Below are 72089 nucleotides of genomic sequence, written 5' to 3'. Positions count from 1 at the left end.
AAGCATGCTTTTAATGTTTTTTTTTTTCATTTTAAAACAATATGTCAAGGAATTCCTAATTTCAGAATTACCCCCAATGTCACTTATTTCTTCATTATAGAAATTACAGGTGATAATAATAGCAATAATAAGTGAAAATAGAATGTGTTTATTAGGTATCAGCCATTGTATTTATTGGGCATATTACATACTATTATCTTAATTCTCTCAGCTAGTCTATAAGATAGGTTTTTTCACCTCCCTTGACAGATCAGGAAAGTGAGGCTTAGAGAAGTAGAGCAACTTGCCTAACTAGAGCTAGTGAGCGATGACCCACCACTGTTTAGAGGAATGCTGTGTCTTCTTGCCACTCACTCACATGGTGATTATTTGTAGCCAATCCTGGGCCTGGTGTGCGTGGAGTTAGGGTTACAAGAGGTAGCATGGCAGTCCGGGTGGTTCCTTGCAAAGAAGGGGAGTCTTACAAGGGTTCTAGTCTTGGTTCTGACACTAAGTAAGCTGCATAACCTTGGGCAAAATATTGTCTGAGTATCATCTTCGTTATTTATAAAATGAGAAAAGTCATTCTAACTTCACAGTGAAGCTCAGATGATTTCATATTTGTAAAAGCATCTGTGATGGGCCTGTACACTATGTAGATGCTTAGTAGACATTCATTCATTGTCCTGCACTTTCAGATCTCGATTGAGCTACACACTGTCACATCCTTCTAACTCCTACCTACTGCCATCACCCTTGGATAATCTAGAGGGAGTGACATCACATAGGAGAAATGTACCTTCTTTAATTAGGGCTTGTCTCAAAAGTGATATCTTTAAAAAAAATTTTTAATATCTTTTTTAAAAGTTAGAAGAGGAAATGCAGTAGTGTAAAAAGAAGAGTAACAAAACTCCAGTTTGAGTTTTAACACTAGAAAAGGACCCGAGGGATATTCAAGATAAATATTCTCAAAGACAACACTGGGTAAGTCAGCTGTTAGAGAAGGGAAAGTGAAAGGATGCTATGTCGGTGGTTCAAAGCCCTCCACAACTGCCTTCCTATTAGGACACACAAGTACAGTGTATAATTTGAGTAAAAATGCTCTCTTTACGCTTCTTTCCCCAGCCTGTCTCAGTTTCCCTATCTGCAAAAAGGAAGTGACAGTACCAACTCCCAGGTTTGCTGTGAGGATGAGGAAATACAGGAAAGGTTCCTATAACAGTACCTAGGACTCTTACTATCAAGAACTCAATAAATGTGATCAGTTGCTATTGTTGTCTGTATTTGGCTATTCCTCTCTTTCGCACATGGGACGATATACTTATTCCTTTAATTAACATTGAGAATGACAAACATGCCCTTCTACAATTTGTCCTTTAGTTCTCTAAAAGTGCATGGCTGCCGAGCCTGACCTTGAATGGTCTTTCAGAGTTGGTTCAGTCAGCCAAGAAGGACGGACTAGGGTCTAAGAAAACAACAGACCATCCTCCTGCCTTGTGGCTAATCTGTCCCACATGTGCGATTCATACCAGATCTCTAACACAGATCCCAAATCCAAATCCACTTTTAACTTAGGAAAAAATATAAAAGCATAAAAATGTAAAGAATAATAAAATAAATATATCACATGTTAAAACTGTATCATTTGTTTCAAAGCTTTTAAAATTAATTTGATAAATATTTACTGAATATACCTAGCAGGTGCTGCAAACTGAGAACTAAAATATAATTGCTAAAGCTGTCCTTCCCTTGTGTACCTCTCTAATCCTGTGTCCCTGTTCCTTCCTCAGATATAAATACTGCAATAAATTGGAGGTCAAGCCTTCTTGTCAATGTTTTCATACATTTATATACAAATATTCAAACAAAAATGTAACAATAAGACTTTAAGGATGTATATAAATTATATCATACTTGATTTCGGCAGCTTGATCTATTCATGTTGATACATGAAGATCTAGTTCATTCACTGTAACTGCTGTATAGTCTCCCATCATATGAATAGTCTAGTGTTATTTATCCATTTCTTTACTAATGGATATTTTAGGTTGTTTCCAGTTTCCTGCTTTTACAAACAACGATGCTTTATACAAATCGCCTTGTGTTAATAACAGAGAATTTCTCTGGGAATAAATCTGGTTGTGGAATTGCTGTGTTGTTTATTAACATTTATAATTTTAGTAAAAACTACCATATCGCTCTAAGAAAAGTTATAGGACTTGCTACTGTCAGCATTTTAAGTTTTTGCCAAGTTCATGGATGTAGCATGGTTTTATAATTTGCATTTCTTTATTACTGCTGCAGTTGTGCATGTCTCTCAATGTTTATTGACTGTGGTTTCCTCTGCAGTGAGCTGCCATTTAATAACCCTCATCCATGTTTCTAATGGGTTGCTTGTCTGTTTATTGACTTATAAAAGTCATTTGTATGTATAACAATCTATATTGTTATATAGATGGCAAATATCTTCTAGTCTGTTGCTTGTTTTTTTAATCTCTGCCTATGGTGTCTTCTGTCATCTCAAAATTTAACATTTTGATATGGTCAAACCTGTCACTTTTTATGGTTCGTGTTTTCTCAGTCTTGCCGAAATTAACATGGGTATCAGGAAAGTCAGTTACTAGAATGAAACAAGCAGTGGGGTAGAAGATATGAGACACAGGTATAAAGTGGGTTTGAATCCCCAATCCACCATTTACTAGCTACAGGACTCGGAACAATCTGAGTCTCCGTTTCTTCGTAATTTACACATCTGTCCATTTATCCAACAAGTATTCTTTGGGTGTCTATTACACGCTGGCACCATTCTAGTGTGGAAATTGCAGTGGTAAGCAAGACATATGAAGTTCTTGCCCTTACAGACCTTATACTGCAGTAGGGGAGATAGATAATGAACTGAGTAATTAACTAAAAAGCATACAACTGAGATGCTGTGAAAGTGTTCTATAAATTGAAAAGCGTTATGCAAACATATGGTATTATAATCATTACCATGAGGGACGTTGTGGAAAGTTCTTCTAAAGTTGCTCACAAATTGAAGGTGTAATTATCCTATTTTGGGCAGAAAATGAACGGATAGGGAATCAAGCCATACAAGACAAAATAACTCTACCAGGGAGGAAAGGGTTTGACGCTGGAGGGCATCATGGACTTTGACCAGAAACCCGGGGACTTCGTTCCATTTGGTTCAAAGCCCTCCTCCACCCTTGCCTGGACCAGTCCTCTCAGCAACGGCTTCATGCCAGCCAGGCGGGTCTATTCACTGCCCGCAACACGTCCAACGAGTCTTCCACTTTTCCCACCTAATCTTTGCCTCTTCTAACACTGTCTTCTCCTAGGCCATGAAAACTAAGCCCCACATTGTCCACCTATTTCGGTTTTACACATAACGCTTAAATTTCTAATCAATTTCCACTACTTCCAAACTGACAGGGAAAAAGTAGGAAAAGAAGCAGTATACATATATATTCTCTTTCCTCATTATTTCCAATACAACATACAAATCCAAAAATCTGCTACATTTAGGGTTTTAGTACCTGAAGTAATGACGATCCAGTGGCAAAGGCAGAGCCTGGAAGATCTGTTTTCTTGTACATTTTTAGGGGTTAAGGCATTAGATTAAGCACAATTAAGAAGCTCAAGACATAGGCAATTTGATGTGGGCGGTTGGGCAAACAGCTAAAGTTTAATCTGATTACGTGGAGCTCTTAGGATTTTCTAAAGTTGTGATTCAAATCCATGAAACAGTTTTCAAAATACACTGTTTTGTGACTGCATCTACAGGTGAGAACTTTTCAACAAGAAAAACTGTTCTGAAACGAGCACACGGTTTAGCTTTTCATTTTTCATTAATTAACAGAACTCACGCAGCCTAAAGAAAAGGACCCCAAAATCAGAAAACTAAGTTTTTATCACTTTTTCATTCTCTCCAGAAAAAGCCCTGAATGTTAAAACTAAAATCTCAGGAATATGAAAAACCTTTTAATGTAAATATATGTAGATTAATCAAGTTAGATTTTTAAAGATCTCTATTCCAGGCATAGAGAAAAAAGTTAGGTTTGTAAAGATAATATGATTAAGTTTCTATGGGTAACAGCCACCAGTTTTGAGTATCTACTCTCAGCTAGCTTGTATATCATGAGGGGCTTTATATATTATTTTATTTGACCCAATCTTCAACATGTGTTATTATACATATTTTATAGATGAGATAAATTGAACCCAGGAATGTGTGGCGAAAGAGGTAAGTTTTCAAAAGTTGACAACATGAAAATAAGAGAATTAACATATTAGTTCAGCCCCTTTTTAACCTCCTTATCCAGGCTCTCCCAGCCCCAGATGTTATGGAAACCAGATTAAATCTTCCTAAATAATGCTTTCATCATTTGACTCTCCATTTCAAAACCTGGTTTACAAAATCTAGAAGAAACTTCCCAGCCTCAGATTCAAGACTCTTCAAAATCTGACTTGATCTGTCCCATAATCTCATTTGTCCCTAACCTTCAAACTCAACTCTTTATTGAGCACCTATTCTGTGCTAGCCTCTGCAGACGTGGCCTTGTCCATAAGCTGCTCATAGCTTTTTCTCAAATATATGTTATTGCTTTCTGGTTCCTTACCAACTTATTTCCCCTAAATGGAATGTTCTGCTCGATTCTACCTTTCTCCTTTTTCCTACATATCAAAATCCAACCTATTCAAGATCCAGCATTGATCCCAACTCCTTCATGATCACACACTAAACATTTTTGCTAGAAAGCGGTCACTCATTCCTTTGAGCCCCTAGAGCACTAGATTCCAAATTTGTGTGCACCCGACTCCTGGCGTACAGATTCCAAAGCCCCTCACTCAGATTCTGAGTCAGTACATGTGGCTTCACTGAGTCTGGGAAGGTACATTTAAATACACGTCTGATTCCTAAGTTCATGCTCCTTCTACCCACCCTCGCTCTCAGACAACTGGTTTGATGTTTTCTCCTCTCACGGAATTGCCTCGTCCTCTGAGTACTCTGGTTTCACAGACTCAATCTCGATCTCAGCTTTATCAATCCTGACAATTTTGCCTCTTCAGTTACCAGTCACCTCCTGGTCCTGACCACCTTCTTGGCCTGATAAAGAGGCAAAAGCTACCCATGCTGCAGGGTTTAGATTTTTTTTTTTTTTTAAGTAATAACACAACTAGTCACCTTATTATACTAAATCTTCTTAATGGATAAAATGTTACATAGGCATAAAGCACATTTACTGGCCTGAGTGACTTGAAACCTCAGCTACTGACTTGTTCATATGCTCACACTAGAGGACACAAGATTCTCCCCGCTGCACCGCTGACTTCTTGAAGCAGGAACTGTCTTTTCTATTTAGGTTGACAGTGCCGAGCACACTGCCTGCTATTGATCACGTGGCTGAATGAATGAACCGATGGGTGTAACCTAATCAAAAGCTTACTAAAGCAATGTACTTCCATGTCCCCTTGGTATCGATTTTTAAAGAACACGGTACTCAATGTAGAGAACGTTTCTCTGTCCTTCAAAAAAAGAATTAATGTAAACTATCAATTCCGAAGTTTACACCAAGGATGTAAGACTATTACAGACACTTGCTCTACCTTATATAAAGCAAACACCAGTAAGGTTAGTGTTCTTCAGCATCTTGTGGCCCAACTCATGAGCACTCCCTCTCAGGCAGCACTTCACCTGCTGTGATCGGCTACAGGCCTGCCTGTGGCTGGTTGCCCTGGGATCCAGTGTCCATCCTTAGACAAAGCAGGGGTCAGGGAGGGAGGTCACATGGTATGAAATATGGCTGCCCAAGGCCTGACTCTCCTGCCAGGGCTGGGGACAAGGCAGTCTCTTCTGGAAGATTCTGCGCGCAGGTGTGGTCTGATGTGTTGTTATGGGCCCCTGGCTCAACTGTAACTCCTGGCACTGCTGCTGTTCCGGAGTTTCTGAGGTTTCCATCCTCCCGTCACCTCTACTCTGAGGAGTGGTTGTGAGACTGAATGTGATCACTGATACCAAAGTGCTCTGAAAATCATAAGCACCTCACAAATGCAAGATGTTATTACCACGTTTTATAAGTATACTACTATGAGTGACAGAGAGAGGAATAGGAACCCAGATTCCAAAGGAAATAGCTCATTTTTCCCAAGAAAAGGAAATGATTTAAGTTCTACCAACAAGCAGTTGTGTGAACTCAGATTAGTTGGCCACTTCTCAGCTGTGTGACCTTGGACAAGTCCCTGCCTCAGTTTTCTTATTTCTAAAATGGGAACATTCATGACTGTGCTTCCTTCCCTCAGGGTGGGGGGCAGGGGCAGGAGCCTGCCGTCCATTCCCCGCCCCAGTGCACCCTCCTTTCTTCATCTCAGTCCCTTCATGGGTTGAGGACAGATTTGAACTAGGTAATCTTTACCATCCCCAATCCCTTCCAACTCCTAAATTGATTCTAACCAACCCTCCTCTCTGGGTCCACCCTCCAACCACCACTCTGGTCCTTAGAAACCTTTCCTCTAAAAACCCCACGACAGAGAAAAACATCATGCACCCTGTTTTATAAGTTATGCATTTGTGAAAAGTTGCATTCATGTCACGCTTTTGTAATTCTATATTCCCCTCCTCAAAAAAAAAGATTAATGTTCTTTTCAGAAATCTGTTACAACAGGGATGTTTCCACTTACTTTTTAAATTGTAAAAAGAAAAAGATTTATGGTATAGTAAACCTAATTTACAAAAAAAAGAAAGAAAACACGGCAGCATTTTAGTAGTACCGGCAGGATCTTTAAGGGGTCAGTGTGATAACCACACTATTGTTGAGTGAAGAAACACAGCTTACACAACAGTGAAGCTAGTGTGCTTTGAGTGTGTAACAGACTTCAGGTGGTAAATCCGAAAACAACTTGTGACACGTGCCTTTTCTTTTTAGGAATCTGAATAGATAAGAGGCCAAAGGAAAGGTAATATTTTCCTTAAAAGTACAAAGAACTAACAACTCTCCAGCCTATGGAGAAAAGGGATATGAAACAGTCTCCAAGGGCATTTCTGACAACTGAATATTTTTCTGACAACCCAAAACACCCTTCCTCTTAGGCATAACTTCACCACTGACATTAAAACAGTCATGAAATCTGCATTTCCAAAAATTAAGGAAGCTGCTTGCTCCAAGAGAATGAGTCTTCCCTGTAAGAATTTAAGGAAAGGCTCTGGAATGGGAGCAGAGAAGGTCAAAGAATAGCCATCCTTTCTTCCCACTGTGCCCTGGAGAACTCTGCAGAGACCTCCCAGAGGCCAAGAAGAAAGTCAGCTGATCAGGTCTGATCCCTCAGGAAACTGAAAATGGCATAATTGATTTTTGCATTATGGATACCTTCCGATTTCTTCTTTAAAGGCTTGAGTTAATTTTTAATCCAACTGTCCAGTGTAATGGTCAATAAACTTTTTGACCCTTCCAAAAAAAAAAAAATTTAAGCATCTCCCAAGTTGCCATAGTAGCTGTTAAACTCAAAGATTCTAGTAAACCAAATTCTACCTAGCCTTACAGAAAAATCAATACTTTAAATTTTTAAAGTATTGGAAATAAACCCAAATGATGAACTCTCATCATGAAACTAAAATTTATGTGCAAAGCTAACGCTGGTCTCTCTGATCAACGTCTTAATACTGCAGTCATTCTACTCAAAAACAGACTAACTTTACTTCCTTTGTAAATTACTTAATTGTCTACTATATGGGTGTTCCCCTACTCATTATACTGGTAAGCAGATAAAGTTTGATATGTACATATGTTGTTCATATCACCGCCATTTAAAATAACACTTTCCTGGGACTTCCCCGGTGGCGCAGTTGTTAGGGTTAGGGTTAATAAGACTCCGCACTCCCAATGCACGGGGCCCAGGTTCCACTCCTGGTCAGGGAACTAGATCTCACATGCATGCTGCAACTAAGAGTTTGCATGCCACGACTAAGGAGCTCTCGTGCTGCAACTAAGACCCGGCGCAACCAAATAAATATTTTTTTAAAAAAAATAACACTTTATGCTCCATTTTCCATGTATATGAAACAGATCTTTAGGTTTTATATAAATTAATACTTTTAAATGTATCTGTGTGTATATATATACCTCTATCCCTATTCTTATAATTCATGAGAAAGAAATTACATGGGGAAATCATTCTGATTTTTCCATTCTCATCTATAGTAATGAGAAAGTGCTCTTCTTTCATATTTGTATGAGAAGAGTACATTTGCACTGGTTCTAGGATAAGGCCATATGGATCAGCAGAAGAGGTGATATTTTTGGAGTCAGAAGGTTTATGCCTGGTTTTGTTACCTCTAGTATGTGACCTTGGGTAAAATCATTTATCTTCTTTGAAACTCAATTTTCTCACCTGTGAACTGGTATAGTGATACAGGACTTGTCTCTCCCAAGTCTTTTGTGAGGCTTCAAGAGATAATGTGTGTAAAAATGAATTAAAAAACATTTTATTGATTAATATAAAATACTACTATCCTTGTATTGAAGTGATAACTCAAAGCCAAAAAAGGCAATATATGTAAAGTAAAAATAATTATTCAGTAAATTCATGAATCATAGCTTTGTTTATATTACTATTAAAATAAATATTCATTTTTAATTTCAGTAAGAACTTAATGCTATAATTATAGATTTCATTATGTAAAAACAATATAACCTGGCCCAGTCTACAAATTATGAAATGCAAATAGAAATGCATACACATTTCTACAAATAGAAATGCATACACATTTTGATTTCACTAAGAACTTACGAAACCATACGTTTCATTACTTAGAAATAATGACCTAACCTGGCCCCTTCCACAAATATAACGATTGTGCAGTGTAAATATAGTTGTAGGAATGCACACACATTATCATTTACTAAGAGGTTACTTGGGCGTATGTGCATTGGTGAAACATCTATATTACTGAAACACGCCTAAACTGAATTGTGATAAATGACTTTAAATGCATCGAGAGAGATTGTTCTTTGAAGGGATTGTGCTGTGGATATGTCTGCAAGCAAATGTTCCTTTCCCAATTCATCCTTGGCATGTGGGAAACGGGACGTGAAGGGAAAGGAGCACTGCCCTGGGAACCAGCAGAAATGGCCTTCACTCTATCCACAATCATTTAGCATTTACTGTACGTCAGGGGTTAGTCTCAGTGCCTGAGATACATCACTGAGCAACGCAAACAGAAATCTGCCCTCATGAAGCTTGCATTGAGGGAGGAAGGACAACAAATCACACAACGTAATAAGTAAATTATTAGAAAGTTCTGAGCACTATGTAAGCGAGGAAACTGTAAGCTCACAGCGTTACGAAAAAAAGAGAGCGGGGGGTGTGAACACAACCGGCAGTTTCCAGTTTTAAGTAGAGAGGTTAGGGTAAGTCTAATTAAAAACGCAGCGGGAAGAAGCCACACAGCTCTCAGGAGAAAGACCCAGCCAGAGGGAACAGCCAGTGTAAAGGCCCCAGAATTTGATACTGACAAAACAATCTTGTGAAAGAGAGAGTAACGCATTTTGCTGATGAGTAAACAGTGCCCCAGAGTGACTTGATCAAGGGCACAGAGCTGGTCCACAATAAAGCCAGGACAGGAAGCCAGGTTTCTTGCTCTTGGTCCAGTGCCTTTCTTCTGTTTTGTAGCTTTGCTCACCAGGCACAGAGGAAAGCACCCTTTTCCTCTGAGGCACTGACTAACGTAGGGTGTCATCACTGTTTAGGAGGTTGCTGGTACTCTCATCAATCAGGTCCGTAGATATTTCTTGAAACGGAGATAAAGCTCAAAAATAATCTCATCTTCCCTTCCTATGGTTTATTTTTCTCCTCCCTTTACCTGAGCTTCTTTTCTTGGGTGGGTCATCTTAATAGCAGATTATCAGTGAAAGTAAGTGTTATTTCTTTGGACATTTGATAAAGGAAAGGTGTTCAACATGGAAATAAGCGATAAAATAGAAAGCTTTTATGACTTAACACGAAAAAGAGCTGATGAAAGAATGGAGAGAATGTGGAGGCCAGCGACTCGGAGGAGAGAGGCAGGCAGGAGGAAGGGAGAGCACAGGGAGGGGCGAGACCTCCGAACATCAGAGGACCAGAGCCCCCAGCAATAAGCTACTAAGTGAAAATAAAGATGAAATAACAAGCTTCAAGAAAAAAAAAACAAACAGACCACAAAAGGGGAAACCTGTAGAAAAGGCAATAATGGAAAAGGGGCTGGAGAGAAAAGATTGAAAGATATTTTCAAGTAAAAATATGAGAATATTAGACAATAAACAATATAAAGAAAAAAGAGAGTAAGAATCAGATTTCCGACACAGTAGCCTCCAGAGCTGGTGGAATTACTAACAGCAAGAGGGAACAGGGGCGAGTCTGAAAGGTGAGTAGCTTTCTTTCAGTCGTGCTAGGTTTAAGGTGGCAGTGAGGTTGTCACGAGTGGAAAGGGTCTAGCAGATAAGAGGTACATTTGGAAGATGTGTATCATCTAGAGCTGTTTTGTGTCATACAGTAACCTCAAATCAAGTGGCTGTTGAGAGACTGTGGCTAGCCTGAACTGAACATGCCGTAAGCATAACACACACCAGATTTTGAAGATTTCATACAGAAAAAATATATAATACCTAATTTTTTTAAACATTTATTATATGTTGAAATAATATTTGCATGAATTGGGTTAAAAATGTTAAAATTAACTTCACCTGTCTCTTTGTCCTTTTTAATGTGACTACTAGAAAATTTTAAACTACATATGTGGCTTGCATTATATTTATCCTGGATAACGCTGATACAGAGCAATACTAGGTATGTTTTAGGATCACATATGGGGAAGACAATTCTGAGAAGAATCACAGACATCATTTAGAGGTGTCTCGACTGCAAACAGATATGGGAGATAGAACAACACATGTCATTACAATAGTTAATATTTACTGAACACTTGCAGCACTAAACTAGCCACATTAAGTGCAGTATCTTATTTGTTCCTCAAACCATCTTATGAAATAACAATACTGCTTCCTTTCACAGAAGAAAAAACTGAGGCCTAAAGAAGTTAAGCTGCCCAAGGTCATAGTTAAATGCTGGTGCTGGGATTCAAACACAGGGTTGACTCCACGCTTGGAACTCCAAATTGCCAAATCAACCCCAGAACAATTTACACTCTGCAATTATTAAATTGTTAAATTTTAAATGGCTACATTTAAACTAGCAATTTATTATAATGGTTCATTGTCAGAGTCAGTGAAACACTAGCGATGTCCTAATTCGATTAAGAAAAAACACAAGTGAGCAAATTTGTAACTTCAGAATTATCACGAACTACTGGTGTTGACATACTTTGGCCATGTTGAGCCTAACTAAGAGCTTCCAGGGCAACTTCTTGCCTTCGGTCACCATCTACTCCTAATACCCAAACCCGACAAGGTGGACGGTACACATCCGACTGCACAAGCGAGGTGATCCTGGGTGCAACCCTGACCAGCAGGGCCCCGCCTTCTGAAGATAAGTGGATCACATCGTGTATCCAATTAACAAATTGTCAACACTCTCAGACTATGAAAGCACCTGAACCTCCCCAACTGTGACTGAAATGGTTTGAAGGACTCAATTATGCCTCAACTAAAAAAACATGTCTTGAAGGGAGCTAGATTAAATTGCAGCCTTTTGTTGAAGAACCAAAAAGTAAGCTTACCCAGCTGGGTACATTAAAAATGGATTTTTGTACTCCTTGATAATGCTTTGCTTTCGAAGAAGAAAAATGGCTTGATATTTTGACTGGAGTCATAACACAGCAAAATCTCCTACAAGTATAAACTTGGTTAAGAATGAGGTGTCTTTCATTTGTGTTTGGTTGGTTGGTTTTAATTTCAAAGACAAACTTACTTTTCTTTCCTTTTTACCTTTAATTTCACTACCTATCTGGACAAGACAGTCATCATAGAACCGCAGAACTTGTACAGTGATGGCTATAATTACATCATTTTCAGAAACTTTCCCAGGTAGATTTTATTAAGCAGTTTGGCTCAGATTATAAAAGCACACTTCCCCAGGCTTAAAACAAAGGACTGCCATAAATTTACACTCTGGAAGTGGAAAAACGAAAGGGAATTTGAAAGAAAAATAGGTTTTGGAATAAGCCTAGCAGAGACATCGTGAGAGGCTGTTCACGGTGGACCAGGATCCTGAGGGGTGTCTCTGAACTGAACCACTACTTTACTTATGGATTATAACCCCTACGTCACACTCTCTGCGTCATTTTTTTTTTTTTTAAGTGAGAAGACTTGGATTTGGACATTAAAAAATCTCCTCTGAAGACCCAAAGTTTCTGAAAATGCTTTTCTGAAGGTAGTATTATGACTGTATAGAGCAGCTTATAAGAGCTTGTTTGCCCTTTATTTTGGCTCTTTTAGGTTAATTCCCATGACTCTTCCATCCAGTTAAGGAGATATCCTTGGACTTGTTCCCTCGCTCGTTACAATTCATAATAATTTGGAACAAAGGTGCAGGACCTGAAGGAGACAGCCAGTTAGCCCTAAAAATGCTTTGTCCACCCAGGTGCCAAGGTGTCGAGAGCATGGTCAGCTATACCCTTATCACTGAGGGCCACCAAACTGAGTCCCTCTTCTCCAAGACCATCCCTCCGCTCAACTTCACCTGTGATTCTCATCATTACAACTGTTAACTGGATAGATAACCCTGTAGTGGCACTACAGTTTCTCATTTGTACATTATAACATTAGCATCAGCAGGCTGTTTTACTGGGCTAATTCTTTTAATTTACTGAACACCTGCTATGCGCCAGGCACTGTCGTAGGTACTAGTAACAGAGCCGTGAACAACATGACCAAAAAATCTCTGCCCTACTGAAACTTACATTCCGGTGGGGAACGTGTTCTATAAACTCCATAGACTAAATAGATAGTGTGTTAAATAATAGATGCTAAAGAAAAAAAAACAAAGCAGACCAGGGTAATACGAACTGTGGTGGGTAGGATGGGAAAGACCGGAATTTTAGGAAGAGTAGCCAGAGAAGGCTTCCCCCGTAATCAGGGAGATAGCGTGTGCCTGAAACGGCAGAGAAGACAAAATCTAGGGTTGATTGGTGTCGGCTGAAGCGGGGGAAAGGAGATTCGCATATGAACAAGCCCTGAAGTGGAGAGGAGACCATATGGGAAGGAGGAGAGAAGCAAAGATAGACTAGGGACCACTGAGGACAAACGAGGCTTCACATTTTGCTCGGACTTAGAGCCTGGCACACACTTTCCTTTTTTGCAGTCACACAACCAGGCTCTGCCGCCGACACTCTCGGGCAGTTCCTGGGGCACGGGCACGCGGGGACACCCCACCCCCTCCTCTATCCAGGAACAGAGCTTAACGCCCAGCAGAAAGCGTTATGAATTCGGGGTGGAGTCGGAGCCTGGCAAACTGGGAGAGAGACGAGCTGTCGGAAAGAACACAGCAGCGGTCCCTCCATCCCGGTTCACACGTGGAAACCCACCCCCCGACCCCACCGTGCAAACCCGGGGAGATACGGGCCAGCGCACAGACACACCCCAGGGACTGTAGGCACCGCGCGGGCAGAAATTCAACCGTTAGCGCCCCGAAGCCTGAACTTCCCGCGGCGGGGTCGGTCCCGCGCGAGGGGGGCGCCGTTCCCCGCGCCAGGAGCGGGGGGCGGCGGGGGGCGCGCGAGAACAGCCGCCGCGGAAGGAGCGGGCCGTTTGGCGGGCATCCCGGCTCCAGCCGGCCGCGTACATGCAACAGGGGGCTGGACACAGCGGGCGCCTCGAGGGGTCGGTCGGGGCCGCGGACACGGACCAAGCGCCCGAGACCCGCGGCGCCCCCTCCCCCTCCCGCCCAAACGTTCACCGCCCTCTCCCCAGGCCCGCGCGGCCCGGCCCGGCCCGCAGACAGCGACGGGTTCCAGCGGTCGAACCCGCAGCTCCCGCGCCGCCGCTTCCTCGGCCCCTTCCCGCCCGGCGCGTCGGTCGCGGAAAGAAAGAAAGAAAGAAAGAAAGAAAGAGAGGCAGGCGGGCCTGGCAGGCGCGCTGCCCCCACTCACCATGATCCGCGGCGCGGGGGCGGCCCCGGCGTCCGGCGATGCGCTGTCCAGGGTAGCCAGCGTCCCTCTGCCCCGCGCTCTCGCCGCGCCCGCTCTTCTTACCCCCACCCACGCCCGGCGCGCGCACGCCCGCCCGCGCCTCCCCGCCCCCTCGGGCTCGCGCCGCTCCCGCTCGGCGCTCCGAGCCGCAGGGCCGTTTCGGGCGCCCGCCGCTCCCCGCCCTCTCCCCTCGCGGGGGCTTCGCCGGCCGCGGCGCGAGCAGGGCGGCGTGGGAGGGGCGGGCAGCCGAGACGGCGGCCCAGGACGGCTTCGCACGCGCCCCCCGGTCGCCCGGGTTCTCCAGCGCCGCTTCGCGCGCCGCCTGCCGGCCGGGCGGCGATTTGCAGGCCCAGCTGGCGCCCGCGGCGCTCGGCCGCTCAACGTTCGCGGACCCTGGGCGAGGACCCACTCGTCACCCGCCACTGTCCCCCGCCCCCGGAGGCGGCGACGGCCGCGGAGCTGGGGGAGTGGGGCTGCAGAGGGCCAGGGCATCGTCCTTCTCTTAGCTGGCTCCGTGGCTTTCAAGCACAGGTTAAAAAGAGACTAGCTGCTACTCACGTAGGTTTGCGGGATGTGGGGTTTCAGATGTAGGAGTCAATCGGGTTCCTTTTGGGATGAGATCAGGGGCGGATCAGTCTCAGCAGGAGAGTCCTTATCGCACGTGAATCTACCTCCAGAGGATGAGCTTAGTCTATGGGCTTCTCAGCTGAGGCCACTAATGGTTAATTCAACACTTAAGTGTGAACAGAAAGTAAGGGATCTTAGGTTCTAGGCTTTTAATTAAAAAAAATATTTTTGTCGCCCAAGTGAAAGATGTGAAAAGGTAGACTTTCCTATTTTAAGCATTAAGAATGTGTGCTGGAAGGAAATTCACCCAGGTACCAAATATGATATTGTTTTCCACCCACTCCCCCCCCGCAGCCGTATTATGAAATGATTTTTCTTTATATTTTCTCCTAATTTACCAGGTCTTTTACATGCATTTCTTTATATTTTTAAATCCACAGAAGTAGCTTCCACATTATTGAACTAGAAAAATACTGGATCTCAATTTCACTGTGTCATTAATCTGATGTAGTAGAATGTGAATTCTCAACGTACCCTCAGACATTATTGTGTATAAATTGCACCTGAGGACTTAATCAACTACAGAGACCTGGAAGTATTAAGGTGGTCTCAGGTGAAGACCAGGAATACAAAATTTTAACAAGCATCACAAATGATGCTGATGCAGGCAGGTAGGCCATGGACCACGTTTTGAGAACACAAGTCCATCATCTAGGAAAGGCTTTAGTCTATTTTTCTAACAACATTAAGGGGAAAAAAGTGTGATAACCAACCTCTAAGCATTCTGCTGTTTGCTTGTAGGAATTATACCATTGATGTCATCTATACCTGGCAAAGAACACCAGGTTCACATATGGAAGGAACCCGTAAATTTTGAATTATTCCTGTACTTCCCACTACCATTTAGCTTGATAATCATTCTTTTACGTTTATTATTTAAAAACACATATCAACCCACAGGTCCAGAAGGAGGTCTAAAAAGTCACCAATATATTATCTATTACTTAAAATATTATTTTATGGCTTTTCTTGTCACTACAATAAAAGAACATAGGAGACGGCAAATGCCAGAGGGTATTTTTTCCCACCAATTAATTCATTAAATAGAAAAATGAAGTGGTTCTACCTCTATAAACACAGAACTGGGATCATACCTTAATATTCTGACCAGAAATAACATGAATTCCCACTTATTTATCAATAAAAATATCTTAATATGCCATCAAGATGCTTTTACAAGATTTTTCTTCCTTTTATTATTCTCTTATGTGGATTACTCACTTATAATTTATTGTGACTTTAAATCAATCTGCTTTTCTCCAGAGGATTTGTATTTTTAGACTAATGATAGAAACAGCCTCTGGAAATCACATTCTTTCCCTGGCCATATACTCTGCCTTTGTGTAAAGAAAGCTCTGTACCTATGTGTATAGTCAGGCCATTCAAGATGGCTGTTCCCTTGCTCTCTGTACATCCCCTGCTCGACCAGTCCAGCTTCACTCACATGAGTAACCAATCCTCTTAATTATAAAACTTAATCAGTAACTGCCTACGTGCTTGCCCCCTGCCCCAGCTTCCCGTTTCCCTGATAAGTGATGAGGCAACCTGATATCAATTCCCCCTATAAATGGTAGCCTCTTTCTCTCCTGGGTAGTGAAGGTTGTTGCTGTGTCCTGCCTACCATCTGCTGTACATGGTAGGGTACAGTTGCTCCAGGACCTTTTGTTTCAGATTTGTAAGATCCCCTATCTGTTAAGACCTTGATGTCTCTGTTGCTGGGTTCTTTCTTTGGTCTCGAGGCTGGGCAACTACGAGGCATGCAGACCTGCGGGGTGCAGCCCAACACTACCAATTTAGAAATGAAAAATGAGAAGAGTAAAGCCAGACGAAGCCACACTGGTACAATTCAATTACCTCCAACAAATTTAGGGCATCTTTTACTCAGTATTATCAGGGCTAAGGATTTATGACAATGATATATGTATATACCGTTCGTTTGGTTGTTGTAGAGTAACAAGTGGACAATCATTTCTTCATATCAATCCAGGTAAAAAGAGATTTATGTTCATTCATTTAAAAATATTTACTGAGTACTGTGTTCCAGTACAATATTCTAGAGCAAGGGTTGGCAAACTACAGCCACAGGCCAAATCTGGCCAGCTGACTGTTCTTTGTAAATAAAGTTTTATTAGAACACAACTATGTCCATACGTTTACGTATTGTCTGTGGTGGCTTTCACGCTACAATGGCAGAGTTGAGTAGTTGTGACAGAAAGACCATGACCTACAAATCCTCAAGTATCTACTGTGTGGCCCTTAACAAAAAAAAGTGTGCCAATTCCTGTTGACTCTAGATATTATAAATAAGGCCTTGAACATGATAGGTCCTTTTCTTTTGTGAAGCTTCTATTTTAATAGGAAGGAAGAAGACAATAAAATAATTTTAGAGAAGTGCTGTGAAAAAACACTATTATGAGAGTGTGATGTGGAGGAGGAGACACTTTAGATTGGATGGTAGGAAAGGTCCCTCTAAGCCAATGATGTCTGAGTTGAGATCTCAGTGGCAGAACAAGCCAGTTATGAAGCCGTGAGAAAATCTAGGGGAGATCCTTCTAGATGAAGAAAACGGCAAATGAAAATGCTCTGAGACAGGAAAAATTGGGCCCTACCTTTGAGGATCTAGGTCCCTAGGGATTCTGGCCCTGGCAGAACAGTCTCCAGTGATGTCTACTGGTCAGTTCAAGAAACCCTACTGGGGCCATTACTTTGTACTCTTACAGCCATTTGACTGTATTTATCTAAGCGCTGAAAAGGAAAAAAAAAAAATTAACAGAAGGCTTTAATGTGATTGGTCCTTTTCAAGGAAATAGGTCAGAACTCAGAAGGAGAATGGATCATGAAGAATTTTTTGAATGAAATATTTTGGTTCTTTCACTAAACTAGATAGAATAATACATGACAGTAATCTTGATATAGTCTGTCCACCACTCTATAACTAGTTCCATTAAAGGTAATTTGTAATTAATTTAGTTCTACAACTACTTCAGCTTATGTCAGAATTTGACTTAAAATGTTAATTCATGGACTTCCCTGGTGGCACAGTGGTTAAGAATCCGCCTGCCAATGCAGGGGACATGGGTTCGAACCCTGGTCCAGGAAGATCCCACATGCCACGGAGCAACTAAACCCGTGCACCACTACTACTGAGCCCACGAGCCACAACTACTGAGCCTGCGTGCCACAACTACTGAAGCCCGCATGCCTAGAGCCCATGCTCCACAACAAGAGAAGCCACTGCAATGAGAAGCCTGCGCACCAGAACGAAGAGTAGCCCCCACTCGCCACAACTAGAGAAAGCCGGTGCACAGCAACAAAGACCCAATGAACACAAAAATAAATAAATAAATAAATAAAATTTATTTTAAAAATGTTAATTCAGACTGTCTTTACAGCTTGTGTCACATAGTAGACATTCAATCAATATTTAAGGCAGACTTGCCCCCCATCTTTTTTTTTTAACCCCATGCCACCTAAGGTTTCTGTGACATTCTAATGAGAATCTCATTAGATTCAAAGGTCTTTGGAAAGTATATTATTATTGGCTAACGGAAGTGTAGTCCCTGAACAAACACTAATTTAATGATATCATTTATAGAAACAATACTGTGAAAAGATGTGGTCATTACCATTTCAAAGCGTACACCGTGCCAGCACTTTAATACATAGTGGTCATGGTGGGTGGCCTCTTTCATCGTGCAACTTTGGACTCACCCTGCTGCCCCAATCCTTGCCTCACCTCCAAACTCTCTAGCAAGTAGTGCATAGTTTGGACCTGCTAAATAAATTGCTGCTGCCGACTATACACAATTTTATCATCCAGACTAAGCTGTATCCAGTAGCCAGACTATCTCTTGGAACCTTAGCATGCTGTTTCGTGACAGTCCTCAGAGCATACTAATAAGTACAAAGGCCTGACCGCCTTTTGAATCCCTTAAACAATTTAAAACAAACTGATGTCTGGGGAATAGGTCAATAACCTTTACTCCATTTCTGGAAAAGAAAAAAAACAAATAGAAAACACACACACACACAAACACATGTTTTCACGACACTAAGATATTTTACTCTGCCAGAAGATAGGTTGTGAATCAAAATTTTAAGTGTGAAATAGAGACCAAGGGAGAAGACATAATCTCAGAGGCCTCTTAATCATCTAATAAAGTCTTCAAGAAAAGAAGGCAATAGCAACTATGAATTCTACTGTCTGCAAATGAGGAGAGCTGAGGAAATAAACTGTTAGTTTTGAAACAAAGCAGAAACTCTTGCTGCAGCCCAGCTGTGGTGAGGGGGGTCTTCTCAGACATGTGGCCTTGTTAGCATCATTGGTGGATGTCTATCTGCACTCTTTTTGTCTAATGGTATATCTTGAATTTACTGACACTGAGTATCTATCCAAAGCCTAACTGAGAGAGGAACTTTTTATGGGAATTTGTCATTTTTGTAGTGTTATCTGAATAGTCTAAATCCACCCCTGCATTAAGCTAGATCTTTAGAAAGCTGAGGACATGGACTGAATCCAATTGGCCCCCACGAAATTGTTTGACTCAAATGAACTCTGCACGATACCATCATTTTATTAAATACTGTAAGAAGCAGCCCTATGAAATATTTTATTGTGTTTATCTCAATGTAGCTAACTTTTAAAAATATTATTCCCCCTGCTAGAAGGGACCTGAGATAGAGATACTTAAAACTTATTTTTCTCTGGCTTTAGTATGTATGTTTGTACTAGAATAACTTTCACGTGTTCTAGTTGCTAGAATAATCATCAAAATAAATTCGAAAGAGTTAATCAAGTAGCAGATAACTTTGGGAAGGCCAAACCTCATTCACTCATTCATTCTTGCATTCAACAGGTTTTTCTGAGTACTTTTCATGTGTGCATTTGCCACCAGTATGCCTTCTTGGGTAAAGAGTCTACCCATTTTTTTTATTGGGCTGTTGGTTTTCTTATTATCAAGTTTTGAGAGTTCTTCATATATTCTGGATATATTGTAAGTCCTTTATCAGATGTGCATGGTGCAAATATTTTCTTGTAGTCTGTGGCTCTTTTTTTTCTTAACAATGCCTTTCAAAGAGGTCTTAATTTTAATGAAGTCCAAGTTTTCCTTTTCCTTTTTTTTTTTAATGAATTGTGCTTTTGGTGTTGTATCTAAGAAATGTTGCCTTTCTAAGGTCACAAAGGTTTCTCCCTATGTTTTCTTCTAGAAATTTTGTAGTGTTATGTTTTGCATTTAGGTCTATGTGATTTTCAGTTAGTTTTTGTATTTGGTGCAAGGGATGAGTCAAAATTCCTTTTTTTTTTTTTTTTTGGCATATAGATGTCCAATTGTTCCAGCACCATTTGTTGAAAATAGTCTTTTCTTTTGAATTGCCTTTGCACCTTTGTCAAAAATCAACTGACCATATATGTGTGGATCTATTTCTGGGCTTTCTACTTTTGTTCCATTGATCTATGTGTCTATCTTTTCACCAATACCAGGCTGTCTTGAATACCGTTTCTTTAGAGTAAGTCTTGAAATCAAGTTTTATAAGTTTTCCATTCTCTTTTTCAAAATTGTTTTCACTATTCCAGCTCCTTTGCTTTCCCATATAAATTTTAGGATTAGCTTATCAACGTTCCACAAAAATAATTCTTGCAGAAAGTTTGATTCGGATTGTGTTGAATCTATAGATCAGTTTTGGGAGGGGCTTCCCTGGTGGTGCAGTGGTTGAGAATCTGCCTGCCAGTGCAAGCGACACGGGTTCGATCCCTGGTCTGGGAAGATCCCACATGCCGCAGAGCAACTAAGCCCATGAGCCACAACTACTGAGCCTGTGCTCTAGAGCCCACGAGCCACAACTACTGAGACTGAGTGCTGCAACAACTGAAGCCCGTGCGCCTAGAGCCCGTGCTCCGCAACAAGAGAAGCCACCGCAATGAGAAGCCCATGCACCTCAACGAAGAGTAGCCGCAGCTCGCCACAACTAGAGGAAGCCCGCACTCAGCAACAAAGACCCAACACAGCCAAAAAAAAAAATTTGAGAATTGACATCTTAATGATATTGAGTTTTCCAATCCATAAACTAGTATTCTTTTCCATGTGTTTAGATCTTCTTTGACTTCTTTCATCACTGTTTTGTAGTTTTAAGTACATCTTGTATAGATTTCATTAGATTTATACCTAAGTATTTAATGTTTTTGGTGTGATTGTAAATGATTTTTTAAAATTTCAATTTATGATTGTTTGTTGCTAGTATATAAAATTATCGTTTATTTGTGTACATTGACATTATATCTTGTGACCTTGCCAAACTTATTTATTCATTCTAGAAGCTTCTTTTGTACATTCTTTGAGATTTTCTATGTATATTATCATGTCATCTGTGAATAGGGACAGTTGTATTTCTTCCTTTCCCATTGGTATGCCTTTTATTTCCTTTTCTGTATGCATTATACTGACCAGGATCTCCAATATGATATTGTATAGGGGTATGAGAGCAGACACCTGTTCCTTGTTCCTGAAATCAGGGGTAAAACTTTCAGTCTTTCACTATTAAGTACAATGATCGTTGTAGAGTTTTTTGGTAGATGTCCTTTATCAGGTTGAGCAAATTTTCTCTTTTCCTAATTTGCTGAGAGTTTTTATTTTTAATAAACAAATGTTAAATTTGGTAAGATGCTTTTGCCATATTTACTGAGCTAATCATTTTTTTTTCTCCTTTAGTCCATTGATATGGTAAATTTCATTGACTTAGCTTTGAATGTTGAATTAACATTTCATTTCCTGGATAAAGCTCACTTGGTCATGATGTATTATCATTCTTATATATTGCTGGATTCCATTTGCTGATATTTTGTTGAGTTTTTTTTTTTTTTTTTTTTGCTTCTGTGATCTTGAGAGTTATTGTTCTGTTTTCTTATAATGTCTTTGTCTGCTTTTGGCATCAGGATAAAGCAGGCCTCAATACATGAGTTAGGAAGTCCTCCCTCCTCTTCTGTTTTATGGAGAAGTTTGTGTAGAGCTGGTACCATTTATTCTTTAAAACGTTTTGTAGTACATACCATTGAACTCTTCTGAACCAGAAGCTTTCTTTCTTAGAAAATTTTAAAATATGAATTCAATTTCTTTAATAGGTGTAAGATCATTCAGGTTATAAATTTCATCTTGAGTGAGCTTTGGTAATTTTTGTCTTTCAAAAAATTGGTCCATTTTGTGTAAATTGTCAAATCTGTGGCATAACCTTGTACATCGTATTTCCTTATTGTACTTTAAATGCCTGCAGGATCTATAGTAATGTTCCCTCTTTCATTCCTAATATTGTAATTTGAGTCCTCTCTTATATCCATGGTCAGTCTGGATGGAAGTTTATCAGTTTTATTGCTCTTTTCAAAGAATTAGCTATGGTTTCATTGTTTGCTTTTCGGTTTTCAGTTTCATTGATTCCTGCTTTTCCTTTGTTATTTCCCTTCTTCACTTGTTTTGGGTCAGTTTACTTTCCTTTTTCCAATCTCTTAAGGTAGAAACTTAGATTATTTTTTTTAAATTAATTAATTTAATTTATTTATTTTTGGCTGCGTTGGGTCTTCGTTGCTGTGCGCGGGCTTTCTCTAGTTGCGGTGAGCGGGGGCTACTCTTCGTTGCGGTGCGCGGGCTTCTCATTGTGGTGGCTTCTCTTGTTGTGGAGCACGGGCTCTAGGCGTGCAGGCTTTGGTAGTTGTGGCTTGTCGGCTCAGTAGTTGTGGCTTGCGGGCTCTAGAGTGCAGGCTCAGTAGTTGTGGCGCACGGGCTTAGTTGCTCCACGGCATGTGGGATCTTCCCGGACCAGGGATCGAACCCGTGTCCCCTGCATTGGCAGGCAGATTTTTAACCACTGCACCACCAGGGAAGTCCCAAACTTAGATTATTGACTTAAGATTTTCTTCTTCTCTCATGTAAACATATAATGCTGTAATTTTTCCTCTAAGCATTGCTTTAACTACGTCCCACATAACTTGGTATGTTGTGATTTCACTTTTATTCAATTCAAAATATTTTCTACTCTCCCCGTGATTTCCTCTTTTACCCATGTGTTATTTAGTAATTTTTTATTTCCAAAGATTTGGGGGTTTTCCAGATATCCCTTTGTTATGGATTTATAGTTTAATTCTGTTAAAGTTTGAAAACACACTTTGTATGGTTTCAATTCATTTAAATTTGCGGAAGCATTTCATAATATGAATCTATTCATTGAGCCCAGATTATGTCCTATCTTGGTAAATGTTCCACGTGTACTTAAAAAGTATGTGCATTCTGTTGTTGTTGGGTAGAATGTTGGTTTCACTCAGTATCAGCTAAGGCAAGTTAGATCTTTTATATACTTAGGTTTCCCTAATTTTTTTGGTTGTTGTTGAAGTATAGTTGATTTTCAGTACTGTGTTAGTTTCAGGTGTACAGCATAATGATATCCAGTTATCTTTTAAAAAATTATATTCCATTATAGGTTATTACAAGATATTGAATATAAGTCCCTGTGCTATATAGTAAATGCTTGTTACTTATCTGTTTTATGTATACTAGTTTGCATCTGTTAATCCCATACTCCTAATTTGTCCCTCCCTCCCTCCCTCTCCCCTTTGGTAACCATAAGTTTGTTTTCTATGCCTATGAGTCTGCTTCTATTTTGTATATTGATTCATTTGTGTTACTTTTTAGATTCCACATATAAGTAATATCATATAGTACTTGTCTTTGTCTGACTTACTTCAGGATGCTCTAATCTTTAGTTAATCACAGTCTATCTTCAAATAATATACTGCTTCTCATATAATACAAGAATGTTATGAGAGTATATTTCCAATTCCCTGCTTCTACCTTTTGTGTTGTTGTTGGCATATATTTTTTCTTTATATATACCATAATTCTAAAATTCTACAATTCATTGCTACTATTTTTGCTTTAGATAATTATCTTTTAGAGCAATTAAAAACAAATATCTTTTCAAAGGAGGCAAGACTATACAATGAAGAAAAGACAGTCTCTTCAATAAGTGCTGTCAGGAAAACTGGACAGCTATGTGTAAAAAAATGAAATTAGAACATTCTCTAATATCATGCACAAAAATAAACTCAAAATGGATTAAAGATCTAAATATAAAATCGGGGCTTCCCTGGTGGTGCAGTGGTTGAGAATCTGCCTGCTAATGCAGGGGACACGGGTTCGAGCCCTGGTCTGGGAAGATCCCACATGCCGCGGAGCAACTAGGCCCGTGAGCCACAACTACTGAGCCTGTGTGTCTGGAGCCTGTGCTCCGCAACAAGAGAGGCCACGATAGTGAGAGGCCCGCGCACCACGATGAAGAGTGGCCCCCACTTGCCACAACTAGAGAAAGCCCTTGCACAGAAACGAAGACCCAACACAACCAAAAAAAAAAAAAATTAATTAAAAAAAAAAAAAAGAATAGCTCTTTTAAAAAAAAACAACAACCGGAAATCATAAAACTCCTAGAGGAAAACATAAGCAGAACACTCTTTGACATAAACTATAGCAATATTTTTTGGGATTTGTCTCCTAAAGGAAAGGAAATAAAAGCAAAAATAAACAAATGGGACCTAATTAAACTTAAAAGCTTTGGCACAGCAAAGGAAACCATCGACAAAACAAAAAGACAACCTACTGAATGGAAGAAAATATTTGCAAATTATGTGACTGATAAGGAGTTAATATCGAACATATATAAACAGTTTATATAACTCAACATCAAAAAAATTAAAAAACGCAATTCAAAAATGGGTGGAAGAACTCAATAGACATTTTTCCAAAGAAGACATACAGATGGTCAACAGGCACATGAAATGATGCTTGATATCATTAATCATCAGAGAAAGGCAAATTAAAACCACAATGAGATATCACCTCAAACTGGTCAGAATGGCCATCATCAAAAAGAACACAAATAACAAATGTTGGTGAGGGTGCAGAGAAAAGGGAACCCTCCTGCACTGTTGGTGGGAATGTAAACTGGTGCAGCCACTGTAGAAAACAGTATGGAGGTTTCTTAAAAACTAAAAATAGGACTACCATATGACCCAGCAATTCCACTCCTGGATATCTATCTGAAAAAACAAAAACACTAATTCAAAAAGATACATGCATCCCAATGTTCATAGCAGCATTACTTACAATTGCCAAGATATGGAAGTAACCTAAGTGTCCATCAACAGATGAATGGATAAAGAATATGTGATATGTAGTATTCTACTCAGCCATAAAAGAAGAATGAAATTTTGCCATTTGCAGCAACATGAATAGACTTGGAGGGCATTATGCTAAGTCAGTCAGACAAATACTGTATGATATCACTTATACGTGGAATCTAAAAAACACAACAAACTAGTGAATATAACAAAGAAGCTCACTCACAGATATAGAGAACCAACTAGTGGTTACCAGTAGAGAGAGGGAAGGGGAGGGGCAATATAGGGGTAGAGGATTAAGAGAGACAAACTATTATGTATAAAATAAGCTACAAGGATAAATTGTACAACATGGGGAATATAGTCAATATTTTATAATAACTATAAGTGGAGCGTAGCCTTTAAAATTGTGAATCACTATATTGTACACCTGTAGCTTATGTAATATTGTACATCAACTATATTTCAATTAAAAAATGTCTTTTATATCTTACTTTCAGTTTAACCGTTTCTGGAGATCTTTATTTCTTTGTGTGAAGTCTACTTTCTGTCAAGCATCATATTCCTCTGCCTGTAGAATTTCCTTGACCTTTTCTTGTGGTATAGATGTTCTGGTAATAAATTCTCTGTTTTTGTTTGCTTCATATTTACGTGAGATTTTAAATACTTTACCTGAGGTAAATATGTGTCTAAAGATGAATGCCATCGATCCCTTTTTTTTCCTGTAAGCACATCAAGGAGTGAAATCTATTCCCCTCCCCTTAAACCTGGGCTCATCTTATGACTCTCAGAATGAAGTAATCAGAAGTAATGAATATGGCAGAAGTAATCAGGTGCCCGTTCTGAGTCTAGCCAGCCTGTAAGAGGACTGCCAACTTCTGCATTTGCTTGAAGAAGTCAGCCACCTGGGTATGCAGAAGCTCAAGCATACTACTGCATTATGAGACCCCATGTGAAGAGAAAAAAGCCACATGGGGGAACACCAAGCACCAGATGTGTAAGTGAAGCCCTCTTGGACCTTCCGTCCCAGCCCAGCTACCTGCTAAATGAAGTTGAGAGAGTGACCTCAGCTGATTCGACACAGAGCAAATTCCCTTATCCCTGCCCAGATTCCAAACCCCATCACATGGTGATAACAAGTGAGAGGTTTAGTCCATTTTAAAGATGTTTTTACTTTCCCCACAGAAGATACACCCCCTTGTTGTTCGCACCCAGATAGAACTCTTCCCCCTCCACTGATATGCCACTGAATAAGAGTGAAAAAACTTGAAATTGCATAGCCCTAGTTCTCCTACTTTCTAGTAATTCCAGATAATCAGGTGTCCACTAGCTGATTGCTTGGACCAGCAACAGTAATTTTTCTATGTACATTCAACTATCAGTTTCATTAAATATAGTTTACACCTCCTCTGCAATTACACTTGCCAAGACTTCAGATATTCAGGATCTACTCTTCAGTTGGGAAAAAAAATCTTGCACTTTTTCCTTCATTCAAACGTTAAAATGTGTTGTGGCAGAAGAGAGAAGATTGTTTTAGCCTTTGTTGAAATCGAGTCATTGCTCTTTGGCCGCAAGCCTTTGTGCACACGGAGGCCCGAGCATTGTGTCTGGTGAGCTGAGACTCTCCCCTGTGATGGAATCAGAAGCCCGCCCTTCAGCCTCAGGAGAAAAGAAAACTGGCTGAGATAATGTGTCCTTGAATGTGACTGTCTAGGAATTTTCACTGTTTCTATTTATTTTCTCTAGCTTCCTTTCAAGGTTTCAAGAGAAAACTCCTCATTATCAATGTGAAGAAGCACATGAGCATACACGCCTCACCCACTTGCATCCTTTCTACCAAGTAACGGAAGTCTTCTTCAAGCTATAGCTGGTAGATGGAGTAACAAAGAGAAAGATGACTTCCAGAAATACATACAAAAATGAAATACCCGCTATCAGGCAGTCTTGATTAAGGCTATGAAAGATCCAGTCATTGTACTTCGGATGGAATAAATAAGGGTTTTGATTTTTGGACGCTTGTTTGTTTTGCTACTGACCAATGTTTATCATTATCCACGCCCACCTACTCCCCCAGTTGCTGTGAGCGCTGCTTCAGGTAGCCGAGTGTGTTTCAGGACTCACTCTAGCCTGGAGAGCCTTGCTGACTTGCTGAGAGTCACACCCCCTCTTTTGCCCAGGTTATGCCCACATCCAGTGAGTGGTCACGTGTGACTAGAAAGGCCCAGTTCCCTCGACCTAATTCAGGATGACTCTGAAGGGCTATCCCACCCCCAGAGCCCCTATAGGACCCAATGAGTCCTTTCCCTATGGCCTCATCCTGCTTCCTTCCCTCCCTCACAGATGTCGATCCCAAGAACTCTCCCAGAAAATTTTCTCCATCTTCTGCTTCCCAAGGGGAAACTGACCCATGACAAATATATTCAGGTAGCTGAATATTTATGGAAAACTAATTTCAAATGAATGGAATTGCCATGCACCCACTACCCAGCTTCAGTTATCAACTAACAGCCAATTTCGTTTCACCTAAACCCTCATTTGCTTCCTCCAGTCCCACACTAGCTTATTTTGAAGCAAATCCCAGAAATAGTAAATTATAATCTGTGAATGTATCTCTAAAAGATGACTCTTCTTTTTAAAAACTGTAACTGCAATACCATTGTCACATTTTAAAAAATTAACAGTAATTCCTTAATACCAACAAAGCCAGTATTCAGTTAGTGTACATCAGTAACTATATAAGGTCCCCTAAATTGTAACTGATTGATACATCTTTGAATTTTCTTTTGGTCTATAGGTTCTCTTTCTAGCCCTCATCAGTTTTTTTTTTTTAATATATATTTTAAAATTTATTTATTTATTATTTTTGGCTGCTTTGGGTCTTCGTTGCTGTGTGCGGGCTTTCTCTAGTTGTGGCGAGTGGGGACTACTCTTCGTTGCGGTGCAAGGGCTTCTCAATGCGGTGGCTTCTCTTGCTGCGGAGCACGGGCTCTAGGCGTGAGGGCTTCAGCAGTTGTGGCACGCAGGCTCAGTAGTTTTGGCTCACGAGCTCTAGAGCGCAAGCTCAGAAGTTGTGGCGCACAGGCTTAGTTGCTCCGCGGCATGTGGGATCTTCCCGGACCAGGGCTCGAACCCGTGTCCCCTGCATTGGCAGGCGGATTCTTAACCACGGCGCCACCAGGGAAGCCCCCTCATCAGTTTTTAAACAGTATACTTTTTGACGTTTAGGGTTACCATGCTTGGACTCACAAGAGCTTCTGGTCACGCTTATGATACTAACAATGGCTGCCTTTTACGGCCTTTTTATGAGCCAGGCGCTGTGGCAAGTGCTTTGCATGTATTATCTCATTTAATCCTTAAAACAATCTGGCAAGTTAGGTATTATCAGCCCCAATTTACAGAGGGAAAGCTGAGGGTTAGAGAGATGAAGTAATTTGCCTGGGGACGCACAGTTAATAAGAAACAGCTGAGATCCCAAACCACATTATTCTGATTCCAAAGTCCATGTTCTTAACCTCTAGGCTATACTGCCTGGGGTTTTAAATGCATTAGGAGAAACCAATGCCCCTCTGAGTGTGGGCTTTATTATTCTTGGATTTCTTAGGTTGACAAAGGAAACTGACCATCATAAAATGTCCATGTAGTTGATCTAAACCAACAGACATGTACTGAGTACCTTCCGTAACTGGGTAGGAGCTGGGTGGAATCAACAGATAAACAACATTTGATCCCTGCCTTCCAAATGCTCCCAATCCAGAGGCTGGTGTGAAGGAAGGGAGACAGATGCACAGGCAGACGCAACGCAAAGGGGATCGTGGTGTGTGCTCTCAAAGAGCTACCGATGAAAAGTAATGCGGAACAGAGAAGAAGAATTCTAAATTGAAAAAGCTTTTGGAGTTGGGGCTTCCCTGGTGGCGCAGAGGTTGAGAATCTGCCTGCCAATGCAGGGCACACGGGTTCGAGCCCTGGTCTGGGAAGATCCCACATGCCGCGGAACAACTAGGCCCGTGAGCCACAGTTACTGAGCCTGCGCGTCTGGAGCCTGTGCTCTGCAACAAGAGAGGCCGCGATAGTGAGAGGCCCACGCACCGCGATGAAGAGTGGCCCCCACTTGCCACAACTAGAGAAAGCCCTCGCACAGAAACGAAGACCCAACACAGCCATAAATAAATAAATAAATAAATAAAATAAACCCCAAAAAAAGTTAAAAAAAAAAGCTTTTGGAGAGCATGGGAGCTGCAAGGCTCTTGAATGGAGAGTAGGATATTAGGTTTAGGATGAAGTTTAGGTGCACGGGGAGTGAAGATGACGAGCATTACAGTGTAATACCACATCCTGATGACGTTTACTTGGGGCTGCTGTTTCCCCCTGTTGATTTTATGCAAATACACAAAGCGTCCCTCCAGCTTCTCTACAACTCAGCACCTTGCACTACAGGTGGATGGGAGCTAACTCCAGGCAGGATCCAGGTTGAGGTGGCAATAGTAGGGGTGTATTGACCACCCATATTAACTGCCGACGATCTCTTTGCTGGTCCCTTTAAAAAAGCCCAGATTGTCTTTGGATTACTGGTGGCCGTGGTCCCTGTGACCCTTGCTGCCACTTACCTCATCAGCCTGCTTCTGACCTAAAGCATCCTTGGGCTTTGTTGAGGTCAGGCAACTTGCCAGCTCAATGTTGGCAGGAGAGCCTCAGTGCCCGAGATAACCAGCTTTGGGCCTCTCTGATTACAACCTGATTACAACCCTGGATTGTTCTTGGTGAGGTATGACAGCTATCACTGCCAGAGGCGGTCAGACCCTGTGCTTAGTGGCAGATCCACCTGAGATTCCTTTTAGGTCTGTTCCATTAAGAAAGGAAGCTCTTCTTTCCAGGATTTGGAAGGACTACTTCATTTTACATCTTTATTAGAGAAATCTGTTTCTCTGGCTTGACGAGGTTAAGCAAAAAGGGATTGCTGAGCACCAAATTTTTCATTTCTATTTTGACAAGGCAACATGGAGGAAATTACCCTTGTATTTGATTTAATATTAAAAATTTCACATTTTAAAAACTTTGGTTCTTAAGACCTCCTATGCCCATATTCCACAAGACTAGCCCTTTTTACGTATATTTTCTTTAAGAACCTGACAACCAAGACTGAATAGGCAAATCTATTATTCAAGTAAACAAACTTTTGCTAAGTTTCACTTAGCAAAAGTGCCGAATTTATATTTTAGCGCCCTCTGCTGGAGAAATTGCGTGCATTTCTGATAAATACAGGTGATGCCGGCCAATGTGATCTTTTTGACTTGTGCTTTTCAAATATAGGTTCTGGAGGATGTATTATTTATAGTCTGTACTGAAAGAAGTTTCTCCTTTAAACAAATGCCTCTGACAAACTAACCAGCTACCGGTGGTATTTGTCTCCTGCAAATCCCATAGGGGGAAAAATATAAATGTACATGGAGTCATTAATGTGTATATAATTTACACATTCACAATGTAAAAATACACTTTGTGAAAATCAGAAATTTGTAATATTTAATTTTTGTCATTTAAATTGCAATGTGCCTTGGTGCGGTCCTCTTTGGGTTGATCTTGTTTGGATCTCTTGGACCCAGTCTCACAGGAAGGGAGGTTTAGACTAGATCCATAGATACCGAAGTTTTTTGTTTGAAATTCACAGTAAGAAATATATTTTAGGTTATGATCCTGTCCATAAATAAAATCTTCATAAATAAGACAATACCTTTACTCTGTGAAATGTACTCTAATATTTTTTTCTATTGCAATCCATCTAGAAAAACATGTTTTTCACAATTCATGAATTCATGGTGACCTGAAGCTAGAAAAATCTGAACTCGAGGACCCTTTCAGCTTTTTTTCTGTCTTTTAATTTTTCATCGCTATTCATCAACAAAATGTCATGAGACTATGTTGCATTTAGGTTTCTACAGCATGCATTTGTCTTTCTTACTGTGTGAGATGGATTTTTTTTTTTAATTTTATTTATTTATTTATTTATTTTATTTATGGCTGTGTTGGGTCTTCGTTTCTGTGCAAGGGCTTTCTCTAGTTGTGGCAAGTGGGGGCCACTCCTCATCGCGGTGCGCGGGCCTCTCACTGTCGCGGCCTCTCGTTGTGGAGCACAGGCTCCAGACGCGCAGGCTCAGCAATTGTGGCTCTCTGGCCTAGCTGCTCTGCGGCACGTGGGATCTTCCCAGACCAGGGCTCGAACCCGTGTCCCCTGCATTGGCAGGCAGACTCCCAACCACTGCGCCACCAGGGAAGCCCCGAGATGGACTATTAGAAGGTGGGATTAACGGTAGGCTGGATGGCAGAAATGACCTGCTGCGTCTTCCAGAACAATTTATATTATAGGTCACAGTTACTATTTTTTTTAACATCTTTATTGGAGTATAATTGCTTTACAATGTTGTGTTAGTTTCTGCTGTATAACAAGGTGAATCAGCTGTATGTATACATATATCCCCATATCTCCTCCCTCTTGTGTCTCCCTCCCACCCTCCCTATCCCACCCCTCTAGGTGGTCACACAGCACCGAACTGATCTCCCTGTGCTATGCAGCTGCTTCCCACTAGCTATCTATTTTACATTTGGTAGTGTATATATGTCAATGTTACTCTCTCACTTCGTCCCAGCTTACCCTTCCCCCTCCCCGTGTCCTCAAGTCCATTCTCTATGTCTGTGTCTTTATTCCTGTCCTGCCCCTAGGTTCATCAGAAACTTTTTTTTTTTTTAGATTCCATATATATGTGTTAGCATACGGTATTTGTTTTTCTCTTTCTGACTTACTTCACTCTGTATGACAGACTCTAGGTCCATCCACTTCACTACAAATAACTCAATTTCTTTTCTTTTTATGGCTGAGTAATATTCCATTGTATATATGTACCACATCTTTACCTATTCATCTGTCGATGGACATTTAGGTTGGCTCCATGTCCTGGCTATTGTAAATAGTGCTGCAATGAACATTATGGTACATGACTCTTTTTGAATTATGGTTTTCTCAGGGTATATGCCCAATAGTGGGATTGCTGGGTTGTATGGTAGTTCTATTTTTAATTTTTTAAGGAACCTCCATACTGTTCTCCATAGTGGCTGTATCAATTTACATTCCCACCAACAGTGCAAGAGGGTTCCCTTTTCTCCACACCCTCTCCAGCATTTATTGTTTCTAGATTTTTTGATGATGGCCATTCTGACTGGTGTGAGGTGATACCTCATTGTAGTTTTTCTTTCTTTTTTTTTTTTTTAAAATAGCATTTTTTTTTCTTTTTTAAAATACAGTAGGACTGGAGTGTGGAGGACACAACTTTTTTAAAATTAATTAATTAATTAGTTTTTATTTTTGGCTGTATTGGGTCTTTGTTGCTGCTCATGGGCTTTCTCTAGTTGAGGGAAGTGGGGGTTACTCTTTGTTGCGGTGCACTGGCTTCTCAATGTTGTGGCTTCTCTTGTTGCAGAGCATGGGCTCTAGAGCACGGGCTCAGTGGTTGTGGTGCACGGGCTTAGTTGCTCCGCGGCATGTGGGATCTTCCCGGGCCAGGGATTGAACCCGTGTCCCCTGCATTGGCAGGTGGATTCTTAACAACTGTGCCACAAGGGAAGCCCCCTCATTGTAGTTTTGATTTTCATTTGTCTAATGATTAGTGATATTGAGCATCCCTTCATGTGTTTGTTGGCAATCTGTATATCTTCTTTGGAGAAATGTCTATTTAGGTCTTCTGCCCATTTTTGGATTGGGTTGTTTGTTTTTTTGATATGGAGCTGTCCAGTTTTCCCAGCATCGCTTATTGAAGAGTCTGTCTTTTCTCCATTATATATTCTTGCCTCCTTTATCAAAGATAAGGTGACCATAGGTGTGTGGGTTTATCTCTGGGCTTTCTATCCTGGTCCATTGATCTATATTCTGTTTTTGTGCCAGTACCATACTGTCTTGATTACTGTAGCTTTGTAGTGTAGTCTGAAGTCAGGGAGCCTGATTCCTCCAGCTCCATTTTTCTTTCTCAAGATTGCTGTGGCTATTCGGGGTCCTTTGTGTTTCCATACAAATTGTGAAATTTTTTGTTCTAGTTCTGTGAAAAATGTCTTTGGTAGTTTGATAGGAATTGCATTGAATCTGTAGATTGCTTTGGGTAGTATAGTCATTTTCACAATGTTGATTCTTCCAGTCCAAAAACATGGTATTTCTCTCCATCTGTTTGTATCATCTTTAATTTCTTTCATCAGTGTCTTATAGTTTTCTGCATACAGGTCTTTTGTCTCCTTAGGTAGGTCTATTCCTAGGTATATTATTCTTTCTGTTGCATTGGTAAATGGGAGTGTTTCCTTAATTTCTCTTTCAGATTTTTCATCCTTAGTGTATAGGAATGCAAGAGATTTCTGTGCATTAATTTTGTATCCTGCTACTCTACCAAATTCATTGATTAGCTCTAGTAGTTTTCTGGTAGCATCTTTACGATTCTCTATGTATAGTATCATGTCATCTGCAAACAGTGACAGTTTTACCTCTTCTTTTCCAATTTGGATTCCTTTTATTTCTTTTTTGTCTCTGATTGCTGTGGCTAACACTTCCAAAACTATGTTGAATAATAGTGGTGAGAGTGGACAACCTTGTCTTGTTCCTGATCTTAGAGGAAATGGTTTCAGTTTTTCACCATTGAGAACGATGTTGGCTGTGGATTTGTCATATATGGCCTTTATTATGTTGAGGTAGGTTCCCTCTATGCCTACTTTCTGGAGGGTTTTTATCATGAATGGGTGTTGAATTTTGTCAAAAGCTTTTTCTGCATCTATTGAGATGATCATATGGTTTTTCTCCTTCAATTTGTTAATATGGTGCATCACATTGATTGATTTGCATATACTGAAGAATCCTTGCATTCCTGGGATAAACCCCACTTGATCATGGTGTATGATCCTTTTAATGTGCTGTTGGATTCTTTTTGCTAGTATTTTATTGAGGATTTTTGCATCAATGTTCATCAGAGATATTGGACTGTAGTTTTTTGTGTGTGACATCTTTGTCTGGTTTTGGTATCAGGGTGATGGTGGCCTCGTAGAATGAGTTTGGGAGTGTTCCCTCCCTCTGCTATATTTTGGAAGAGTTTGAGAAGGATGGGTGTTAGCTCTTCTCTAAATGTTTGATAGAATTCTCCTGTGAAGCCATCTGGTCCTGGGCTTTTGTTTGTTGGAAGATTTTTAATCACAGTTTCAATTTCTGTGCTTGTGATTGGTCTGTTTATATTTTCTATTTCTTCCTGGTTCAGTCTCGGAAGGTTGTGCTTTTCTAAGAATTTGTCCATTTCTTCCAGGTTGTCCATTTTATTGGCATATAGTTGCTTGTAGTAATCTCTCATGATCCTTTGTATTTCTGCAGTGTCAGTTGTTACTTTTTCATTTCTAATTCTGTTGATATGAGTCTTCTCCCTTTTTTTCTTGATGAGTCTGGCTAATGGTTTATCAATTTTGTTTATCTTCTCAAAGTACCAGCTTTTAGTTTTATTGATCTTTGCTATTCTTTCCTTCATTTCTTTTTCATTTATTTCTGATCTGATCTTTATGATTTCTTTCCTTCTGCTAACTCTCGGTTTTTTTTGTTCTTCTTTCTCTAATTGCTTTAGGTGTAAGGTTGGTTGTTTATTTGAGATTTTTCTTGTGTCTTGAGGTAGGATTGTATTGCTGTAAACTTCCCTCTTAGAACTGCTTTTGCTGCATCCCATAGGTTTTGGGTTGTTGTGTTTTCATTGTCATTTGTTTCTAGGTATTTTTTGATTTCCTCTTTGAGTTCTTCAGTGATCTCTTGGCTATTTAGTAGTGTATTGTTTAGCCTCCATGTGTTTGTAATTTTTACAGTTTTTTTCCTGTAATTGATAGCTAGTCTCATAGTGCTGTGGTCAGAAAAGATACTTGATACGATATCAATTTTCTTAAATTTACCAAGGCTTGATTTGTGACCCAAGATATGGTCTATCCTGGAGAATGTTCCATGAGCACTTGGAGAAGAAAGTGTATTCTGTTGTTTTTGGGTGGAATGTCCTATAAATATCAATTAAGTCCATCTTGTTTAATGTGTCATTTAAAGCTTGTGTTTCCTTATTTATTTTCATTTTGGATGATCTGCCCATTGGTGAAAGTGGGGTGTTAAAGTCCCCTACTATTATTGTGTTACTGTCAATTCCCCCTTTTATGGCTGTTAGCATTTGCCTTATGTATTGAGGTGCTCCTATGTTGGGTGCATAAATATTTACAATTGTTATATCTTCTTCTTGGATTGATCCCATGATCATTAGGTAGTGTCCTTCTTTGTCTCTTGTAATAGTCTTTATTTTAAAGTCCATTTCATCTGCTATGAGAATTGCTACTCCAGCTTTCTTTTGATTTCCATTTGCATGGAATATCTTTTTCCATCCCCTCACTTTCAGTCTGTATGTGTCCCTAGGTCTGAAGTGGGTCTCTTGTAGACAGCATATATAGGGGTCTTGTTTTTGTATCCATTCAGCCAGTCTATGTCTTTTGGTTGGAGCATTTAATCCATTTACATTTAAGGTAATTATCGATATGTATGTTCCTGTTACCATTTTCTTAATTGTTCTGGATTTGTGTTTGTAGGTCTTTTCCTTCTCTTGTGTTTCCTGCCTAGAGAAGTTCCTTTAGCATTTGTTGTAGAGCTGGTTTGGTGGTGCTGAATTCTCTTAGCTTTTGCTTGTCTGTAAAGGTTTTAATTTCTGTGTTGAATCTGAATGAGATCCTTGCTGGCTAGAGTAATCTTGGTTGTAGGTTTTTCCCTTTCATCACTTTAAATATGTCCTGCCACTCCCTTCTGGCTTGCAGAGTTTCTGCTGAAAAATCAGCCGTTAACCTTATGGGGATTCCCTTGTATGTTATTGCTTTTCCCTTGCTGCTTTTAATATTTTTTTCTTTGTATTTAATTTTTGATACTTTGATTAATATGTGTCTCAGCATGTTTCTCTTTGGGTTTATCCTGTATTGTACTCTCTGTGCTTCCTGGACTTGATTGACTATTTCCTTTCCCATGTTAGGGACGTTTTTGACTATACTCTCTTCAAATGTTTTCTCAGACCCTTTCTTTTTCTCTCCTTCTGGGACTCCTATAATTTGAATGTTAATGTGTTTAATGTTGTCCCAGAGAGAACAAACGTATGGACACCAAGGGGGGAAAGTGGCGGGGGGTAGGGTGGTGGGATGAATTGGAAGATTGGGATTGACATATATACACTAATATGTGTAAAATGGATAACTAATAAGAACCTGCTGTATAAAAAAATAAATAAAATAAAATTCAAAAAAACAAAAAAAAACAAGAAAATCAACAATGAATCAACAAGGTAAAACAGAACCCTGATATAAAAGAGGAAAAGAAAAAAAAGAAAAAAAGCCTTGGCTATGGGAGTGGAGTTTAGGCGGGGGTGGAACTTAGGGAGGGATGGGGTTTAGGGTGGGGTGGGGCCTAGGTGGGGCGGGGCCTAGGCGGGGTGCCGTTCAAGCGTGGGGCGGGGCCTAGGCGGGGTGCCGTTCAAGCGTGGGGCGGGGCTTAGGCTTAGGACCTGCACAGAAGAGGAAAGGCAGCGGGTGGAAAGGAGGGCCTGGAGTGTGGAGTTCCGGAGTTTGGAGGTAAGGCCTTCGAGGGTGTGTGGGTGGGGTTTAGGCCCAGTTGGAGGGGGTCTCAGAGGGGGTCTCCGAGGGTAGAGGAGGGGCCCTGGGTGGGGGTGTAGGGGCGGGGCTTGGGCTCTGCACAGCAGGAGGGGGGCTCCGAGGGCAGAGGATTAGGCCCGGGAGCCTAACAGGCTCTCTGGTGCCCAAGTGGCCAGGGAGAGCACTGGCCGTGCTCCTTTCTGTTCCTCTGCCCCCCAAAGTTCTCCCCCCATCACTGCTGGACCCCTAACCGGGGTGGGTCCCGCTGCTGTAGGAACTCCTCCCCTCCCCCAGCGAACCCTCAGGGGTGCCGGTCCCAGAGGTCCGGCCTTTACTTTTGCTCCCCCTTCCCTCCCTCCCACTGCCTGAGGACCCGCCCGGCTGGAGGGGGCCTCGGTGGGCAGAGGATCAGGCCCGGGATCTCAGCAGGTTCCCGGGGGCCCAAGTGGGCAGGGGAAACCTGGCCATGCTCCCTTTTGATCCTCTGCCCTCCCAGTGGTTCCCCAATTTCCCCCTTCGGGTGTGGGATCCCTTCTCCTCCCCCAGCCACCCCTCAGGGGCGCCAGCCCCATCCCGCCTCCACTTCTCCTCCCCCCTCACTCCCCCCATGCCCCACGTCCTACCCGGTAACTGGGTGTCCTCCCATCCCCTTAGGTGTCTGTGGTCCCCCACTGGTGCCTGGTAGCTGCCCAACTGTGAGGAGAGGTGAATTCTGCATCCTCCTAGTACACCATCTTGACTCTGCCCCCCTAAGTTACTTTATTTTTCTCCCAATCTACTGCATAACTGCATGATTTATTCTTAGAATTTTATGGAGGCAAGTGGAAGTATTTTTTTCCCCTGTAAGCACTTAACTCTCACTTAAAAAGCCAGAATAAGCGTAGTGGTTAAGAGCATGGACTTGGGGCTGACTGTCTGGGTCTGCATCCTGGTTCTCCCATTACTAGTTATGTACCTTTGGTCTGGTTACTTAACCTCTTGTGCCTCAGCTTCCTCATTTATAAAATGGGAATAATAATAGTTCCTACCTAATAGAACTGAGGTGAAGATTAAATGAGTTAATACAGTAGACAAGCACAACAGGAGTGTTACTAGCTACTGTTAGCCAGACTTCAACTAAGTGACAGTGTAACATTTGAGCCTAACTTTACATTTTCGTGATAATGTAGAAAAGTACTGTATTGATAAGTACTTTTAAAAGAGTGGCTTTAAAGTAGTGGCTTGAGCTACACTATTAAGTCCAATAAAAGTGTTTCTAGTAATCCCCAAATGCATTTTGCCCTAGTCCTGATTCAGATAGACCTGCAATAACTTATTCAACTGATTAACATCCTAAAACTATACCAGGGGGAAAAAAATCTAACAGAAATTAAAATTTTGTACTAGAATATAAAGATCCAGCAAAATACCACATTTCCCTAGAAATGTAAGAATCAGGGCTTTATTGTTCAAACTGAAGGATGTAGACTTCATTCTGTGTATCATCAAGGAAAGCATGACATGATTTAGAAATTTCTTTTCTCTTAGAGAATTTTTCCCCCCTCTCTGATATTACCCAGTTTTTTGGTAGGCAGAAGAAATAAGATAGGTTGGGCTGTTAAAGGAAAGAAACATGATATCTGTTATGGGCTAAATGATTGTGTTTCATATGTTGAAACCCTATCTCCCAGTATGATGGTATTAGGAGATGGGCCCTTTGGAAGGTAATTAGGTCATGAGGGTAGAGCTCTCATCAGTGGGATTAGTGGCCTTGTAAAAGGGACCCCAGAGAGCTCTCTTTCTTTTTCTGCTATGTGAGGACAAAACAAGAGGGTGAACTAAGAAGTGTTTCTTCACCAGACACTGAATCTATTGGTGCCTTGATCTTGGACTTCCCCGCCTCCAGAACTGTGGGAAATAAATGTTTGTTGTTTAAGCCACTCAGTCTACTGTGTTTTTGTTATAGCAGCCCAAACGAACTAAGACCACATCCATTATAAATGTTCAACCTATTAAATTGTGAAAATAATAGTATAGCTATCTTTTACAGTTCTAAATTGTTTAGCCTTTCTTTAAAAAAAAAAAACAACTAGCTAATTAGCCTAAACAGCTACAACATAAACTTTTATACATATAGTCTAAAAGCAAATATTCTATCTGTCATGGGAATAATTAGACGAAGAAAGGAAATGAGTATCAGCCATGTGTGCCTTCTTGCTCATGACAAGCTGTTGCTATCTGGGTAGATAAAAATCTATTGCTATAGTTAGCTGTTTAATTTGCCATAGGGAAACTGGCGTGTATTCAGTGCCTAACTGTAACTGAACTAAACCACTTCTAAGACTTAACACCATATTTATGTGGGTTTCCATGAGGTCAGGATGAGAATAGAGCACAATGTATTTGGAACACAGATATTTTTCCAGGGCCTTCGCTGGCTACCCAGTGCTTAAGACTCCGCGCTTCCACTACAGGGGTTGCAGGTTTGATCCTTGGTTGGGGAACTAAGACCCCGCATGCTGCCGGGCACGGCCAAAAAAAAAGATATTTTTCCAAATAAGGTCCAAAAGGAACTGTTGAATTCTTTCTTTTCCCTGGTTTCTCACATAAAGCTGGTTAGTCACAAAGCTTGCCCTTCTTAGTGACGTCTCTTGAACCCCTCCTCTCCTATCCATCCATCTGTCCTCCCCATGCCCTTGCCTATGGACTTCATTTGCCCACGTCTGTATCCCCGCAGCCTCCTCTAGGTGGCCTTGAGACTCGTAAGTGAAGCAAAACTTCTCTGCTCTCTTAGGTCTCTGGCTGGGCCTAAGAATTAAATGGACATAAGACAGATGAACAGGAGAAAAAGCATGCAAATCTTATTTAGTGATTTTTACATGTACATGGGAGCCTTCACAAGAGTAACAGAGACCCAAAGAAGCAGTTAAGGTCCAAGCTTATACACTAGGTTGGACAAAGAGTAGTGAATTGTGAACACGTGACAAGACAAAGGGGTTTGAACTAGGGCAGTTAATCGTAGAGAAGTGGCTGGGAAGATAGGGGTTATTCTGACCAAGTTTTTTTGCATGGATTTCTCTCGGCCATGACTTCCTGTCTCCAGTGATGAGAAGGCGTTTTTCCTCTGGTGCAGGGAGGGCACCTATCACAGGACAATTTTATTTCCTGCTTTCAGGAAGAAAAAGGAAGGTCAAAGTCACCTTTTTACATGTGCTGTTTCTCAAGTGCCTTTAACTCAAAATATCAATATGCCAATGTGGCAACTTTTGGGGTGATGCAGTCAGAACCCCTATAAGACCTAAGGTTTTTCCAGCAGATCTTCAACTCCACTGCTAGGCCTAACTTTTTTTTTTCAAAGTCTCTTCTTTTTTTTCAAGCCCAGTCTTTTTTTTTTTTTTTTCCATTAATTTATGCATTTGGAAGCAATTACTGAGAGACTAACATGTAAGTATCTACATGCAGGGAACACAAATGTCAAGGCTTTTGCCTTGAAAAAAAACAATTTAGTGGGAGAGAAAAAATTGAGAGAGTACTGAATGATGACTACATAATCAATGTGAATACATGATCTAGGTATACCATCATAGAGAGGTTGATAAATCACCCCTGTGCAATAAAGATGTCACAGAAGCAATACATTCAAGGAGTTTTAAATAATGAGTTTGTCAGGAAGACAATTTTCAACAAATGTGCATCACACTCAAAATCAGAAAAAAAGAGATAAAGAGTCATTATTTCAAGATCAAGCCCAATCTTTTAAAAATACTTTTCTGATCTCGTCATCCTCTCTTCTTAGACGTTTCTCAATCCTTCAGCTTTCACTTTCCCAAATTTGCAGATGGCTACTTGAGTCCTGACTGCTCTCTTGAACAACTTCCAGCCACCCAGCGAGATCTTCCTGCTGAACATCTTTATACAGGTGTCCAACCACCATCATCCAAATCCAGCAAGGCAGACATTACCTTATTCCCCAAGTCAAAAATTTCTGTCCAGGGCCCTGACTTTCATTCAGTCACTTAGGCTAATGATTTGGACGTTGTCATTGGTTCTTTCCACGTCCTCCTCAGCACAGACAACTCGTGTGTCTGTGTCCATCATGCTCTCCCTCCTGCCCTTCCTTTGTCACACCCTAGGTTCCGTTCTTGTGGCTTTTGGCCCAGATGAGTGGAATATGCAATCTGATACACTGAGAACACAAAAAGACAATATGAGAAAGCATATATGTTTATTTTAAAAGGCAAAAGTGTAAACCTTCGTAATATTCACTGGGATCCTCATTTGGTCCTTATGTTATGTGATCACATATCAAATAGAATAATAGGAAATATCCTGAGGCCATAGTCGGAGCCCCACTTTCCGAGTATCTCTATGCATTGCTCTTTCCTTGCTATGACTTGTTTTTGATGGGCTTCATTTTGTAAAAACAAGACTTTAAAATAATAGGCCGTCATTACAATGGCCAGGCAAACCTTTTGTACCATACACAAGTTTTCTGGTTTTCTCTTGGCAAAGATTGTAAAGACAAGTTATGTATTTTTTTTTTTTTCCTCTTAAATGATGATGTCACAGTTTGGGTCCCTGGGAAGAAAATTCTGAGACACAGCCTGCAGGACGATTAGGAGTGCAAGCCTCTGGTTTCCACAAGAGTAGAAGGAAGGGGAAGAAGGAAGCAGGACTGAGCACAGGGTGAAGCTGAGCTGCATTGCAAGCAGAAGACCCCTCAGCTGGAATAGTCCTTCTGAGTTGTCCTGAGTTGGGCTCAGACAGCCAGATCTTTATATTCCTGTGTGGGTCATTCCCTTGGATGGGGGTCGCCCCAGGCAATCCCTGAAGTGCCACCAGCACTCTCTACAGCCGAAGCCACTGTCCCACATCCGGGGAGGATGCTTATGGGTGGTGGATCACAGTGTCCACCTAGAGGACAACTATACAAAGTTTGCTGGACTTTTCTGCAGCAAAATGATGGAGTGACTGTCATGTAGTACGTAGCAGACAGTTTGGAAAAATAGCCACATTTAATCTGTTTCCTCAAAATAAATGTGTTAACAATAAACAAGAAAGTTGTTGCTTTTAAAAGAGACATCTTATAGAGAGAATATTTTGAAAACATGTCCACTGTTATACAACTTAATTGTCCAAAACTACACAATTCTGTCTCCTATCTGCACACAAACTTGGAACCAGAATTATTTCACTTGTTTAAAAATTTCCCACACAAAGAGTTCCCATGGATTTTTAACCTATTCATAAAAATAACAAAAATGCAACATCTTCCAATTAGTGTCCAAGAAAACTAACATCAGAAAGATGGTATTAATAATTTACTAGATGAAGATCAACACCAATCTTTGGATAGTAAGTGGATGGGATTAAAAAATGTGTATCACAACTCAGTCAGTTGGAGATGCTCTGCTTTCATTTGGATCTCAGATTTTTTGAAGCATCTTTTACAATTATGACAAACATTAAAATTAATTATGGGACTTCCTTAGTGGTCCAGTGGTTAAGACTCCGTGCTTCCACTGCAGGGGGCATGGGTTCAATCCCTGGTCAGGGAACCAAGATCCTGCATGCCATGAGGCGCGGCCCCAAAAAATAAATAAAGTAAAATTAATTATTGAGATAAACCAAACAGACTGTGGGGCTGCTGACTCTCAAAGTGTTCATCATTTTCAAAAGGTTTTTTTTTTTTTAAATAATGAAGACTATTTGGTAATTACTATGGGTTGAATTGTGTCCCATGAAAAGTTGAAATCCTCATCTCCAGTACCTCAACACGAAGTTATCTGGAAATAGGGTTGTTGCAGATATAATTAGTTAAATTAATGACTGGTATCCTTATGAGAAGAGAAGGCAGAGATAGGATTTATGCTGCCACATAAATAAAAGCTGGAAGAGAATCCTCCCCTTGAAGCTTCAGAGGAGCCATGGCCCTGCCAACATTTTGACTTTGCATTTCTGACTGCCACGACTGTCAGAGAATGCATTTCAGTCATTTCAAGCTACCCAGTTTGTGGTACTTCATTATAGCAGCTGTAGAAAGCTAAAGTGTTGTTAAAACTTTTTCCTACCGTTAAAAATAAAATTTTAAAAACTCAAATATTTTATTTCATCTCTACCTCATTTTTGTAAGCAAACAAATATGTATTAAAGGTGTGTGCTCGGGCTTCCCTGGTGGCGCAGTGGTTGAGAATCTGCCTGCCAATGCAGGGGATGCGGGTTCGAGCCCTGGTCTGGGAAGATCCCACATGCCGCGGAGCAACTGGGCCCGTGAGCCGCAATTACTGAGCCTGCGCATCTGGAGCCTGTGCTCCGCAACGAGAGGCCGCGATAGTAAGAGGCCTGCGCACCGCGATGAAGAGTGGCCCCCACTTGCCATGACTGGAGAAAGCCCTCACACAGAAACGAAGACCCAACACAGCCATAAATAAATAAATTAAAAAAAAAAAAAAAAAAAGTGTGTGCTCAATTTTATTTTTAAAACTAAGAATGGCAAGCAATAAAAAATGCGTATGTGCTGGAAATTGTGTTTGAAAAGTTATTTGTAGAAATAATTTGAGGCCTTGGACGTTGAGTTTCTTAATTTGTTTCTGCCAGGCCTCAGGGCTGTAGTAATCCAGGATTCCCCTAATCCAATTTCAGGATTTGCGCTTTTTCTGGGTCAGCAAGATCAGACAAAGCTGACCTAGCCTGCAGGTTTATTTTTCATTCCCTCCCTCTCCTGTGATGCAAACTTTTGGTGTGTCAGCCCCATGCGGCTGGTTGTCTCCCAGGGTCCTGAGCCCGAAGCCCCCAGAGCTTGGGAGGCACTTCTCGGCCTGCTGGCCAAGGTGGGTGGTTTTGGTCAACGGGTCCCTAACATAAAGACTGGAGTTCTTAAAGCATTCTGGGAAGGTGGTTACACAGTCTTCCCCATTTCAGGAAATAGCACTGCCATTCACCTAGAAGCTCAGGTTACAAACCTGGGAGTCATTTCTTGATTTCTTTTCCTTACCTGTCCCCATGGCTAATCCATTGGCTCACCTGATGATTTTTCTTCCAAAACATATCCCAAATCTCTCCACTTCTCACTTACTGCATTGTTCCCTTAAGATCATTAACTACTGAAACCTATTCAAGGGCAAGCATTGCAGCCAGGCTTAGATCACCAAATGGCTTAGACCAAAAATGGCTTCTCTTATGTCAAGAAAGTTATGCCTGGTTTTCTTTCTCTAGGGACTTACATTAGGTGATTCAAAATGTGCATATAGGGTTGAGAAACACTACCAAGGCTTAAAGGAACAGCTAAATTTGTTTGCTCCCTGCGGCTTTTGTAAGAACAAAAGAATGCAGAAACACAGGACTGTTACCAGGCAAGAGAAGTAACAATAGCAAAGATAATAAATCAGGTGTAAACTCCCAGTTCTGTTACAATGGTAAAGATTAGCCTGAAGCACTTTCTTGAGCTGTTTTGAAGAATTTAAACCCCCTCCGGTGCTCAACCACGAGATCAACTGGAGTCTAAGGGAGGATGAGGTTGACCTTTTCTGACCCTTGTGACTTCAGTCAACTAAAGATTGGACTCTGTTGACCTTCCAAGCCCTTCGTGAATATGCATGTGACCTTAGTTTAAAACTTCCCCAATTTTGCTATTCCGGGAGACACTGCTTTGGGAAAGATCCCCAGTGTTCTCCTTTCTTGCTGCAAGTAATAAATCCTTCCTTCTCCCGCTCTTTGGCTTAGTTGTGTCTTTTGGCTCAATGCCCACCACAAGGTGAATCCAGTTTTTGGGGAACAGTTTCTGCACTAGCTGCTCCCGTTACCTGGTACACTCTTCCTCTAGATCTTTCCATGGGTGGATCCTTCTTGTCATTATTCAGGTCTCAGACTAAATGTCACTTTCTCAGGTAGGCTTTTCCTGATCCCCCCCCCAATCTAAAATGACACCTCTATCGGACTTCCCTGGTGGCACAGTGGTTAAGAATCCGCCTGCCAATGCAAGGGACACGGGTTCGAGCCCTGGTCCGGGAAGATCCCACATGCTGCAGAGCAACTAAGCCCGTGGGCCACAACTACTGAGCCTGCGCTCTACAGCCTGCGAGCCAAAACTACTGAGCCCACGTGCCACAACTACTGAAGCCCGCACACCTAGAGCCCGTGCTCCGCAACAAGAGAAGCCACTGCAATGAGAAGCCTGTGCACCGCAACGAAGAGTAGCCCCCCGCTCGCCACAACTAGAGAAAGCCCACGCGCAGCAACGAAGACCCAACACAGTCAAAATAAATAAATAAATAAATAAATAAATAAATAAAAAAAATAACACCCCTATCTATATCACATTGTCCTGCTTGTTTTCATTATAGAAATTAGCAGTTCATGAGGTTTCCCTATTTAAGCTTATTGTCTGTATATTCCAACTCTAACATAAACACCTTGAGTGTAAACACCTTTGTCTTACTCACTGCTGTATCCTCAGCACTTAGAACAGTGCATGGCGTATTCAATATTTGTGAATGAAAGAATATACAAAGGTTTAAGATAAATTCTTCCAGTTCTCTGTTCTTTTCAACTGTTTAACTGGATTTTAATAAAATGTGCTTATTTATGCAATAGAATTGAACTATCTCTGAAAAAAGCGTCAATGGATTTTTTTGTAAATGTATCATAATAGCACGAGATTCATTCTCTCTTCATAGGAACCCTGAATTAAACCTTCTGCAAAGTCATTATCCCTTAATGTATTTTGATATACAGTATTTGTTCATAATACTGCTGCTTAGGGAATACAGCTCACAGAATGGAGCAGCTGGGTATGGCCAGGGTCTATTTATTAAATCAAGGCATTGCTGCTCAGATTTTGTTTGCTTGTTTTTAGAGACATAGTGTTACCCCAAAATGTTATTTGAGCCAAATTTGAGGATTATAACCCAGGAAGAGCATCTCCGCACAATTATAGAAGTTTTTTGAGACAGAGGGCTGTACATTAAATGACGTATTATTGACAAGTTTACACAATCCAGATCTGAGCGGCATCGTGGTGGGTCATGTGACCCCTTGCAAGATCAAGAAGGAGTTGTCTTGATGCAAGGAGAATGTTGCTCTTCATGGTTGAATGGGCATTTCTGCCAATGGGGAAGGTTGGGCATAAGGCAGATACACAGCGCACAGTAGTGGGGAGAGAGGAGGCCAAAGAGCAGAGAAAAACTTTTGTTTAAATTTTTCCTGTCTTGCCATAAAACTTTTTTTTTTTTTTTTTTTTTGCCACATCGAGTGGCAGGCGGGATCCTAGCTCCCCGACCAGGGATCGAACCCGTGCCCCCTGCGGTCCTAACCACTGGACCGCCAGGAAAGTCCCAATAAAATATGAATTTTATTTCACACTGGGTTGGCCTCTTGGTGGGTACTGAGCCAAAAGACACAACCAAGCCAAAGAGCGGGAGAAGGAAGGATTTATTACTTGCAGCAAGGAAGGAGATCACTGGGGATCTTTCCCAAAGCAGTGTCTTCCTGAACAGCAAAACTGGGGAAGTTTTTAGCTAAGGGTACATGCATATTCATGAAGGGGCTTGGGAGGTCAACAGAGTCCAAGCTTTAGTTGACTTAAGTCACAAGGGTCAGAAGAGGTCAACCTCATCCTCCCTTAAGCTCCAGTTGATCTAGTGGTTGAGCACCCGAGGGCGTTTAAATTCTTCAAAACAGCTCAAGAAAGTGCTTCAGGCTAATCTTTACCATTGTTAACACAACTGGGAGTTTACACCTGATTTATTATCTTTGCTATTGTTACTTCTCTTGCCTGGTAAGTCTTTTGTTCTTTTGTTCCCTTAAGATTGTGACTGTTCTAGGGCAGGCAAGCATTGCGGCCAGGCTTGCATCACAAAATGGCTTAGGCCAAAAATGGCTTCTTAACATTCTCTTTCTCTCAAGACGCTTTACCTTACTTGCTTACGAGAGGACAGGGGAAAGGAATCAGTAAAAGAATGGAAAGGTATGGCAGGGAGCCACAGACTCACAGGAAAACATGAAGGCTAGAGCTGGTTCCTTCTAAAAGTGGGATACACGGTTATCCTCTTTTCTTCGGGGGACACCTCTTTAACGAACGAGTGTAGTCTGGCGGAATTGAGGAGTTTTAATTTCAGAGTGCTTGAGATTACGACATCGTCCTGTTTCGCAGGGGTTTGTTCAAGCCAGTGCGGCGAAATCTTCACTTGTGGGTCATCTGTCACTTGGTCTCAAGGAAGCAGCTGAATTAAATTCGTAACTTAGGCGAATTAAGGGCAAAGATGATGTCCTTAAGTCCCTCGCGGGCCATTTCCGAAATACATTAGCTATGAAAACACAGAACAACATCTATTACACGGGAAATAGGGAGATTCCGTGCCTCTGGCCCCTTTCTTTGGCAGGGACGTTGGTATTTCCTCAAAAGTCCCAAGTATCCAACCTCCACCCCCAGCAATAGGGCTAGGTTCACAGGCAACCAGTTTTTCAGGCAGCTGCCTCCCCTTTCTTCCCTCTTCGTGCTTCGTCGGTCACGGCTTTAAACAAAACGACTGTGCGTTTGAAATCACTCTGGCGCTTTGGCACAGCGCAGGAGGGGCAGCCAAGGGCACGGGTTCCGAGAACAGCAGTCAGTAGACAGAGATTCTGGCTTGAGAAAAACCAAAGGAACAGGGGTGAGAGGGAGGGAGAAGCAAAGCAGCTGAAGGGGAGGTGCATTATGGGAGTTGTAGTCCCCTTGGGGGAGGCCTCCTCAAGGCTCCACCGGGCTCTGCACTTCATCTCCCAGCAGCCCCCGCGACGCAGAGGCGGCGAGCGGTGGGGGCGCTGGGTGATGAGCTGCCGCAGGGGGAGAGGGCCTGGGGCGGGTTAGCGCCGCAGACGTCGCGGGGAGACGTTATCTGCTGTCCGTGGGGGCCGAGGGACCCTCGGGCGGGCGACGACGAGGGCCGGGTGGCCGCCGCGCGTTCCAGTGCTCGCCCTCTGTCCCCTCCACGGGCGCGCGGCGTCCGCCATGGAAGCACATCCGGCTGCCGCCGGGGTCTCCGGGCGCCGCGTCCCCGGTTCCCCGGAGCGATGAGGCGGTAGGGGCGCCCCGCGTTCCGCCTCCCGCCCGCGCTCCGTCGGCCGGACCGAGAAGGACCGTGGGTCGGCCGGCCGGCCGGCCGCGGTGCCGCCCCCGCGCCGCCCCGCCCTGCCTCGCCTCCTGGGGGCGCTGCCGGGCGTCCGCCGCTCATGCCGCCCCGGCGCCCTGCCGCGCCCGGCGCCGGCCGCTGAAGCCCCGGCCGCACCGCCCGCCGGTCCGCCGACCCGCCCGCGCCCACCGCCCAGCCGCCCGGAGCCGGCCGCCTTCCTGCCCACAAGATGTGGCACAGCGTCGGGCTGACCCTGCTAGTGTTCGTGGCCACGCTGCTGATCGTGCTGCTGCTGATGGTGTGCGGTGAGTGCGGCGTCGCGCGGGGCAGTTACACTCCGCGGTACACACGCCGGCTCGATCGTCTGGTCGACTGGCTTGTTTTGTCTGGTTTAAAAGAAAAAAAGAAGGCCTGGGTGGGCAAGTGTCTTCAAATCATCTGTTTTTCACTTACCTCTCGGGAGTGAGCCCTGATCCACGACAGGCCTGCTGTCATCCAGGAGAGGGAAGAACAGCATCCAGGGCTGGGCATCTTGACTCGGGGTTAAAGCAGGTATTGCTTCACCGGCAGCGTCTTGATTGCCATTCTTACCGCAGTCTGCTCAGATTTTAACCTTGGCCTGTATCCGAAGGTGAAGTGATTGATTACTCCTTTTTCTTTTTTGACACGTTCTGACTCTGATGACAAAGCGAGGTTTCATTACCTTCGTTTAACCAGGGGTAGGGACAGAGTTGGGTTTGAAGCACGCGTGAAATTTTTTGTTTACTTGGAGTTCAGGCTTAAACTAAATTCCGAGCAGAAATGTTGAGACGCGGCAGGACTTAGAAACACCGGCTATATTAAACTTCCAGGGTCAGGTAACCTAACTCTTAGTTCTGTAATAATGGTGCTGTTTTGTCTGGTGTGATTTTTTTTTTTTTTTTCCTTCATGGAATGAGAGGACGTGAAACTTTTTTCTCAAGGTAATATTAGCGCAATTGTAGATTTTTTCTTTTTAACGCACAGTAACTGATAACCACAGCTCTCTTAGCCAAGTGGCTGAACAGTTGTGAAAATTTGGGAATTGTTTAGAACCAGATGTCAGTGAGTATTTTTTGGTAATTACGCTATTGAAGTAGGGGTTCAGGTTGATGCAGTAATTGGTCAGTATTCAAAATACTATAGGGCTTATTCATTGCATGATTAATGTACTAAATGCTCAGTATCAGCCATGTTTGGAGACACTCGTGCCTATACATGTATAGACTTATATATTTGTATTTATACACTAGTATGTATATTTTTAATTTTATTGCTTTTACATGAGCATAGACATGTATATATATTTGTATTTGTATACTTGTATGTATATTTTTAATTTTCTTGCTTTTACTAAGGCACTAGAGTTAAAGCTTCTAACTTACAGCCTTTCTTTTCTGATGATAAAACAATTGGAAAGCCTTTCTCAGTTTCCTGCTTGTGATGTCAGGATTTTGGGCTAATTGTAGGTGTTTAAGATCCTTGAAGTAAGGAAAACCAGATCTGTGTGATTTGTTTGGATGTGAGGAAGGAGGTAAGCATATGCTTTCTTTTCTGATTTGAAGATGAAAGCTACCTGGAGATAGGAATGTAACATGTAAACCATGTAACAACACCTTAGATAGAATATTTGCCAAACTTGCCTTTGGGGCCTCAAAATTCCTAATTGCTGCATACATTAGACTTGCTCTCTCCACTCCCAATAGGTATTTGACTTAAAGTTTACTCATTTTTCTAAAAGTACCCTGCCTTTGGTTTCAGAAAACATTATGGAATGAGAGGTGACCTGTGGTAAGTAAAAGAATGCCTTATTTTGATTGGAATGGTCAAGACTAATAGCTCTAAGAAGTAATCCAAGCACTTTTTTGTTGGGAGAGTGAATGATGTGGTAGCTTCATGTTTTGACTAGGAGGGGCCTGGGGCTTAGGAAGAGGAGGGAAGGATCCCACCAGATTTGAGAGAGAAACTAGGGTGTTGTATTAGTGTGCTAGGCCTGCCGTAACAATGTACTACAGACGTGAAACAGCAGAAATTTATTTCCTTGTAGCCTGGAGGCTAGAAGTTCAAGATCCTCGTGTCAGCAGGGTTGATTTCCTCTGAGGCTTCTCTCCTTGGCTTGTAGATGGCGGTCTTCTCCCTGTGTCTTCATGGGGACTTTCATCTGTGTGTGTCCATGTCCTAATCTTATGTAATAAGGACACCAGTCATATTGGATTAGGGCCCCACCCTTGTAAATTCATTTAACCTTAAATAACCTTTTAAAGGCCATGTCTCCAAATATAGTCACATTGGGGATTAAAAATTGATGACACGGGTCTGCCCCCAGAAACTCATAACCTAGTTTATTTTAGAACTCTGACTGACTCTTTCACATAGTGAATTATGATTTTCAAATTTCAGGTTCCTTAGGGAGGTCTACCTTCTCCTGTCTCTGTTGATTGTACTTTCTTGCCTCTCATTCATTCTAAAAATATTTTCCACTCCCACTGTTCACTGAAACTGCCCTTGTCAAGGTTCATAACAAATGGCCTCCGTATTACCAAGTCCATGATCCCTTATGAGTTGTAACTGTATTGATACGTAACCTCTCATACTCATTCTATACAGGTGAGCATTCCTTCCATGAAGCGTTTCTCTTGGCTTTTGTACAGTATACTTTCATGGTGTTCTTCCTACCATAGTGGTTAATTGTTTATCTTTTCCTGGCTTCTCATCCCCTAGAACTTTTTTTGATCACAATCTATGATAGGAAATAAATTTTCATTATTCCCAGTACATTCATAAGTATATATAGATAAATTACATATATCAATTAGTTATATCCACATCTATCTACCCATCATCTTTCTTGTCTCTGAAATAAAAATTTTACAGACTAGTACTTGCCATTACTCCATGAGATGCATGCTATTTTCTATTGTATTTTTATGTTACATTACGTTATAATACAAATATATAGTATTTCTATTTTTGCCTTCCTTCTGTTCTCTTACTCATCTTACCCAGTTCTAAAGATTTAAATAGTAACTATAACTGATGACTAAAATTAAATCTACAGCTCTTATTCCTCTCCCGCACCCCAGGTTCGTGCATCAAACTTTTATTCTCGATATCTCCACTTGAGGATCTAACAACCATCTCAAACTAAACACATCTAAAACAGAACTTTTGATTTCTACCACCTGTTTCTCCCTCCCTGCTCACATGTTGTCAGCAGCCAAAGACTTGGGTGTCATCCTTGGTTTTGCCCTTTCCTTTCCTTATAAATGTCAACTCCATCTGGAAGTCGCGTCAGTTTTGTCTCTTTTTTTCTTCTAGTTTTATTGAGATGTAATTGACATACAGCACTGTATAACTTTAAGGTGTACAACATAATAATTTGATTTACATACATCATGAAATGATTATCATAGTAAGTTTAGTGAACATCCATCATCTCATATAGATACAAAATTAAAGAAATAGAAAAAAAAATTTTTTTTTTCCAGTGATGAGAACTCTCAGGACTTACTTTCTTAACAACTTTCACGTAGAACGCACAGCAGTGTTACTTATATTTATCTTGTTGTACATTACATCCCTAGTACTTACTTTTCTTATAACTGGACGTTTGTACCGTCATCCAATCCCACCCCTCCTCTATCAACCACAAATCTGATCTCATTTTCTGAGTTTGTTTGTTTTTAAGTATAATTGACCTTCCACACTGTTAGTTCCTGTTACGGGACATAATGGTTTGATATTTCTATACATTTCAAAGTGATTACCGTGAAAGTCTAGTTACGTCTGTCACCATACAAAGATATTGCGTAAATATTTTTTAATAGATTTATTTTTGTTTATAGTTTTTTTATAGATTTATTTTTATTTATTTATTTATTTATTTATTATTTTTGGCTGTGTTGGGTCTTCGTTGCACGCGGGCTTTCCCTAGTTGCGGCGAGCGAGGGCTACTCTTCTTTCTGGTGCACGGGCTTCTCATCACAGTGGCTTCTCTCGTTGCGGAGCACGGGCTCTAGGTGCGCGGGGTTCAGTAGTTGTGGCACATGGGCTCAGTAGTTGTGGCTCACAGGCTCTAGAGCACAGGCTCAGTAGTTGTGGCGCACAGGCTTAGTTGCTCCGTGGCATGTGGTATCTTCCCAGACCAGGGCTCAAACCTGTGTCCCCTGCATTGGCAGGCGGATCCTTAACCACTGTGCCACCAAGGGAAGCCCTATTTCATAAATCTTGACGTTATTCCCCACCCTGTACATGTCATACCTGTGACTCATTTATTTTGCAAATGAAGTTTGTACCTCTTAATCTCCCTTACATATTCCTTACCCTTCCCTCCCCCCCACCTCCTCCCCTATGGCAACCACCTGTTTATTCTCTGTATCTAAGACTCTGTTTCTGTTTAGTTATGTTTGTTCATTTGTTTTGTGTTTTAAATTCCATGTGTAAGTGAAATCGTGGAGTATTTTTCTTTCTCTTTCTGACTTACTGCACTAGCACAATACCCTCTAGATCCATCCAGGTTGTCGCAAGTGGCAAGATTTCTCTCTTTTTTATGGCTGAGTAATATTCCATTGTGTACATATACTTCATTGTCTTTATCCATTTCCACTTGCATGGAATACCTTTTTCCATCTCCTCAGTCTATGTTTGTCAGTTTTGTCTGTGATGGTTTGAATCGGCAGCTGTGGAACACATGGGTACGGAGGGCTGACTGTATTTCATGTATTTGTTTCTCCCAGTTAGGGCGTAAGCTCAGTGAAGGCAGGGACCTTCTTTGGCTTGTTCACTGCTCTATTCCTGGATCCTAGAGAGTAGAAGCATGTAGAAGGCCCTCATATATTTGAAGAAGAAATGAAGGCAGATTCCTCAATATAAATTATTAAATTTCTATTACAAATACAGTCTTAAATGTGGTACAAACCAAGGTTGTCTCAAGGTGGATAACCCTTGTATTACTCAATAAAATACATTTAATGAACTGTTATGTTCAGGTGCTGTGATGGAGGTCATGAGTGTCCAAAAATTAATAAAGCATAATCCCTAGTATACTTTCTTAAATGTTTGGTAGAATTAATTTAGGCCAGGACTTTTGGGGAAAGCTTTTAACTGCAAATTCAGTATCTTTCATTTGGGCTAATATTGGGCTATTCCAGTTACTTGTTTCTTCTTGAGTGAGCTTTTGTAGTAGTTTGTGTCTTTCAAGCACTATGTCTATTTAATCTGAATTAATGTTCTCTCATTATCATTTAATATCTGTAGGATCTGTGGTGATGTCTTCTCTTTCATTCTTGATATTGTTTGTGTTCTTTTCTCTTGTTTATCAGTCTGGCTAGAGGTTTATAAATTTTATTGATCTTCTCAAAGAATCTGGTTTTTGGTTTTATTGATTTTTTTATTTCTTTACTTGTCCATATTTTAGTTCATTGATTTATGCTTATATCTTTAGTTTCTTCTACTTATTTTGATTTTAGTTTGTACTTCTTCTAGTTTCTTATGGTGGAAGCTTAGATTATTGATTTTAGACCCCTCTTATTAAAAAAAAATAGCTATTTAATGATATAAATTTCTTTCCAGGTATTACTTTTGATTTTTTTAAAAAAACTTTATTTGGTTCAAAATATTTTTTAGTTTCACTTGTGATTTCTCCTTTGAACCATGACTTATTTAGGACATTTTCCCCCCATATATCATTTTATCATTTTCTAGTTTAATTTTGTTATGGTGAGAAAAGTGTATCAAGTTTAGGAAGGTTTACACTTAATGAGATGAAGTAATGGTCTGTTTTCCTGGATGTTCTGCGTATACTTGAAAAGAATGTTTATTCTGCTGTTATTGAGTGGAATGTTCTGTACATGTCAGGTCAACTTGGTTGATAACATTGTTCAATATCGATGTTGTCAATAACATTGTTCAGCAGTTCTTTTTATCAGCTACTCTGTTACATATTAGAAACCTTAAGAGCTCTGAAATGGATCAGTTGGTGAAAGTTATTAACCCCTTAAATTTATGGTACTTTTGGTGTGTGTTGGGGGTTGGGGTTGGAGGATGGAAGTTGAATGGTTTGTTTGGACTACCTTCTCTGTGCCAGATACTCTTCTAAGACATAGAGGACATAGTGGAAACCATAGATAAACCATAAATTTTCTTTCCTTAAGAAACTCATGTCTTGGGGGGATGACAGGTAGTTATTAAGACAGTGAAGGATGGAAGTGAGCATGAGATGCTAAAGCAGTCACCCAAGAGAGTACTATACTGAAGAGATAGTATAGTAGAAAGACGTAAGAATTATGTGTTCACGTTGCTTAAAAATCTCAGAGGCAATGGTAGTAACCTCTTGTCTGTGGAGTTTGCCCTGGAGAGGAAGAGACTGGAGCCTAAGAGATTGTAACAATGGATAACACTTGATGAGTGTTTATTATATGCGGGCATTCTTTTTAGAATGTTACACACATTAATTCTTTTTATTACCGCATTGACTCTGAAAGTGGGTGCTGTTGTCTCTATTTTATAGATGAGGAAACTGAGGCACATAGAGGTTAACTTGCCCAAATTTCAACTGAGCTGTTGAGTTAGGATTCATGGCCAAGCAGTGTGGCTCCAGCGTGCCTCTGAGTTATAAGAAGTTGTGGTGGTAATCCAGTTGACAGATAATAAGGATTTGATGTAGGATAGAGAATGGCACTGGGAATATAATGAAGGAAACAGATGGGAGAGGGTTTATTAAGGTAGAATCTATAGCACTGAAGTAAAGCAGGGTAGGGCTGAAATACGCTCTTTCCCACCTGAGAGATGGGGAAAGGATACAATACCCATTACAGAAATGTGAAAATCAGAAGAAGGAGCTGTTGGATGAATATACTTTTTTTTTTTTTTAAAGAATTATTTATTTATTTATTTATGGCTGTGTTGGGTCTTCGTTTCTGTGCGAAGGCTTTCTCTAGTTGTGGCAAGTGGGAGCCACTCTTCATTGCGGTGCGCGGGCCTCTCACTGTCGCGGCCTCTCTTGTTAAGGAGCACAGGCTCCAGACGCGCAGGCTCAGTAGTTGTGGCTCACGGGCCCAGTTGCTCCGCGGCATGTGGGATCTTCCCAGACCAGGGCTCGAACCCGTGTCCCCTGCATTGGCAGGCAGATTCTCAACCACTGCACCACCAGGGAAGCCCATGAACATACTTTTTAAAGATGTCTTCAAGCCAGTGAGGTAGAGATTCCTTCCTGGGGTTTAAGAAAGGTAGAAAGTATGGATGAAAAATTTGGTCATCCTCTATAATAGGGGTAATATTTGGATCTGTGGGAGTGTTGTGATCACTAGAAGGAGAGGAAAATAAAAAGAGGAGAGGTTTTAAAGGGAACTTTAAATCTGTCTTCCATTTCCTGGGTAACAGGGTTTTGGGCGTGGAGGTATTTCGGTTCCACGCTGTGTCGGGTCAGTGATGGTTTCTCCGGGGGCTTGTCTTCTGGGGCCGCCCAGTGTGTCTTTACAGAAGGATGTGCAGTAGAGGGAGCTTGGTGGGAAGGGTCGGGGAGCATGGTTCTGTTTTCACTTTGCCTGTGTCTTGGCCTTGGACATATTACCTTAGCAGTGAACCTTAGCTGCTTTCTGTGTAAACGGAAAATAAGGTTATAGGATTGAAAGTGGAAAAGAGCTTTATACGAATCAAGATCAGTATTAAGCCAGTCAGTTAACCACTTAGATATCATCATGAAGGTGGGATTAACTCCATGGGAAGAGTGATTCCACAAAGATAAGAATTTTTTGTTCTACTGCACCTGGGCTTTTTGAACTCAAAAGATCTTGGGTAGGAAATCATATTCTCATTACCTAATTAGTGTTTTGTGTTTTAGCCATACTTTCACTATGAAAATATGAGAAATTTGATACACTTATTGAATTCATTGCTGTTTTGCCGAGCTAGCCCTTTTCAATGGTTATGAGTCACTTTGAGCCTTTGATTTCTTATCTAGAAAATGGGGATAATGATTCCTAGTCTCACTAATTCTGAGGGCTAATGAGAGGATTAAATGAGATGTCGAATGTAAAGCACTTCATGAACTGAGAACTCTGTGATTACTCCTGTCCCCTGGGTTTGTGGTGTGTTGACAGTGATGGTCCGTCGTTCAAGTTCATCTGCCATTGCTACCCTTCTGCTGCCAGCACATTTATCTTGCATAGAAAAACAATATACAGTGTGTTTCATGAGCTCCATCCTGTGAACTAATGCTTAGTTACTGGGACACACAAGTTGAGTGCTTATTTGCTTATCCCAGGACACACACCCTTTGTTGCCAGCCAGTTTTTCTGACTCACAGACTTGCCTTTTAAACTATGAAAAACTGCAATACTTGTTTTAACAATTAGTGTAAATTTTTGACTAAGTACGTATAATTGTGGACAGTCCTTCTCCCTGCCCCCTCCACCCCCTCCTTTCTGCTATTCCTCTGTCCCTCCCTCCCATTTTTCTCTTACAATCTCAGGACAAGGTACAAGACCCATGCTCCACAGAATAAGAGTAGGTAAGGAGTTTCTGGTGTCTGCATATCAGGTTTGGGTGGGAGGAATTGTAGGAGCTGTACTTTTATAGGCGGTCCTGTAGGCATGCAGGGTACAAGGGGTAAGTCCCTTTCAGTAAAAGGTAGCCTGGGTGATAGTGGTTGTTCTTCCTCCTGTCCTGCTCTTCCCCAAAGATGCAAGCACCACCTGGGAGAAGTTAGTCACTAGGGCCCAGAGTCCAAAGTAGGCTGGCCTATTCTTATGGTAAGTCAGAGTTATAAATCTGAACTGGTGGTTCTTTCCCTTGTGTCTGTGGTGCCTTTCCCCCTCCCAATACACACTTGTACACACATGTTCCTCTCTTATTTATTTGATGCTGTCTTACAACCAATACCATGTAGCTGGAGGATGATGCTTCATTTTGCATTATGTAACATTGCATGTGTTTTCTCAGTCACTCATGGTGTACTAGAGAATGAACTCTGAATACATACATTGTTATTTATATTGAACTATTCGGTTAACCAGACACAGTTCGATACTACTTGGAGCAAAGATAGAATCATTCTTTATGTCCAACTTCTGACCTTCCATTGCATCATTCCTCACACATCCATTGTCCTCCTGCAGTATGGCCCACTCATCAGCGAAGCCTGGGCAGTGTCTTTATAGCTCCCCCTTACATATTCCCGTTGTCCCACTAGTAAACACTAATGAGCTTTTGTTGCCTTTTCTCAAGTGGGATCTTCTCAGATAGGCAGTCTGTTCAGGTGTTGATCCATCTCTTCCCTGCTCTTCCATTGCTTATCCTTTTCTCCTTTTCCTTGGCCACTTGCCGTAATTGATCTGCAGCAGCACTCATGTTTCTTCTTTACTTCATTTCTCTTTTCCAAACCTACATGTGCATCAGAATCATCTAGAGAGCTTAAAAAAGATGAGTAAGCACAACGCTGGAGACTGATTTGGAGTATGTGGGGTGAGTCGTTGGGAATCTGCAGCTTCTCACAGCTCCCTAGCAGAGCATGATGAGTAGCCAGTTGGAGTGATTCTCCTGGGAATGGCTGCAATGTGGTGATCACATATCTTTAACTAGGGTCATTCCATTGGACAATACATGCTGTTGAAATTGCTTTACATTTACATGTGTTCTTTTCCCTAAAAGGGAGAACGTGACTTCCAACCTCATCAGATCCTACCTCACTTCCACCCCAAGTAGTTCCTCTGCTCGAGGGGTTGAAGACCCCTTGCGTCGCGGACGTTCATCAGAGGTCAGATTGTGTTAAGGTTTTAAAGAAATCGAAGCAGGTCCCAAGCAGATCAAAGGTTTTGTTTAGCCTTCATCCAACAAAAGAATTGCCTGCCCAGCTCAGGGATGGTTTTTGGGGGGTGATCCTGAAGTAAAGACCATCCTCCGGGACCCTGTTGCCTAATAAATGTAGAGCGGACATCTTTATAGGAGCTCCTTCCCCGAGTTGTCCTGTCCATTCCCTTCCAGCCTTGGAAATCACCCGCAGCTCTCAGGGCTAGCCGCGCAGCCCTGTTCACAATACCTGCCCAGGTAACGCACACTGGTCTTGGGCCTGACAGTTGACCCAAGTTGGGTCAGAGATTCTAGGGTGTTTTTTGAGGATAGCCAAGAAATCACAGAAAGCTGGGAAAAAGCAGCCATGTTCAAGGGAAGCCTAGAAGGACATGAGGCAAGGGTGTAGAGAAAACAGATAATGCTGGAGGATGACCTCAGTTCATGAGCGCCTCCGCCTAGATCTAGTCCCTCTACGTCCCTCTCACGGGCTCTGTGAGACAGTCCTATAAGCTGATAACAAATTCCCCCTTTTTTGGTTAAGCTTAGTCTTAGGACTTTTGTTACTTGAATTAAAAGCTGCTTTATTAAAATAACAGGAGGTGAACTATGTATTTATATGACTTTCGACTTTGTATTTTAAGATCAGTGCAAGTAAAATACTGTAGATGAATAATAGGTGAGGCCCTATTAATCACCTGCAGGGAATGTGACATACCAGATGTAAGTGGAAGGACAGTTTATGTTGAATAACAATTTGGCCATGAAACGATACGTGCAAAACATTTCCTCACAGTACCTGTCCCAAAGTTAAAAAAAAAGTTAGCTATTTTTATTTTCATGTCTAATTAACATAGCCGGTGACTATTAGCGGCTTTATCTGGCACTGCAGTACCTCTCTTAGTTTCTTCTTTGCTAAGTCACACTTTTCCTGGTATATACCTGTTGGGGTTTTAATAATGGTTCTTTTTCCAAAATAAATGTCACGTGTAGTTGTTTTTCCGTTCACACTGCCTGGCATTTTTAGTATCATCCTTTCTTCAGACGATTAACACTCTTTGATGAGCGGTCTGTTGGGGAAGCTTGAGATCTTACCAGTTCCAAATACCGTGAGATGGAAATCCCCTCCCCGCACCCTCCAACCATCTTCCCACGATTACAGCTGTGTAAGAACTTAGTCATTTTACTCGGGGAATAGCTTGTTGAACATCCCTGAATTTAGCGAATACCACTGCAGTTCTTAACCACCACTACAATTTCCCTCTTAACTTTGCTCTCCCACCCTGTCATTACGGTAGCCATTGTGAACAACCCGGCACAGCGATTGTGTGTTGTTTTTGGCTGCTCAGCTGATGAGCTCCATATCTGTGTCAGGGGGAATTCTCTACCTCACGATTTTTTGTGGGAAGCAGTGTCACTACCCACAGGCTCCTCCACCCCCAGCCTTCACACACCTTACACGCAGGCAGAATAGGGACAAATAAGCTTCTTTTCAAGTTTGCTTATCTGCAGATTTGGGTGTGGCAATGGAAGAGGTGTGAAGTCGGGTGGTTGAGCTGGTGCGGCGGGGAGGGAGCGGTGGGTGTGGGGCTGGTGGCTGTAACTTGCTGCTCCAGACTCTGGAGTCTCTCTGATTGGCTACCACATTCTGAATTTTGACTTCAGATTGAGTCCCCTGCATTGTTTGATCACTGGCAGTGATTTAAAAGAAAATCTTTTTTTGGATTTGTTTTATTAAAACTGAGAAAGACAGAGTTTGTAATCTAACTGAATGCTCTTACTTATATCTCCCCAAACTGACTGTTGAAGCAGTCTTCAGTTCCTTATTTTGTAGATTTCTGTGCTGGGAGACTTTACTTTCTCTTAACCACCCCAAGGGCAAGAGTATTTTATGGTGGGAACCCCACTGGTGACAGCCCTTCACCATAGTCTCTTTTCAGTCAGAAGAGTTCCAGTAACCTCCCTTTACTTTTCTAAATTTATGGTCATTTTATACCTAGTAGCCACTGTTGGAATCTTTGATCTTTATGAGGTCAAGACTATCATCATCTTTGAGCTTGCTTATAATTTCCCTGATGGTAAATGCACGTGCATCAGCTTTATTTAGCACAGTACCTTGGGAAAAAGAGGTTTTTTTAACTTTTAGGTTGGGTTCTGAAAACTAACCTAAGAGGAGTTTTCCTTAGTATCTTTAAAATCAACCGGACTTATTAATTTAGGCCAATTAATGGTATTGGGGTATTTAAAACATAACGTAGACATAACGTCTACAGAGTAGTTACGATTTACTTAGTTCCTGACTTGTTTTTCTCTTGATTTTTCTGATTAGCAAAACCATGTATGTCCACTCTGGAAAAATTTTGATATGTACAGAAAAATATTATAAAAAAGTGTAGGTCCCCACGCTGACCTACAGATTTACTACAATCCCTATAAAAATTCTTGCTGCCTTTTTTTTTTTCCCAGAAATTGACAAGATAATTCTAAAATGCACGTGGAATGCAAGGGACTTTAGCCAAAACAGTCTTGAAAAGAACAAAGTTGGTAAACTTACACTCTTGATTTTAAAACAATACAAAGCTACTGTAATCAAGATATTGTGGTATGGCATAAGGATAGACAGATCAATGGAATAGAAATAAACTGTAACATTTATGATCATTTGATTTTTGACCAAGACAATTTAATGGAGGGAAGAACAGTCTTTTCAACAAATCGTTCTGGAACAGCTTGGTATCCACATGCAAAAGGATTAATTTGGATCTCTCTCTCACACCAAAGTTAACTAAAATCAATCAAAGACCTAGTGTAAGAGCTAAAACTAAAACTCTTAGAAGCATGCACAGGCATAAGTCTTCATAAATTTGGGTTAGTCACCAGTTCCCTAGATACGACACCAAAAGCACAAGCAACCAAAGAAAACAATATAAATTGGATTTCCTCAAAGAATAAATGATAAGTTAGGCTCCATCATAATTAAAAACTATTGTACTTCAAAGAACATTATCAAGACAGAAGACAGAACGGGAAAAAAATGTTTTGCAGATCATATATCTGATAAGCGTCTGGTATCAAGAATATATAAAGAACTCTTACAACTTAATAAAGAGACAAACAACCTGATTAAAAAGTAGGCAGAGGAATTTAATAAACATTTCTCCAAAGAGGATTTACAAATCGCCAATAAAAAGAAAATGATGTTTAACATATTTAGTCATTAGGGAAATGCCATAATGAAAGCCACAATGATAAACCACTTCACACCCACGAGGATGACTATAATAAAAAAAGGCGGACAATGAAAAGTCTTGGTGAGGATGTAGAAGAATTGAGGACCTCTTACGATGCTGATGGGAGTGTAAAATGGCACAGCTGCTTTGGACAAGACTAGCAATTTCACAAATGGTTACGCATAAGTTACCATACGACGCAGCAATTCTACCCGTAGGTATAGTGGACCATTGAACAACACGGGTTTGAACTGTGTGGGTCCACGTAACATGCAGATTTCTTTCAATAAATACACACTGCAGTCCCCTCCATGATATGAGGTTGAATATTTGGATGTGGAACCGTGGATATGGAGGGCAGATTGTAAAGTTTCTGGTGGATTTTCAACTGTGGGGAGGGTATAACCCCTGTCTTGTTCGAGTGTCAGTTGTATACCCAAGAGAAATGAAAACATGTCAGTGCAAAAACTTGTGCAGTTGGTCATTGCAGCCAAAAAGTGGAAACTACCCGGGTCTGTTAATTGGCAAATGGTTAAAACTAAATGTGATGTGTCTTTACAATGGAATATTATTCAACAATAAAAAGGAATAATGTGATACATGCAACAACATGTTTGATGAACCTTGAAAATATATGCTTAGTGTAAGAAGCCAGGCACACGAGACCACATACTGTGATTCCTTCTGTATGCCATGCTCAGAATACACAAATCCACAGACAGAAGAGTACATTAATGGTTCCCAGGGGCTGGGGAGGGAGGAACTGGGGAAGGGACTGCTGCTAATGGGTATGGGGTTTCTTTGGGTGTCGATGAAAATGTTTTGGAGTTTGATAATGGTGATGGTGGCACAACCTTGTTAATATGCTAAAAACCATTGAATTGTACATTTTAAAATGGTGAATTTTATGATAGGTGAATTGTATCTCAATAGAAAAAGGTAATTAATCAACAACAAAGGAGAAGTCACCTCAGATCCCACTGCCCGGGGACAGCCACAGCTCCTGTCGATTGAGCAGTTTACCAAATGTGGACTCGGTGCCAGGCACCTAAGCCCTTTATTTATTTATTCCTCACAGTGGCTTTATCAGTCTTCTGTCAGGCCTGAGCCTCCTGACCCCTCCAGAGCTCTTTCCTCTACCTCGCTGCTGTGCCTATTTTTAGAAAGAATTTTGAGTGAGCAGAGAGCTTGCTAATTTGGAGTATGGTTAAAATACTATTTCATAGAGTTAGGTGCTTTACTCACACAGTTGACTAAAATATATTTGTGGTGTGGTTCAGTTAGCACTCAGCACTCAAGCTTAAAGGAAAGCAAAAACCTGAGAAAAGGGTTAAATCTCTGAAGTTAGTATTTTAGTACCAAGGATTTTATGTTCATCTTTCCCCCCAGAGATTAGAAGAAAGAAACAAGTAAAATTAGAAACTTCCTTAAGTGGCCATTCATCTCGGCCTTTGTAATGCTGGGGTAGAAAAGCTGGTTGGATTTTGTTTCCATAAATGCTAGTCATCAGAATATGCTATGGTCCGTTGCTTTTCTATGAAACTAGAGAGTTTTAAAGTAGAAGGCATGGAGAAAACACGCTAGCATGGAAAACTGTTAGCAGTGGTTAGTTTTGTTTATGAAATACTCTTTAACATTTCAGAGCAACCAGTCATGGGTTCAGGAGTTTCAGCTCCTGTGTTCTCCTTTATTGACTGTTTGTTCTGTATTAGTGGACGTCTAAAAGTTAAAACTCCTTGCAAAAACAAGCAAAACTTGGTTAGTAATTTTTTTTTTTTTAGGAGAGTTATTCAGACTTTTTAATGGCTTTGACATGAAAACACTGTATTTTTTAAAATCTTGAATTTAAGATACTGGTGCTCTGGCTTTTCATCTTTCATTGTGTAATTAAAGAAAATTTATTAATTTTCTGTGAAAGTTTATTATTTCTAGAAACTTACTGAATAGTTTGGTCCTGAGAAGTTTTTACCAAAGTGCAGGTGATTTAGTAAATCCTGCCATTTACTGTCTTGCTTTCTGATTGAAGCAAACTTGTGTTTAGTAAATAATGGCATTGAGGTGTGAACGTCCAGGTAAATAGCGAGGTGTATTCTTTCTTCCCCAGAAAAATGCTCTCAAAAACTTGAGTTTAGTACAATAAACACTCTACTTAGATATCATAATCTCATTATAAATTTGATGTAGATGGACCAAGCTTGGATTCTCAATTCCGTAAGGCAGAAACTGTTTTTGCCATTCTGTAGAATCCCAGAGTTTATATTTATGCCGTGTCCATAGTAAATGCTTGATAAATGTTTGTTATATAAATTGTAATCACATATACATTTAAATTACACATACTATTTCGTGACACACACACCCCACACATAATTAACTGAAATGTTCCCAACTGATAATACTATGTGTCATAATTTCTCTTAATGTTTTTCTCTCTCTTTAGGTTGGTATTTTGTTTGGCATCTTTTTTTATCAAAATTCAAGTTTCTTCGGGAACTGGTGGGAGACACAGGATCCCAGGAGGGAGATCATGAACCTTCAGGGTCTGAAACAGAGGAAGACGCTTCATCATCTCCACACAGGATCAGATCTGCTCGCCAGAGGAGGGCACCTGTTGATGAAGGCCACTGACCTGAGCCGTGGTCCCCTGATAGCAAATGACGAAGGACACTGGGAGTCTCTCTCTGTAATGACTTGGCTTTGCAATCTGCTAAAAGATTGAAGAACATTCATTCTTGGATCTTAAATCCAATTCAAAAAAAGATTTACATGTAAGCCATATGAAAATAAAGGGAATTACAACCAAATCGGACCATTGCAGATTTCATCGTAAAGATAATTTTTGCTTATATACTTCTACATATATACTTATTCTTTGACTCTTGGGCTTATTTTCTTGCACTGGTGTTAATCTGGTAAATAATACAGGCTTGAAAAACCATATTTTATTAATATTAGTTCTATGTTGTACTTTTTTTCCCTCCACATTATACCTTGTCTGAAGTTGGGATGCATTTTACGATTACTGTCAACCAGGCAATAGTCATGATGCAATTATCCTCGCCTGTGCCTGTGTGGACTTAAGGTTTGTCCTGTTGTTGGTATCAAATGTGTCAGGTTTAATTGGCTTTTAAAAATGTCTTCAAAAAGATTACACTATAATTCAGCATTGAAACGAAAAGTTATCGTGTATGCAGAAAAGCATGGAAACAGAGCAGCAGGGCGTACGTTCGATATTAGCGAAGCAAATATCCGTCACTGGAGGAATGACCGAAATTCCATATTTTCTTGTAAAGCAACAACAAAATGCTTTACGGGACCTAAGAAAGGAAGATACCCACAAGTAGACGAAGCTGTGCTACATTTTGTCAGTGAGACAAGTGCAAAAGGACTGCCTATCACACGCCAGGCGATGCAGCTGAAGGCAGGAGAAATTGCCAAAACCCTTGGAATAGACGAAACAAAATTCAAAGCAACAAGAGGCTGGTGTGATCGATTCATGCATCGAGCAGGACTGTCGTTAAGGCGTCAAACATCATTTTGTCCAGAGCTTCCTGCTGATACTAAACCGCAGGCAGTGCTGGAGTGCTGTTTTAAGAGATGCTGCATTGCCGGCGCGCTTGATGATGCCAAGGGTGCTGTGGTCTGGGAGAATGCAGACACCGATGGCTGTGATTTGAGTGATGCAGAGGAGTTAGACTCAGACTATGAAGTTATAGTCATAACTTAACCAACTTATTTCATCATACACTTTCTTTACGTATGCACAAGATTGACGCGATAAAGATCTGTTTAACTCTAAAAGCTGTTTGAGTAAGTTAAAAAAGTAGATGTTCTACAGGATACAGAAGCATTGTGTCATAGTTTAATTGCCTATGTGTTTTCTTAGAGATACATGTGGTGCGTCTTACAATTGATGGCATCTTAGGTTAGGAAAAAAAATAGTCTGTAAATTTATTTTTCTTTCTAGGATAGCAATTATTTATTGGGGACATTAATTCTGACTCTTAGAATGTTGTTAAAACAGTTATCCTCTATGAGATACATTTTGGAGCGCCCTATTCAAGATTTTAGAGTAGTAACTTGGGAATCTAGGCCCTATCCTCTACTTTAGGAAGAGTAGGATTAGTTACTCCTTTTGTATGGGAGGACTTCATGCTCAAGGCATGTGTTGTGGAGAAAATACTTCTTCACAAACAGCAATTCGGTGACAAGACCTCAGAGGTACTGGGTATTGAGGAAAAAATAGAGAGTGGGTGAAAATGCCTGCTTTACTGTAAAATGATTCTTGCCAGGTTCCCATGTTTGTCTTCACTGAACTTTGGACTGCGTGTTTCCTGGGGAAGAGAGATATGGATTAAAGAACCTTCCCCTGTAGCGTTGCCTGCTTTATACAAGAATGAAGTGCGAAGCCAAGTTATTTTATTAATCCAAGTTCTTTTTACGTTTTAAACCTTTGTTTCTCAAGAACTAGTCATTACAGAACATCACCTCTATTTTATGATGGTGTGTGATTTTGTTTGATACCTCATACTTCATGCTGATAGTTCTGTTTGTTTATTAACAGTTCATCTGCTCTGCCCTAAGGTGATGAACACCTCTGCTGTCATTGTAGCCCTTTGGATGTACTAAAAGGGAATTTACAGAGTATAACTTTACTTTTTAAATATTTGCTAAGGAGAGGTCCCCAGCAGCTGAGAGTGGGGCACAGTCTTTGTCTTTATTTCCTTAGTGGATGCAATTTTCTATTTTTATGTGACTATATTGATTAACAAAAACAGTGACACAAGTTTCAAGCATTAATTTTAATGCTTCACACTAGCTAAATATCACATTAAAATACTCATCAGTTAGAAAGAACTTTAATGCTTCTTGGTGCTGGAAGGATATTTGAATTAGGTCTTTTGCAGTCTGATATTTGGAGCTGTGGATTCCGCTTTGTAGTGGGTACCTTAGGTTTAGGTAATAGTTGCTGACACACTAAGTAGCTGGTAAGCTTCCTCTTGTGTCAGTATTAAGAATGATGGCCGATATAACCCCTAAAATCTGCAAGGGTCATCCACAAATTAATCCCTGAAAGATGTACATGTTGGTATTATTTATTAATATTTATGCTTTTATGGGTGTCTTTTAAAAATAGAATTGTATGAAATGTTCTGCTTAACTTGCTTGGGAAATATAACCAAAGCATATTAATAGCTCACACTCTACCATGTTTTAACTCTTAGGAAAGTGGAATCACTGCTGCCAATATGAGAATTCTACAAATGAATTCCTTTGTTTAAAACGTTTTTTCCCCTTGCACTCCTCTTCCCCCAGTACACTCACCATAGTACATGTTTCTAAGGCCACTGAGAGAGGCAGGAGAAATAGTTGTTAACACAGAATTATTTGTGTGATATAGTGTTTTTGTTCTTTTTCCTGTTTCAGTGCTTTTGTAGTTGAACTTACAGAACTCATCGTAAGTGCATTTTCAGTTTCTTAGTAGGAGACGGAGTAGCCTGTGGTCAGTTTTAAAGTTTAGAGGGTCCTGAGCATTAAAAACACAAGTGTTAGTCTTGTTTGAATTCTCACGGACAGTGATGGTGAGCAAGGACGTCATTGTTTGAGGATTAATTCTAAAATGAGGATTCTGGTGGGTGCTTTTCCTTCCCAACCAACCATTTCCAAATCTTTTTCTTCTTTTGCTTCTGAAACTTTTGTGAAAATTGCCTGTATCAAATTTATTGGTAGCATGGCTCTGATTTCAAGGCCAAAAAACGCTAAGTATTCGTGTGACACTGTTAAATAATATTTTTAATATTTACATAAAGCTAAAAATAGAATTCATCCAGTGGATTTTTGTAGTGATGTTTTCATGGTGGAAACATAAATGCGTCGTTTTGTGGTGGATAGCCAATTTATAGACATGCTGACCTATTTCTTCAGATGTTATCAGATTTAAAAACAACTTCGAACTGTTATTTTGCTGAAAGTTGGGAATATGTTAAGTAACGGATTCACAAAATAGGGCATTTTAAACCAAACTGTGTTGCAAGGTTTGAAAGTAGTGCATTTTTACTTTTAAGAGCAACAGTTTTTGAAATTATTTTAAGTCAACAATGCAGTATTTTTTAAAGTCAGTTTTTCTTAAAAGGTATGTTTTAATGTAACATGTAACCAGTGTAACTTTAGCTTTTGACTGGTAAACTTCAAGTGCTTTTATATTTCAGGTTGACTTTAAAAAGCCAATGAGCAGTACTCAGAGGTTATGGATTCTTAAGCAATTAATGAAATAATATTTTGTTATGGAGTCTAGAATTAAAGCACCTTGTATTGTCTGCTTTTAAAGTATTCTATAGTTTTTAACTTAAAGCATAAAGAGTAACATTTTATCTTATATTAATTTAAAAAGGTACATTTTCCATTTGTTAATATACATGTGTCGCCTGTTTTATGACCAGTGTTTACCCCTCTAAGTCATTTCTATGCATAACCATTCACCAAATACTGCTGCTCTGGTTTCTTAGAGGAAACATTCTGTGCTATGCTATGATGTATTGTCATCTTGCTGCTTGACAAATAGGTTTATAAGGAATTAGAACTGTGTGTGTTAATAGTACCTTTGTATAACGAGATGTAAAATTAGAGATGAGGATTCTGTGTAAACGATTATTCACTGTTTTAAAACTGGTCAACACTATAAAGCTTCTGTGGTTTGTGTGATGCTTCACTTTACACAGAATAAATTAAAATGAAAACAAAAGTTGTGTTTGTTTCATTGATAAAGAATAAGAAGTGTGAAGGGTACCTTGGACATGAGGGATTGGAAACCAGCCATTTTTACCAGTGGTTCCCCCTTCACCTCATTTGTCAAACTCTAAACATCTGTAAGAATTAAGACAACATCTCAGTAGTATTCCTAGTGCCATGAAAGTAATTGACTTGGAACCTAAGGGCACATAGCATTAGAGCTAATTTACACTTCATGTTTAGCCTTTTTTCTTCTCATGCTTTATCCAGTACCTTCAAGATTGTTTTGCAAATCTGTTTACCATAGATCATGTCTCACATTTTGTTAGTATTAACCACCAGGAAGACTGAGTGAGGGAACGGACCAAAGCCAAGTGAAAAGATGGAGGGATGCCTTGGAAGCCATTTGCAATAGGAAACCATGAATTTCAGTGGCTGAGTGCCAAGTCCTGATTTTTCTTCAGCAGTGCTCGGCTGCCAAGAATGTAGAATGGAAAAAGTGGGCTGTGTCAGGGTCAGGCTTTGTCAGGTAGGAGTGTCCAAAGGGCACGGTCACTTGAGATTGCTGGAGACTGGCCGTGGGGTTTGGGCTGGGTTGCGAGAGAAGTCGGATCAGTAAGGCACTGATAAATGGGGCTAATGGGAAGGGATAGAGATTGAAGATAATAAAATGCATGTGACATATGTATATAGTGGATAGAATAGGAAGTTCGGGGTGGAGACTAGGATTTTAGAGGTGAAGCAACCATAGCAAAGGGGAATCTGAGAACGTGACACGTTCTAGGGTGTCATGTGGGCTGTCAGTGTGGCCACTCATAGTTCTGCATCATGGCTGGAGTTGGGATGGAGAAGATGACCATGACCTGGGGACCAGGTCAGGGACTTGGAAGACTGATCTTAAGGTCTGGGATGTCAGGTGGCCCTTAAAAGGAGGAAGGAGTTTCCTGAAAATGAAAAAGGAGCTGTGAGAACGCTTTCTCTTCATGCTGGCCCCCGGCAACTCTCCAAGCCAGGACATGATTGTTACATACAATTAAGTACTTTGGTTATAAAAATGATGCTGTTTATGGAGAACTTTGCTGGGGCTGGGGGAGGAGAAAGGAGTTGAGGACAACAAAAGCTTCTCTAAGAATCTTAGGGAGGAGTAGGAGTTTTCCAGGGTTCTGGACAGGAGAAAGGGCAGGTGCCAAGTCAGAGTTGAGGGAAGATGCCTTGTTTGGAGAACCGTAGATAGTTGATTATTCCTGGAATGGAGAGTGATTATGGGGTGCAACGTTTTGAAACTGGAGAAGTAGGAAAGATCTAGGTCATCAAAGACCTTGTATGCAATGTCAATGGCTTTGTTTAACGTACCAAGTGGCTGTTCTTGCAGGCACCTGGACAAAGTACAGATGGCTTAGGAAGCTCATGCTGACTGCACCGAGGAGGTCTCCTTTGGAGACACAATGGAAACAGGGTGATAGAAAGCTAGCGGCAGGCTTGAATGGAGTGACGGCCATGGGAAGTTTGAGGACATGAAGAATCCACAGGGCTTGAGACTGGGTTGTGAAGGCAAGTGACGGAGAAGTGAAGGATGATTTCAACATTTGAGATGGACAACGTTGAGGGATGTGTATAGAAGAAGTAGGCTTGAGGTTGGTCGAAGGGACATGGAAGATGAGAGTCCAGTTTGGGGCATACATATTTGTATTTGAGGTGCTTACAGGCCACTGGGTGGACAGAAATACTAAACAGTTGTGAAAATGGTAGGAGGGCCATCAGTGATCATCAGCGTGTGAATGCAGTTGAAGCTGTTGGCAAAAACAGGATCTTCCAGGGAAGAAGCCAGAGTAAGAAGAGACCCAAGGAATGGCCCCTAAGGAGCATCAATATTTCAGAGGCTGGTAAAAGAAAAAGAGGCCACTAAGGACATTGAGAAAGACTGCTAAGAACCAGGAACATACCTGGAAGGCAATGTCCTTGAGGCCAATGAAGAAAGAACTTGGCAGAAAGAGCAAGTGTTAAACTGATATATATTAAAGAATGATGCCGCTCAGATCTGATTATTAAGAAATTGGGGCAACCTAGTTCTGGCAGAAGTCCGTGCAAAAGAAGATGTGAAATTTCTGCAAGGTGACAGCGGGGACAAATGGAATAGATATTGACGGGAGTCAATTGGATGGGGTTTGGTGATTGATTAGCTATGGGAGGTGAAGGGCAAGGATGAATCATTGGTGGAGGGCTGATGGAGGGCATGGGTGGAGCATGTTTGAGGGGATACGTCCAGGTGCATGGAAGACCAATGGAAATGGCCACCCTGAGGATACAGGTCAGAACTAAGTTCCTACCCAGATGCTGTAACTTGATAGTTGGCAATTTATTTAACCTCTCTGTTGCCTGGTCTGCTGAGTGAGAATGAGAACGTGCAGGGCTGTCGTAAGGAGTAAATTTTTAAAAATACCTGTTAAGTACGCTTCTTTTTAAAAAAAAATTTTTTTTTTAAATAAGTTTATTTTTGGCTGCATTGGGTCTTCGTTGCTGCGTTCGGGCTTTCTCTAGTTGGGGCAAGCGGGGGCTACTCTTCGTTGCGGTGCGCGGGCCTCTCATTGCGATGGCTTCTCTTGTTGCAGAGCACCGGCTCTAGGCGCGCAGGCTTTGGTAGTTGTGGCCCGTCAGCTCAGTAGTTGTGGCTTGCGGGCTCTAGAGTGCAGGCTCAGTAGTTGTGGCGCATGGGCTTAGTTGCTCCGCGGCATGTAGGATCTTCGTGGACCAGGGCTCGAACCCGTGTCCCCTGCATTGGCAGGCGGACTATTAACCACTGCGCCACCAGGGAAGTCCCACACTTCTTAATATACCGTAAGCAACCCGTAACTTCACTCCCACCCCCCTTTCCTTACGTCTTACCTTTGTAACCGAGGCAGCCTCCTAATGATTGTTTGGTCCAGGAGTTGGTTTCGTTTCACCAAGAAGAGTTCAGATGGGGAGTCACAAAAACACATACATTCATCCTACGGTATTTTGAAGTAAGGCCTAGGCTTTGTTTCACTGAATATAGATCCATTAGAGTTCAATCTCATTTTCTTTGCAAAAGCCAGACTTACAATTTGGCGATCTCCAGTTTTGTTCTCTTAAAACCGGAACGAGAACAGAGTCTTGCAGAGCAAAGATTTTTACTGTAGTGTTTTTCTGTCTTTGACAGTTGCCTTGCTTGTCCCTAGATGGACAGGATTTTTTTGCATCTTGTCTTTATCAAATTTTTCCAAAACATTCAACTAAGTTTTCACAGAAACAGCAACCCTTTACTCACACTCATATTTAGTTGTGACATTTCATTATGTAATTGCGATGTCAGAGACAACTGAAGTAAGCAGGTTTGGGAACCATTTGGGTTAGACAGAAGTCGTCTGGTGAGAAAAATATGTGAGCATACAAGATACTAATCCTCTGTTCTTGATTAGGTACCCCACCCAGGCGGGGGCTGTGCATCTCATGTCACGGAGCAAATTGAAGCCTCAGCCTGGAATCTCCTTACCCTTCCACGGAGCCTTCATATCTGTGTATATCTCTTCCGACCCTCTCCTTCCCTCCTACATTAGAGGACAGACCCTTCTGCTATCTGAAACGAATTTCTCCTCCTGTGCTTTGGATCCTGTTCCACCTTTTCAGCAAATAACACTGTCAACTATTTTCTTCTAAACACTCAATTGCTCTCTGTCATCTGGATCACTCTCTCCAACATCTAAACATCTTCAATAAATATATTCTATCTTGGAAGAAGGAAAGGTCCCGCCTCCTCTGTCCCCTCAGCTGCCAGTGGCCCCTGCCTTGCCACGTCACACCAGACTTCTCTGAGTAGGTGTCCCCGTGACCCTGGCGCAAAATCTGAAGGACATTTTCCAGCCCTCAGCTTTGCCTGACTTCCCAACAGCATTCGTGTGGTTGCTCATCTCTTCCTTGTTCCTTGAAACTTTCTTCTCCTTTGGCTTTAATGATACTAAATTCTGGCTTTACTGGTTTTAATACTTCCTCTCATTTCAGGCTTATCCTGCAGTGAAATGCCAGAGTTCCTCGGGGCTAGGTTCTCACCCCCTTTTCCTTCCTGTCTCCAGGAAGACAGGAAGCTGCCACCTCTTGACCAGTGGAGCCACATTCCCGTCTCTTGAGCCAGTGATCTTCCCAGTATCCGCTCTTGGTTGTCTTAAACACTGGTCTCACCCAGCATCTGCAGCCGCTTCTGATACTGGGGTCATACCAGCCTCCCTGTCGACCGTTGTAAAGTTGACAAACTAGGTGTCACTGTTGACCTTTCTTTTTTTTCTTTGTTTTTGTTTTTGTTTGTTTCTTTTACTTTTTGGCTGTGCCCTGTGGCATGTGGATCTTAGTTCCCCCACCAGGGATCGAACCCTCGCCCCCTGCATTGGAAGCACGGAGTCTTAGCCACTGGACCACCAGGGAAGTCCCTCTTGACCGGTCTTTCGGGTCCCTTATTCAACACATCAAGTCTGGTTGACTTTACTTCTGAAATAGCTCTTGGAACCTTCTCTACTCTCCTCCATTTTCCTATTACCCTCTGTAGGCAATGAAGTGTAGTAGTCATGAGGGTGGCCTCTGGAATTGCGACCTCTGCGTACCTCATTTTTCATCTGTAAAATGGGTGTAGTAGTAGTACCTATCTCATAGGGCTTCTGTAAGGATTGCGTAAGTGAACACACACAAACATG

At 41.2% G+C, this 72089-nt stretch overlaps 2 protein-coding genes across 2 annotated transcripts; one reads left to right on the top strand and one right to left on the bottom strand.

Annotated features, from left to right (window-relative positions):
- Nucleotides 1-40274: 40274 nt before the first annotated feature.
- LOC137774125 (voltage-dependent P/Q-type calcium channel subunit alpha-1A-like) lies at nt 40275-47728 on the bottom strand. The gene is made up of 3 exons (XM_068559231.1): nt 47722-47728; nt 46508-47689; nt 40275-40704 (listed from the first exon to the last, which is right to left on the bottom strand). The coding sequence occupies exons 1-2, from the start codon at nt 47726-47728 to the stop codon at nt 47361-47363; spliced, it is 336 nt and encodes a 111-aa protein (XP_068415332.1). The 3' UTR covers nt 40275-40704; nt 46508-47360.
- A 37-nt stretch (nt 47729-47765) lies between these two features.
- On the top strand, nt 47766-67372 carry SMIM13 (small integral membrane protein 13). Its single transcript, XM_068558931.1, has 2 exons — nt 47766-47931; nt 63101-67372. The coding sequence occupies exons 1-2, from the start codon at nt 47856-47858 to the stop codon at nt 63286-63288; spliced, it is 264 nt and encodes an 87-aa protein (XP_068415032.1). The 5' UTR covers nt 47766-47855; the 3' UTR covers nt 63289-67372.
- The last annotated feature ends 4717 nt before the right edge of the window (nt 67373-72089 follow it).

Source organism: Eschrichtius robustus, chromosome 12, assembly GCF_028021215.1.
Source record: "Eschrichtius robustus isolate mEscRob2 chromosome 12, mEscRob2.pri, whole genome shotgun sequence".
Taxonomy (NCBI): domain Eukaryota; kingdom Metazoa; phylum Chordata; class Mammalia; order Artiodactyla; family Eschrichtiidae; genus Eschrichtius; species Eschrichtius robustus.
This window is presented reverse-complemented; position numbering and strand designations above follow the sequence as displayed.

What these genes read in the sequence shown, in the direction of transcription:
- SMIM13 (XM_068558931.1), top strand. Translation starts at nt 47,856, where the DNA reads ATGTGGCACAGCGTCGGGCTGACCCTGCTAGTGTTCGTGGCCACGCTG. An exon ending in GCTGCTGCTGATGGTGTGCG is followed by an intron (nt 47,932 to 63,100) that starts GTGAGTGCGGCG and finishes CTCTCTCTTTAG; the next exon opens with GTTGGTATTTTGTTTGGCAT.